This window comes from Anabas testudineus, chromosome 8, assembly GCF_900324465.2.
Source record: "Anabas testudineus chromosome 8, fAnaTes1.2, whole genome shotgun sequence".
In the NCBI taxonomy this organism is placed as follows: Eukaryota; Metazoa; Chordata; class Actinopteri; order Anabantiformes; family Anabantidae; genus Anabas; species Anabas testudineus.
This window is the reverse complement of record NC_046617.1, coordinates 9455573-9508482: the sequence shown is the minus strand read 5'-3', so window position 1 is coordinate 9508482 and position 52910 is coordinate 9455573. Positions and strand designations below refer to the sequence as shown.

General features: G+C 42.0%; 1 protein-coding gene across 1 annotated transcript; it reads left to right on the top strand.

Moving 5' to 3' along the window:
* The first annotated feature begins 25305 nt into the window (after window positions 1–25305).
* LOC113160640 (C1q-related factor) lies at window positions 25306–37642 on the top strand. The gene is made up of 2 exons (XM_026357996.1): window positions 25306–26432; window positions 37389–37642. Exons 1-2 carry the CDS (start codon window positions 25815–25817, stop codon window positions 37566–37568), a joined length of 798 nt encoding a protein of 265 aa, XP_026213781.1. The 5' UTR covers window positions 25306–25814; the 3' UTR covers window positions 37569–37642.
* Window positions 37643–52910: the final 15268 nt, after the last annotated feature.

The following is a 52910-nucleotide window of genomic DNA, read 5'->3' as shown; positions in this document are numbered from 1 at the left end:
GATGACAATGTCAATGTATCATTGACAGATACTTTTTATGGCGTGTAATAATATGTGCAGAAATATGAAACTGTCATAGGCTGTCTAATCAAGTTTATGATATTTGTGCTTGTCAGAAATTGCCATGACTGATTAACAACACAAAGAAAAAGCGTCAACAAAAACAGGAGCAGAACAAGCGCTTCTGATCATTTGCATCAGGAAAGTCAACAGTGAACTTAATATACCACTGAAAGAAAGTGCTAATTTACACCCGCGCTGATTAGTAGCAAGAGATTAACTCTTGGTTTTCACCACATTCTATTATCATCTTCATGATTTGTCAGATAGATTAGTTTTAAGACAAATCTACAGGAACACATTAATAATTAATAGCAGGAAGTTTAAATTTTGATATCTGATATCCCACAAGACAGCATGACATTATCCTAAAATTATCAAAAAATGCTATTGTAACATAAAGTATAAACTGAGGATTATTGATTTATATGTTCTTTTTTTAAATAAGAGACTATTAAGGATGCATCCCAGCTCTTATGTCCGTTATTAGACACACAGTGAAGCCTGGTTGGATAATGTTTGATGTCTGGTTTTATTCTGACCTTTTCCCAGAATCACTCTTTCACTTCCAAATGTGATATCGACATTACGGGGCTCTGGGATGTAGAATTGCCCACTTAGGACGTGTGAAAACAACCATGATCGTAAATTGCTCCTCCGGTGCAGATGTGGCAGAGCAATTTTAGATTGATTTAAAAAACACTGCAGCATACATTGGTATTTCCACTCCTGCTGCTCTGTGACTGTTTATATAGTTTGTACAGTGAGGATTTATTAACCCAAACATTTGAATGCCTTTAAAAGTAATATAGTAATTAAAAGGTTTCTTTTCAGTTAGAAAGTTGTGCCTTATGATTTATGGGCACATTCACACTCCTACTGCATATTAAGTCATTCACTTAGTGAATAGTGTGTAACATCAGTGACATTTCTGCTCTTAAGGCCACATTTTAATACTGTACTTGTCACTCTATAAAATATAAATATATCAGCTTTGTTGTTCTTTTAGTTGCTAAACCCATTGAAACAGTGGTTAATAATATAAATTTATAGCATTTTTTAATCTTAAAACAAGTATCACACAGTTCAAGTACCTGGTGGGACCAAATGGAAATCACATACCACTGCATTGTTTCAGGATTCCTGAATTATATTTAATTTTTGCTTCAAAAATGTTTGAGGGAGACAAAATACACTCAGTCATGATTAGAATTTGAATTATCGCTCGGCTTTTCTATTGATGATAATCGTAACCTTTTCAAGTTTATCCATCTGAAATTGCTAAATGGTTACACCACTGACTGTGTGACAAGAATGGGAGAAATGTTTTTCTGCACTGAAGGATTAGAGTCATTTGTTCCACATTAGTAGTAGAAATCATTCAGTTATTAGTCATTACTATAAACTACAGTATTTCCAAAAAACAATTTATTTGGGCAGGTTCTGAGTTTGCACAGATTAAATAAATTCATGGTTATCACAACTGGATTCTTTCATTCACTTACGTGCACAAATTGCTTGAGACAGTCTCATGAATTTCCGCATGTATGGCTCAAGGCGGCAGCGCTTGGGATGTGAGGGCGTATAGCCATGTACTGTACAATATCTGAAAAGTAAAAGTGTAAAATTCCAGACAATCAATTCAGCTTGCTATCCAATCACTGACTACAAATATCCTCCCCCTTTTTTTTTTTATCATATTACCACTGCATAAACTCTTACAATTTCATCAGCCATGAGAATGGGAATTTCTGATTAATCCCTTCAGTCATCAAAATGGTCTTCAAAAGGTAAAGGTTCCCAAACCCACAGTAATGGGTGGAGGGAAGTGGAGAGGGATTATGCAAACTTCACAGTGATTAATATTGGCCTGAAACGTATCTCCACTGATGGTAGCTGGGAGAGGAGCATATTGATTGATTGCTGCAGGGGGCGCGAGGTTCTGCACATTTACTTTTTGATGAATAGGCTGTCAGGGCCACGAACAACCAAATATGGCCCTGTAAATGAATGTTTAAGCGATTATGGTATAAGTGTAAATATTACACATCCATTAAGGAGGATTACATTTGGTGCCACTTTGAGGGGGGGGGTGGTGTAAAAGGGACAAGCCCACAGAATATCCCACAGCAGAGTAGGTGCACGGAGGAATGTGGTTTTAATCTGCATGTATAATGTTTGAGAATTCTAAATAGGAAAGTCCTTGACATTAATCTGTGTGCGTGTGTGTGAGAGAGACTCTCGGTGCTTGCATGTGCGAACGTGTGAGTGTTTATGTAATCCTGATGTGTGTTTTAGGAGGGCAAGGGCTGAAGATGGGGGCTTTAAGTTGACAGGACATGCCTGTGCATCCACCCGCTCAAATTATCCCACGATAAAACACGACCGGGGTGTTGCACCGGAGGTGAGAGTGGGTATAAACAGCTGCTTCAGAGATGATTTGTGCTCAGTGAGGATTAATTCCCCCCGCCGAAGAAAAATCAATAGCACCGTGTGCAATAGGAATACATTTGTGTCACCTTATGAGGACAAGGAACGGGGACCGCAACTTAGAAGTGGGCACACATCAAAATGAGTAAAATCCATCCAACAACTTAACTGGTTACAAGGCTCATTCTGGAGAGCTGCCAGTAATTAAGGCCTCTCCTTGTGTCTCGCTCTCTGTACAACATTTATCTCCATCTCACAGCTCCATGTGAATTAAATACAGTTTTCCAAAATAACACTTGTATAATCTTTAACTTTTGAAGCTTCATCATTTGATCACTCAAAATATGCAAATATATTCAGCATATTCATCACTCATTGTCCATGTAAGTGCTCACCGTCTCATTTTTGGCATGCTATCCCTACATTTGACCTTGGCACCAGCCAATTTATTTAAACGGGAGGTGGACTGTTTTGCCCAAGTTATAATTATTGGAGAGCATAGTTTCCGTATTCAGACTCACACACGGATGCATGAAAACACAAGCTGATGTTGGAGTGCAGCTCACATAAAAACGTAGAGGACATACACATCATGAGCGACACAAAGAGAGGATGATTTCAAACACAAATAGGAATTCCAATGGGAGAAACCCAGTGCGTGTGCGTATGTGTGTGTGTGTGAGTGTTTCTCAACAGCATGTCAAAAAACTGAAATGAAAACAAATCTGTTATCCACATTGTGCTCATGCTGCAACATTTCTGCTAATTAACAAATGAGAAAACGTAATGCTCTATGTTTTTAATGTTTGCTCTGTCTTCTGAAGAACATCTTGACTTTTGACCTCAGTGACTACGTCATCTTGGGGCGATACCTGCATTCAGAGAACATGTTGCATTGTAAAGTTTGCCGTACATTTCCATATCCCCAGACAGCGTGTCCTCATTGTTGCATTGACTACATAATAAACACCAGGGCCTCTGTTTGTCACTGATCGTCTGAGGAGAAGACGGACAGGAGATCAATAAGATCAATAAGCTCCCAACCCTCCATCCTACCTGTAGGCATTGACCCCCTCCCAACTCCAATTTTGCCTAAATCGTCCCTCTGTCATCACATCCTCCATCAGCTTTTGTGCCAAGCCTCAATCCTCTGCTATTTCACATACACCCACAACCCTCGCTGCCACCCCCACCTTCCCCTGCTCCGTCCTGCTTTATAAGAAATATAATCCCATTGATCCAAAACCCGATGGGTAGTGTTGATCTGTAAACAGACGAGTGTTCAATAAGAGCTGTCTAGTCCTCTAGAGAGGTGATGGACAGATGGTGGGTGTTGGAGGAGGGAGGTGGGGGAGTTCTAGGGGCAGCTATTGCTGAAGAGGAGTTCTTGTGAGAAGAGCTGCTGTGAGAGACGAGAAGGTGGTGGGGGTGTCTCAGTATCTGAGTGTCTTGGCATCATTTATCAGTTTTATTGCTTTCTTGTCTTGTTCCTGGCCGCCGTCGCCCCTCACCTGGCCCTCCTGCTCCGGGTAAACCTCGCTCCCATCCCTGCCTCAGCATCACTTCAATCAAACTGTGTTCTACCCAAGCAATTAAAAGTCTGCAGCTCGGGGTGAACAGATGAAAGGTGTGACATTTTGCTTTTGACTGACGATGTATTCAGAGTGACGGGATGGACAAATGCATCCAGGCACAGATATGGATTCTTTTTTATTCCTTTTATGTTCCTACAATCTACCTTCCCTGCTGTCTTATTTTGCCTCCTCCTGAGGTGATGGGGCCTAACTGTAAGGGAGTGTGCCCCACACCCTACCTCATCCTAAATCATTACTTGACAGTTTAAAAGGGCACAGAGCAATGGATGGCTTTTTTGCTCTGTGTTTCCATGGTTATTTTCTTTCTCTTAACCCTTTCTCTTTGGTGCTTTTGATCAAGTGAGTGGGTCTGTCTGTACTTACACCGCTTCTGTGTCAAGGTCATTTGTCACTGAGAGAGTGAAGCACAAGGCTCTCCAACCTGACGGGGGTGGGGGGGGGGTTCATGTGTGTGAGGTGTAACATAAGGATTGTTTCTGGCTGTTATGTATTTAGAGTCAGAGAGTCAGCTGTCCGTACTCCAATACAGCATTTACATCCATCTAAACTGAACTTTGTTTAACCTGAACCATCTCTAGTCACAGGTGGGGGGTGCCTACGCAGTAATGGCTTTTTGTGGTCAGGCTATTGATCTAGCTTTAGAGGATGCTTCTCAGTGTTGCATGCTAAGAACAATTGACAGTTTCACAGTTTTTTCCTCACTTATAAGTCACTCATAACATAAACAACACATATATTATCTATATGCAATACCCACACTTATTCTAATAGATACAGTAGTAGTAATGACACTGTATAAAAAATATTTTGATGATCAGTCTTGCAAATTTATTTTGATTAAAAGGTGCTGCAAATACTGCGGGTAAAAGGTGCTGACCAGGAACACTGATCAACACACACATTCATGGACACGTCCACTGTATTGATCGAAACGGTTCGGAGAACCAAAAGAGGCCTTAAGGTCAAAGGGACATTCTTGCTAAAGACCTGTAAAACAAACTGTTCAGTTAAAAGGCAGCATCAATGCTGACACCCTGACCTCTTCTAACTCAGGTCCCTAACAGAGTGTGAGCCCACATGAAAACTCTGGATTCTTTAAACCAAAACCAAACAGACTTCAAATGTAACTTGGAAACACGGTGTGAAACAGGTGTGCGCAGAATGTACACAGTCCTGTTTGAAAATGTCCTCATTACAATGAAACTCAGGCAGCCAGAAAAGATGCTCTGTCTCCAGGTTTTATCTGCACAACCCTCTACATCTGCTGGACTAGCCTATAATCAGCTACACCGACAGGATGAACAGTTCAGAGGGACAATAACAAGCGTATTCTTTCTGTAAGCATGAATATAACATGAATTAGCTATTCATACATTCAGCCTAACTCCTCCCCCTTTGGATCACTTGGAGACCAGCAGGTCTGTACTTTAAAATGGGCTTAACAACTATGCAAAGTTTACACACAATAAGGATATTGCTGTAAATTATTAGAATTTTTTTTTACAGAAGTAAAGGCTGTAATAGGGAGGCAGTAGAAGTGTTGGCAAAAAGCAAACCTGACTCATTGAACAAATACACAGTTGTACTGCTGCATGACAACACATGACCATTTATTGTTATTATTTGGTTTATCAAGCATATGTTTTTGTTTGTGTTGAAAACCAATTTTGCTAAACTTGCAAATTGTCCAAAAAAGATGATTGCATAAGAGTAGATGCCAAAAGAAAATAATAATGAACAGATTTTCCTCAAATCTGAGCTCAAATTGGATATTTTACTATTATGGGTTTTGTGGCAGCTGTAACCTGCCTTTATTGCTGTGTTATTGTGCTGTCTAAGAGGATACAGTTTTTGCATTCAGTTTCTTACAGGCTGTCTTGCATTGGAGGATGTGGAAATCAGTATTTTTATGTGTCTGTTATGTGAGCCAGTAGATACATAAACATTTTGCATTTGTTCATCACCCATACATTAACTCAAATTAGCGCAATAATTGGGGCAAGTACAATAAATATCTCTCTCTATATATAGCAGTACTCAGGCTAGCATTGGCCCAATGGTAGCTCAGGTCATCCAGTCTGCATCAAATTTTATTTCCCACTGTGATGTTGAATGGAATAAAATGAGAAATTTAAAAACACGTTTAGGCTTCAAATAGAAACTTAGTTCTTACTGTACATAAAACTATCAATACAAATTCCACGCATATTGTTTTGACTGTAAACAAGCTGAAAAAACTAAACAAAAAAACAGGATTTATTCCTGCATGCGCACTCTCCTTGATAGTTTAATCACCTCCTTAGTCATCAACAAATGACTGCAAGTGCCAGGCAGACCCCCGAGTCAACTTAGCAAGTAGACAGATGGCTGGAACAGAAAAATCACAGTCGTGGAATATTCATAAATATTAATTGGTGGGTATGTGGATTGAGCTGGATATGTGTTATTCTCATATTTTCAACCAGAGAGCCTGGTACAGTACAGTGATGGCTCTTGGCTGTTGCAGGCGTAGTGAAGGAAGTAAAATGTTGTCATGGCTGATTCCCGTGACAGAGACGTGAAGCAGGCTATGTGAGTCTGGACAAACCCAGCATCATGACCGAGGTCCCAGATGATAGAAGGAAACCATCAATAGCTCTTATTCTTCAAACATGTTTTAACAACCATGTTCCTATATTGCGTAGCTAGAAATGTTATCTAGGTGTTTCCAGAAGCACAGCAGGAACAGTACTAGGGAGACTAACAGACGGGAGCAGGCACGACAAAAAAACCCTCATATGACCACAATTTCCATAATGAAAAAAATCATAATTAGTTTGCAGCTCTTCAGCTTCTGCCCTTTAGTGATTCTTAATAATGATATAAAATAAATAATTTATTTCCTTTAATATATGATGTCATGTAGTCATTTTAATTAAATGTGACAAAACATAATGGCTGATGAATACATAACTATGAACTATGAGACAAAGAGGATTCATAAATTCTAGTGTTGCCTACAAAACCCTTGGCATGGGATGGATAAATTACATATCATCACCTACACCGATGATTGATAACGAACGGTTTCACTGGTCTTTAACCTCAGCAACCTTTGCTAGTGTTGGAGAACAAAGGTGTTCAAAGAACATGAGGATAACCTCTACACAAACGCCCGAGGCTGGAGAATGAATAGGCAGATCCTTTTTACTCACTTAGCTTTTGATTTCTTTGATTGTCTGCACAGTCTCCACAACAGCTCCCCACAGGCTTGTGAGCATTAACTGAAGGACTTTGATGCTGCAGGCTTTACTTAATTATTTTGTTCACTTCAGAAAAATCATTAAGTGTATGTGTGTCTTTGCTGATGTGCGCTGCATGCCATCTTTTCCGCCAAAGGAACCTGGGGAACAATCTAAGATTGATCTATAGACATCCAGTAGAACTCCCAGGCTGTTTTGGCACCTGTGCAGATGGCAGAACTTAAAATATCGGTTTCCTCTGAGAGGTGAGAGCTTGAGAAAGTGAAGCACCAGGCTCCATAATAAAACTCACACCAAGATGTTGTCAAAGAAAGAGCGAGAACAATATGCAATGTGGTGCCCAGGTTCTTTAGGCACGGCACTCTTTGATTGTGCAGTGACTGTGCATAAACAACAACAACAAAAAGTGGAATAGTTAATAGTATGTCCTAAATATTTTCTGGAAAAAGACAAAAAAAAAAAAAAAAAAGAGGCTTCTCATCAGATCATGATCAAAAGAAAACAAGACAATAAAGGCTGAGCAGTACTCATGTATGGCACTTAGCCCTGGTATTATAATAAAGAGTTATTTATAACAAATGTATGTGTATCATCAGCTGTTTAGTGTAATCCCTGGATCCTGGATTTCTTTCCATGTTCCAAGGCAAACTGCCAACCACTACATTACAAGCTATTACAAGAGGGAACATTCATTCTTTAAAAAGTTAATCAATGATTTAAGTGTTTTTTTACATCTACAAGGTTGTGCCTATATATAAAATATAAAACTCACCAACACGTTTCAGTAAGTGACTTTTAGCTGTGTAATGTTCCAGTTTTGTTAGTTTGTTAATTATTTGTAACCACAATCACTTTAAACAAGCACAAAGGTGCCAATTAAGCACTGTATTCACCAGAGTTAGATTATTATGTGCATGCACAGTAAACTATTCTTCTGAGCGGAGAAGACGACAGTGTCTTAGACTGTTTGACAGCAAAGATACATTGATGTGAATTGTCTTCTGCCTGCAGCCTCAGACACTTTACCTGGCTCCAAGTTTGTCTCTTGTATAAGTCTAATAGGCAATCAGTCTGTCCCGCCTGTCTTCACCCTGGTGATAGGCAGCTAATTAATCACAATTGTTCAGTGTTCCCACCTTTTGCTCCTTTGTTGATAAGTTGTTGTTTTTTTTTTCTCTACCCATCTAAGATAGTTGGGGATGGTAAGTCACTCAGCCATCCAACACTTACAAAAGGAAGTGAGATATTTCAATAACCATTTGATGGGCTGCTACAAAATGTGATGCAATCATTCAAGGTTCCTAGGAAGGAAGAATCCTATTAATTTTGCTGATCCTCTGACTTTTCCAGTAAAAAGTGAAATAAAATGGCATTTGTTAATTTTTGTTCTTTTCTTCTGTCCAATTCTGTTTTGTGTTTGTGCACAATAAAAATGTGTCTATGTATCCTTCAGTGCTACAACTGCACTGTAGTCATAAAGAAAAGAGGAGTTTGCTTTTCCAAAAAAAAAGATTCATATTTACTACCACTGATGTTTGCAGAAGCTTCATGTATGATTTAGTTACACTGAGATAATGAGGCTATTATCACTAAAGTCATTTCTATCTGATAGCATCTTCTTTAAAAGCCTGAACTGAGAATCAGCAGCATGACGTTTGTGATTTAAATGAAAGTGACACTGGACAGACAAGCAGACAACCTGTGTGCAAGAGATGGAGAGGTAGGGGATGCCAAGAACGGAAAGTGAGAGAAAAAGCAGGGGGCAGGTGGAGGCAGGAAAGAAAAAGATGGGCAGATGAAATTACACCTGCAGGTCTGTTAGCTTTAGCAGCCAGAGTCTAGCAGTGTGATGTCCCATAACATATCCCCTGGGTCTGTAAAGAATAAAGAGTAAGTAAACCTCACATATCAAAGTTTCTTTTCTCCCACACTCCTGTTATTGCTCCTGTGCCTCTCCTTGACAGCCCTGTGATTCATTTCCTCCTGCCTGAAAGACGGGAAATGAATAGAAAGCTTGGATATTGTCAGGCACTAAATGGGAAAGCAGTTGCTCTGGAGACACAATGCAGGTGCAGGTAAGAATGGCGAGTTCAGTTTAAAATGCCACTCAGTCCCAATACACGGCGCACAAGAGCACCTGTCTCACATGGCTGAAGAAAAAAGGAGGGGTTGATTGGGTGTATAACATTCACGCATCAGCATTGTTTAGGTTTGAGTAGGATATTCATCTCTCGGCTGTCAGACTGCAGGATCCTGACACTTTGTTATACACCTACACCCTGAAATGAGAGGGGCTTGTTTTGTTTTTTTTGTTTTTTTTATGTGTTTAACAAAAGAGAATACAACTGACCTTAAAGTTTAACCTCTCATGATAAAAAAAAACAAACAAACTGGCAACTGGTGAGGTCTGTGCCTGTGCATATGAAATCTGTAGAGATTTTCAAGAGTGCATGTGGGTTGAGGGTACCCACAACACCTCTGATGTTTCTTCAACACCTGCCTCGGTGTGGGGATCCAGAAACACACACATACACGTATGTATTTGCTCACATGTTGACACCATATTTTAGAGTAGGGGGAATAAATATCACATGAATGAGGTGCAAAACTGAAATGCATATGGTACAGTGTAATGTTTTTGTTTGGCCACAGAAGTTAGACATCAGGAAGAGCAACTGTCCATGTAAGGATGAGGACAGGCCAAGTGGATCGATCAACACAACATTCATTTATTCAACACCACAGTGGACAGAACGACAGTTTTTAATGCGGCTTTAAGCTGTAATGACTGAGTGTCAACAGCTCAAAGTTTATACACTTGAGGATACTGAACAATACTTGAGGTTTTTGAGCCGTGTGTCCGAGTAGTTTTGTAATTCAAGCTACTTTCCTGGAGTATGTCTGAGATGATCAAGATTCAGGAAAGAAAAACAGCTTGAAAGAGATTTGGATGTATGCTCGCAAGCCTTGTTAGAATAATGGATTTCATGTGACTTAAATGTCTCCATACATTTTCATTAGGGTGAGCATCAGGCCACACAGCGCTGGGATGATGATAACACACACTGACAGCCAGTGAGAGACCAGGGAACGTCCAGATCTGAACCAGGGGCAGCTCTACAAGATGTAGTTTCAGACAAGGTGGATGGTGCTGTTTGTGTTCGGCTGGTTCAGCGTGGTCCGTGACCTTCTCTCCACATGTGCCCCATGGGGCCTTACTCTCTGTTTGTGATGGTACTGGGATTGTTGGGGCATGCTGGTCAGCATGGCTGTGCCTGAGGTGGGTTCCTGCTGTGATGTGGAATTTTTCCAGTGGTGAAATGAATGTTTTCTAAGCTAAAAACAGCTTCTTCTCCAATAAGTGAAGAAAAACCTCATTTATTAGTTGAACACTAAAACATCTATCTCTATATCTACTGCGGGCCTTTGGTTCCTTCATCCATGTTCAAATGATCCTGCTGAATTTTACTTCTGACCTACTGTAGCTACAGTGGTGGATGAATGTTTGCAGAGAATGGTTATAAATAGGGTTAGAAAATCAGAGTTAATATGGTGGATTGGTATAAGATAACAGATAGAAGCTAGTGTATGTTATTCTATGCATCATCATTATGAAGCTGACGATATCATAACATGATATAATACAAAATACATGTAGGAAGCATGTTCCTGGCACTGTGGCTATTTACGTGAGCTTTCCAGCGCATCACATTTGTTGGCATCTCTCACCATGTTCAATAATCCTTAACTTTCCTCTCTGCGGTCCTTTATTGACCAAAGGTTTTTGTTTGTGTCCCTGTTACAATGCAACTGCATTAAAATGTAAATATGAAATAAAAGACAATAATGATTATTTAAGTATGAAATTATCTTTCAATTTACTATTTAAATGATTCACAATTCAAATTTCGAGCACAAAACAAAACAGCTAATTCCCTGGAACACTGGAAGGATTGTTAAATATCTCACGACTGCGATGAAGACAGAGCTATAGGGAAACGAGGAAATGACTTGACAGATTTATTGAAATGGGAGATTGCCGAGTTGAGAGAGAGCAGCGGTAGTAATTCAGTGGGAAATAAGGTCTCATGTCCCACCTCTGTGCAAGACAATAGACTGAGAGATGGAGACCAGAGAAAAGGCATGCAGGGAATTGATGCAGCAAGCATGACAAAAGGTTTGTGTAATGATGGCGTTCTCAATTACTAACCTCTGTCACCCTTGAGTGTCATGGAGGAGATTTCTCCCAGAACAAAAAGACTCATGTGGGCAAGATCAATCTGAGAGATTCATCACTGGAGTGGGCTGATTTCACTGCTAACTATGTAATCAACATTTGTTTGTAGTATTCACTGTTGTACATTGCTTTATGTGCAGCATGTGGGAGAGTGTGTGCATTATTGTCTGCGACACAGATAATTGCAAGTCTCGTTTTTGCCAGAGTCTGCTATTACAGAGTTGTGCTGACACTCGATTTAAAAGTCTTCATGCAGGGATGCTGAATTAAACATTGCATTCATGTCATTCTCAATCTGCGACCCTTCAAACAATCCAGGAGTGCGTAATTAGTCACACTGTGCTGTCTTCTTCGTCAGAGGAGTGACACACAGACACAAACAAGGCTAAAGTCGGGATTACCTCATATGGATAAACTGTCCTACAAATAGGAAGGACAATTATGACAGCTTAAATCCCACAGCATGTCCCTGTGGTCGCCATCACTTCTCAAAACATTTCTCACTGATTTTGCTGGTGCTGCTCTTTTTTAATAATCAAGGAAGGTGTCAATTACAGGAAAAAAAAAATCACTCTTGCAAAGAAGATGACACAGTTTGCAAGAGTTATTTCATTGCAACCAGAATGAATGGTGGTGTGCATTCATGTCAACCCTCTAAAGAACATCAAGATCTGTGTTTCTGGTGCCACGGAGTCAGAAGAATCAAGTAGCCCCCTGTAAACAAGCCATATGGCCTAGGAAGACCTTCATGGGTATATATGCGTGGCAGCAAGCACCATGCCAGTCCCTCTGCTGATTTCTCATTATCGAGGAATAAATAGAACAAGACAACAAAACAGTGGCCCTGTTGTGTCATAGCCATTCTGACTTCGGTGTGAGACAGATGGTACAAACTAAATGGCAAGATTTGAATAGTTGGGAAACTGGGCAGCAGCACTAAGCACAACAAACAAACGGCGGCGAAGACAGTATTCTATTCGGCCCCTTTTCTCCATGATTTGTGAATTACACCATAATTGTCTTTTTTTTTTTTTTCGGCACCTGTTTTGTGCCGCATAACCAAGTGTCACTTTTAACAGCAATCAGAGTGACTTATGTGCCGGCACTAGTTCTTGCTTCTGAGCAAGCAGTGTGTGTGCTTGTGGTAGTGGTGTGGGAGTCAGTGGGAACAGCAGATGCCAGGTCTCCTCCGAGGTGGCTGACGGGCGGGCAGACAAGAGCAGGATGCAAAAAGCTAAGGCAGAAAGGCTACCTGTAAATATAGCACATCAGCTCAGAAGCTTCGGTTTCCATTAAATAGCCATGTATTTCCCAGCTCCTGGCTTTATTGCACCGTTGCTTCGGGAGTGGGAGCCCAGGAGGCTCTTCAACATTATTAGCAGCTCACAGTACATAATCCCATAGCAGATTCTCGTCTATCTTCAGACCAGACTGAGATATACAGACAGAAATGAGGAGTGAGAACGGAGGTTTAGTTGAAGAGTGGGCAAAGGGTGGGTGGGGGTTTTTGGGTGACGGCTGCCAGTTTCTATGAACCCAACTGACAGAAGACAAAAAGAGAGAAAGGTATACTGTGCAATGTGCAATGTAAAGAATCTGTGATTCACGGTGTCAAGAGAGAATTTAATGACAGACCAGATGGTGACCTGTCTCCGGAGGTCTCGTGTGTTTCGCTAAGACACTGCGCCAGTGGCCTCCTCTGCCATTCCTTTAGAAGGAGATGAAGCCACCTCATTCAGCTCCCCGATGCCTCGGCCTGGTTCCACTTCTAAAGCCACCGGACACTCGCAGGTGCCGTTTGCCACCAGAGAAACACAGACGCGGTGAAAAGAAGCTAATTTCCAACTTTTAAAAATACATCAGAACTATTTTGGGCGGGAAAAGTAAGTTTAACATCCCCAATCTCAATGTTCACAATCAAATAATAGCTTAATTCATCATCATCATCATCATCATCATCATCATCATCATCATCATCATCATCAAGGCTTGCACAATGAATCTGGCCTAGCAGAGCAGACACGAACTCATCATCATTTATACAACACAAGAGAAACGGTGGAGATAACAAAGCAAGTTGCTCTCCAGATCCAAATGGTGCTTAACATCCAAAGAAGGGCCAGAGTAACTCATCCCCAACAGAGACCACAGAGATTTAATCAAAGGACATTTTTGTGATGTATGGTCTCTTATTCACTTGTAAGAAGTAAAACAAAAGCAACACCCTAAACAGTCTTCTCAACAAAAGTGAATATTGCCACATTTGTATTTTGTTCTGTATGAGACAGATGACAAATGAGTGTTCTGTGTGTACAGTGCTGGCAGACTACATAAGATTTGATGGTTTAATATTTTTAAAACAGAACACAGGCTTGGATATTTTTATCTGAATGTAAAGAAGGTAGACAAAAAAAAAAGAGTGTGTAAACAAGAGTTACAAGAGTGTGTGGTGTGTTCTTCAAATAGGTGAGCCATCAGCGGGTAATCATAGGTAGAAGCACTGAGGGACAGGACAAGGAGCAAGGAGCCTGGTATCACAACATCAAGCCCACTGTGTGTTATTTTACTTTGTCGTGTTCACCCTGTAATCTTGAACACATGGCTTTTTATTACGATCACAGCCAGACTTTTGTGGAAGTGTATGACTGTCTGAGGAGGAAGAGGAATAATTGTTGGACATGAACTATTTAGTCAGCAGATGGGTAGTGTTACCCTAAATGACAGTTCTTCATTTGTGATATCATGTGTGAGGAAGAATAAGAGATGGACAGAACTATGCAATCATATAGCTAATGTATAACCATTAATGAAAACAATTTAATGAGTATCAAAGATCATTATGGAAAATCAAATTGACAATTTGAAAATAGCAACTCTGAAGCATGAACTTGATTCACTTTTTATAAATAACACCAGTGTTTCTCCTCAGTGAAACCACATTAATCCTTCTGTGTGTGCATAGCTTGCTTCACATGTATTTCGCCTCCCACCTCCCCTGTGGCAAAACCCCAGTTGCCTTGGGCCGGATGCTTCGCTATTCTGTTTGGCGCGATCGCGATCACTATCACCACTCAACACTTAGCATCCTTCAAGTATCATCTTAGCAGCCTTTCACGTCTTCCCCGCTTACACATCTTCCCCACCACTCTCTGCCCTCTCCTTGCTCCCCCCCTACTCACTCTACCCACCCTTTGACTCACCCTTCCCTTGCACTCTTCAGCAGCCTCTCTGCAGGCTGGTGTGACATTTGCCATTTAGACAAGGGAAGAGGGACAAGCCCTTATCCAAACTCTGACCTTTCCCGCCCCCTCCCTCCCCCTCTCCCTCTTCGCCATCACTAACACGTCCACAGCCAATTTTACTGATGTGAATTTCAGAAACTAAAACGTCAAATTTGAGATGACATTTGATTGCATATTTTGAATGCAAATGACTTGTATTTTAGTTTGTTTGAGCTGGATTTCCCCTATCCAATTATCTTTACCTGATAACCCGTCTGAACACTGTACCTAACTGCCTTACTTAATGCAGATAATTGCTCCGGCGGCAGTAAAGGTTAATGAATGCTCATTGAATGCCACATGCCATGGGCTGCTTTGGGGTATTACGTGCTCAGCTTTGTCAGTGGCTGGCTTACTGATGATCTACTGTACATTTTCTGTCTACGGGGGAGCCACTAGAAATATCCTCTAGAGATGGTATAAATATCTCATTATGTCAAAACTGCATGTGAAGGACAAGTGCTTGAAGTTTACACCCACACAATTATTTCTCTGCTAGCTAAACAACATTAAAATCAAACTGATGGTTGTCAGCAGGTTACTACTAATTTAAGTGGTGGAAGGGCTCAAAAGTTTAGAAGTGTTTGCCACGTTATGGCTTACCTGACATGTCAAAGCAAGAGCCGTCCAACAATCACCTTGTCAAAGCTGTGATCTCCCTTTCCTTCCCTCCAGTAGCGGCAGCGGCAGCAGCAGCAGGGTGCTGGTGACACATATGGCCAATTATAGGTGGAAGTGGAGAAGATGATGTGAGTTGAAAGCTTGTTCACACGTGGCGGGTGTCCAGACGGCCAGAGACTGCATAGTGGAGGGCCGTGGGAGAGAAAACCTCATCAATAGCTCTCCTCTCCTCTCCTCTCCTCTCCTCTCCTCTCCTCTCCTCTCCTCTCCTCTCCTCTCCTCTCCTCACCTCTCCATTCATCTGCAGGTCTGTGGCAAATCAAAGACTACTTTTTAGCCGATCAATACTTCCCCTTAACTTCCCTTTATTACTCCGCAGCCAGAATAAGGGTTAGAGAGGGAGATGCAATATTCAGTTCATAAATCATGCAGTAAAAAAATGTCAGGGGGGTAATTGTGGTTTTCTAACACCCTTTAAAGGAAGACAGATTTTATTACTGGGTTAACGTCGGCGAGCGACCCTCATTCCTTCTCATTATAGGCTCATGGAGGCATCGTCAAACCTTAAACGTTACACTTCTCAGCGGACCCTGGCTTCATTCCTCAAGTGCATGCCTCAGCTGAACACACATATTACACAAACAGAATGAATGGCACTAAACATGATATGCTCACACAAGAAAGCCTTGTTTGTTTGTAATACATGGCAGGTCCGTCTTGGTCAAACTCATCTGGGCTTTTTTTATTCTTAATCATTGATTTTGTTTTGTGTATTACTTTCTTCACTGCTAGTTTGCTGAACAAATAAAAAGGATCCTTTCTACATAGCAAAAATAAGCAGAATAATTGCCTCATTAAGTTGTTACAGACTACTGTTTCTTAAAGTCTTACTACGCTCTCCCTCTGTTTTACGCTCCTCTCCAATGAATTTAAATCGGCCAATAATTTGCACCATATCTCCAAGTTACACCGTTTTTGTCACGTCTTTTACTGAATAAATGGATTGATTTCTGTTCTCTGTGGCTGATTAACCCTACAGGTTTAGAGAGATTACAGAGAGGGAGTCACAGAGAGCCTTTCGTACTGGATTCACACAGGGAGCCTTCCATTCATAGGGCTAATGAAATTGGATTACAGCAGCAGTGCTTCACAGCGAAGAAGCCAAATTGTCAAGAAGAAAGTCATGTCCAATGACATACAAGTAGAAAAAAGAGGGCTTTTTTTATGATGACAAAAATCTTGGTGCTAGGAGTCACATGCAAACAGAGACTTTGCCTGATGTGCTGTCTGACTGACCCCTCTTGCAGCTGTCTGACTGAAGAACTCAACACCTGCTTGGCTGGTGGGGGGTTCATACCTCAGAGTTTATCTCATGTGATATTCTTGCAGTGACGCCACACATATGATTGATCATAGTCATTATTAGTCAGTGGGATGGGTGCTGAGCAGTGCAAGGGATCATTGCAGCAAGCCACTGCAGCCGCTACAGTCATCTGGGGGTCTTCAGATAGTCCAGCTGCTTTAGGCTGGAGGGAGCTGGCGATGCTGGAGTGGTGAGGATGTTTGGAAGCTGGTGACAGAGCCAGAGGCTCATATCTCTCCTCCACAGCAGGATGTAGAAGCAAGAGAGAAAGCCTTGACTCTTGTGTTCCAAAGGACTGGATCTTTCCCTCAACATGGTCATCTTTGTCACTATGAGGCTTCAAACCTCCTCTAAAGCTCTATCAGGCTCCAGCAGGAAACAGCAACTATGCAATCTTCCATAAACTCTAGGAAGGAGGGTTAAAACAGAAGGCTGAAGGTGGCTGGAGTTTTAAACACATGTATGACCCGCAAGAGGGATCAGAGGCCCCAATCAGACCTGGAGGTCATCCACGTTACTGGGAGGGAATAGGAGGCGAGGCAGGCTGAAGCCAGTCACTCCAGGTCACTGCACAGGAGTTAGCCCATTTCATCTGGAGTGTATAGACTAAATGCCTGTAGAGTGTAACAGATTACAGAGCGGAAAGTCTTCCAGAGTCTCTCGATGTATCTGAAGAAATGACGTGCGTGCGCCTGCCAGTGGTATTTGCAGTGTGTTTGTAATGATTTTCTGTTTGATTTTGACATTTGTCTGAGAACATCAGCTGTTTGTTACAGCTGGAAAAGAACAACTCCACACTGAACAATAAAACGGATTCTAGCAAAAAGCCATAAATAAATCATATCCCATTGTTTGTTTCTTTGGTTAATTGTTAATATGGCTGGGAAAGTGAAACAAATCCAATCCACATTCAAGCACTGCATTTCCACAAGTCAGGGCGCTATTTACTGCACATGTGCACGTACATATCTAGATCATGTGACAAATGCATTTAGCATGACTTTGGAGTATGTTTCATATCACTGTATAATGAAATGAGCAGTGACAGGTTACGAGGGGCCAATGAAGAAGCAGACAGCACCCTGAGGTGCTGTGTCTCATCCCAGAGCAAAGGGCGCTGCTGACGGGAAACTGTGAACCAACTGTGAAAGCAAACATGCGACCCAGTGCCCTCAGCAAGGAGTCACATGCTGTCCCCAACCCACCCCCTCTGCTGCAGCAGGATACCCCCGTCACTACCGCCAACCATGCATACAGCAAGGCTTGATCTACTCTTAATAAAGAATTAATAAAGGAAGTAATTTAGAGGGAAATGTGTCTAGTTTAATTATGGTTAAACCTTTTCTGTAGTCAAAGTAATGGTTTCTGATAGAACACAAATAAATGATTAATGTAAATATTACTAATGGTTGCCATTTTGAATTAATGCTAGATAATTTTATATTCCTTAAAATTTGATTTGAATCTTAGTAGACACATATACTTCTTAAAATGATGTTTGCATCGTACAGCAAAGGCCTACACAGTAGACAAATATATTTCCTCTGAAACAACTTTGTAATATCCCCCGGGGAACCACAACTTAGAATATAAGGAAACTAATTTACAGAAGCGTTTATGACTCACAAACACAAATCTGGGTGAGCTGTGCTTGTGTGCTGACCCAAGGTGATTTTTTTGGGAATCCAGTCCAAGGTTAGCTGTGTGTCACACACTTCTGACGTCAGACATTGCAGTTATGGAGGCTAATTATGGACCGGCACAGGGGGATTTCTGCTTACAGTGAAATCTACTCACGTGGAGGAGTTAGCCGTGCTGCTGACTCTTTCAAAAAGTGTCTGTCTGCGTGAAAGCACTCATGTAAAAAAAAAAAATATATGTTTGTATTTACACAATCTGTGCACACAGACACACAAACCAAGTGTAACCTATATATTTTTTTTGCAGTGCAGAATGTCTCCAGGTAGAGAGGCGAGCGTTTTCCCTCAGTGCAGAAGCCATTAGTCAGAATGGAGGTGATTTATGGGTTGTCTCTTTGCAGAATTTAAATTAACTGCCATGCTGTATGGAGGGAGGAGGGAGGGTACCACTGCTTTTTAGGTTGCTCCCCTTTGCACTCCACCTCTCTCACTCTACCTCCCTTTCACTCTGACTTTCTCTCATACCTAGTCCACTATGCAGTAGCCTTCTATCTCTCTCTCCGTTTCTCTCTCTCTCTGAATCTCACATGAGAAATTTGGAACGTTTTTTGCTCCAGGTGTGTTGTCAGGTGGTCAGCTCACTCATAGATCTTGGCAGATTTTACTGGAAAATATGCTCAGCCAGATGAAAACAGTTTTGTTTTCTTGGAGGAGGAAGAAAAAAAAAAAACTAAGCAGAAATCTGAATCCTAAAAAGACATGTGCAAGGTCAAGTTCAGCATTTCATGAGCAGAATGTGCTGTGTGTTTTACAGACCAGCTGATACAACTGTAAATCTGCATTTTGTTATAAAATGTGCATGTGCAATATTTCCAACACTTATTTTCAAATGATCAATAATTAATGGGTGAACTAATATGGAGAAGCAGCCTTACTAATCAAGGGTTCCTCATTATTTCAGGATGTGCTCTCCCTGCTCCTAGATCCATATTAATGATTTTCATATTAATGATGTTTTGTACTGTACTCTCTTTTCCCCGATGGCTATACTGTATTATATATAACTGATCTAGGAGACAGGACTGAGGGGTGACATGAGACCTTAAGGGACATGAAGTTCATCAGAGATTCCCTCCACGTTGCAAGTGATTCATTGAGAAGACTTAATGCACATAAATACTTACTGCATAATATTTAGAGGTTGGAGGCAGTGGAAGTGCACTTTGGCTAATTTTGCACTCTTCTAACCACACTGTGTTGCACAGGAGCCATGAGATTATACACCTCACTCCAAACCGTCTTTATCTCCCTCCTTCATCTCATCGCTGAGGAAATTGTCTATTCTATTCCCTTCCTCCAAGGACAGAATATTCCTTGCTGGTTTCTCAGCTGCAGTTTTGCCGTGCTCGGAGCAAGACCAGGCCACAAAGAGGCTTCGCTGGATTCCCACTGAGGTTTTGACAGGCTCTTACTTTCATTGCCTGGATAAAGGAAATCACCCTGGGACTTCCCCCGGGTCATACAAGAGGGAGAACAAAGACACAAAAAAGAGAGTAACACAAAAATGCAGTTGTTTACACAAAATATTACTCAAAGGTACATTTATAGGATTAATATAGATACACATGAGTATGAACTTTTATGACTTTGTAGCATTAGAAAAGAGAAGAGAAGGGAAAGATCATAGTAGATTAGATAATTTAATATGTAGCTAAGGTATTGACACAGCTTTTCTCTCTTTTTACAAAGCAGAAAAATGTTTCCGTTTAAATTACAGAGAAAAAATCATTATGTTTATTTAAGCTCCATAGTTGCCTACAATTTACCAGTTAATGGGAGAAAAGAATCCTTAATGCGACTGACTAGACTAAACACATCTTATTTCAGGTGTTTGATTGCTGTTGTCAATGGTAATGTGAAGTAATTTAAGTGTAAAATGAATAAATTCTGACCTTTCTTGTAAGGAAGGATTGAAATTAAATGCAAGTGGAGGAAGAAGGCAGAGAGGAGAGCGATGTGAAGTGTTTAATAAGGAGAGTTTTCAGTTCATACTGTGAGTGAGGCTGCAGTCCTGGCCAAGGTGGAAAGGTTATCGCATCATTTGGGAGCCTGCAGGGAAAGAAGTCAAGACCGAGTGAAGCCACAAGCAGCTCACTGCAGGTATAGGCAGACCGAGAGAACACGCACGCACACACACACACACACACACACACACACACACACACACACTGGTCACTTTAATAGGTACACCTGTGCAATGTAATGCAATCCAAAGATTCCACGTTTACAAACCTACGACTTCTGAGTTTGTGTTGAAACTCTCTGTTAAAGCTGTAACTATAACTACTGTATATATTTATTTTTGAGGTGGTATATCTGTGTATATTACACAAGAACTCAACATTCATTGTAACACCTGAAAATAGCCCTGCAGCAGATCAGTCAAAGGTCAAGTCCATGAGCTCTCACCTCTTTTCATTCTGCACATAGAGTTAAACAACAATTTTACTGGAGCTCCACGTCTGTATCAGATCATGCAGATGTAATCAGACCACTGCACTAATTCGACTACACACGTGACATAAATGATTATGGTGCTTGTTGACACATGCACCAAACAGCAGTGGATAGGTTCTCACTTGGGTGAGGGGTGGTCGCTTTCCTGTACTTTCTGGTGTTGTGCTGAGAGGATCGACTGCGTGGAAACACCCACTTGCCAGCTGTCAATCCCACAGTGAAGTACCTGTATTTGCACACAGGCTCACATGGACATTACTCAGACTTTGTATTAGGGGGCTCGCAGGACAAAGCCTGGCTAATCTTTAAACTGACTGCCTTGGACATTTTGCGTTCTCACATGAAGCCCACCCGGGTACTGTCTAGAGAAGATCAGGGTTCCAGAGCTTGTGTGAAAGCAGCTTATGTCTCGTAAAAATGCAACGCTGTCACACGCTTTAGCAAACAGGGCAGATGTCAGCCTAGATAGAACCATAGTGGCTATAGTGAGTAGGAACACATGGCCTGAGGGTATTCTGTGTGTGTGTGTTTGTTTCCTCTGGAGTAATGTCCTTCACTGTTTCTGGATACTCTGTGCATTATAGTGCATGTCAGCAAGAACTTACTGAGGCAGGGAGGCCTTAAAGCAAATACATATTAATTTTCTCAGCATATATATATAAAATAACCCCTCCCAGGACTCAAAGATTGCTCTTTCTCCCTTATGTTTCCGTCATGAACACAAACAAATACACACACTTCTCCCACAGACACATTGCAGAAGCCACCGGCAATTCCCCCTCTGAACTCAGCCTTTTTCCTTTTCCCATTTTTCTTTTAAATGCACAAATGCACCATCTCCCCTTCACTCACCATTTTCAATTTTGACTTCCTCTGCTGCACCTTCTTTGTTTTGAAGCCCCCATTCCCCTCCCCATCTCCAAACCACCTCAGTGGGTGCCAAGCAGTCACAGCAGTGGCTTGATCCTGGCACTTATGAAAGGAGCTCTTTGATAAGCCTCGGCCAGGAGCAACACAAGGGAAGCAATCAGAGACAAAAACTCGACTAGAGATGAGGCATCTACTGTGTTTACTTGTGTGTTTGTGATGTTGTTTTGTTTCTTTGACCTGTTAAACTTTCCTGTAAAAAAAAAAAAAATCAAATCCTTGAAAGTCTTTCTTTTTACTCTTCGATATTTCACGGATTTCCCTTGTGCACTTCAGAAACTCTTAGAAACACAATTGTTCTGCCTCCCCATCTCTTTGTAACCAGGGAGAACAACAAAGTGATTAAAAGCTTTTGAGGTGTGTTTGGATGTGGCTGATACCTGGACGCAGCACTACTGAGGTTGCGGTTTCCTGTTCTTGCCTTGTTCTTACATCCGCGCACTTATTGTATTTCAAAAGCGCTTTCACTCGTCACAGGTTGGTCAGCTGCACTGTAGAATACCTTCCTGTAATCTTTTAATGACAATTAACATAATAACATGCAACAGAAACAAAAGGCCAGTTAATTTACTTATCCTGTTTCTGTGGAGGTCGTTCTGGTTTTGAGTGTTCCTGCACGGCCCCTCTGTTTTCAGTGTTGTCGTCTTCCTTGGCTCACCTGTTCTTTGTATGTGCTTAGTTCACCAGTGGTTTCTTTCTTCCTCTTTCTTTCCTGTTTCAAAAACAGCCATTTAGCCATTTAATGAACAAAATCACGTTGACATTTGCTTAAAATGTGGGTGATCTGATACTAAAGGTGTTAACTTCTGTGTTGTATCAAGGTGTAAATGCCATCAAATAAAAGCTGAAATGATGAACTTTAGACTCTTATTCATCTTTTGATCTTAAACCAAATATTCAGTGTACAACAAACACACATTATTGATCTAGTGTTTCATTACTTCTGGAGGGGACTGTATGTCTAAAGAGTCTATGAAGTAAAAAGTTTTAGCTGCCCCCAGGTGGCCAAACATCAGCTAATACAGGCACTGATCAGCATTTATTTAGGATCAATTACAAAATAACTATTACATTGGTGAATTAAAAACTAATTAGCCTGATGCCTGAGCTTTAACTCTGTGAGCTGGACATTGTGGTACACGACTATCTCTTTCTCCTGTTGTCACCAGCTGCACACAAGCATCCCACCATCACTGTCACTGGCACTCATGGATTCTCTCCCTATATGTTCCAACAAATCAAGCTAAACAAACCAGCTCCACTGATATAAAGCTCAGCTGTCACAGCACTTAACTCTCCCCTGCATGTTGTTTCTCTTGCTCCTGTTCTGCCTCTTTATTGCTTGTCTCCCAATCTTCCTCATCTCTCCTTCAACGCTATCGCTTTCTGTTTGTCCTCTCTGGTGTGCATTGATCTCGGTGGTTCAGAGATTTAGAGATTTGGGGCACAGTGCTCTGACTGGCAGTTACAGCCAGCAGGTGTGAAGAACAAACAACCGCCCCCTAAACAAACCCCAAAACCAATTTAGGGCTTGTGTGCTTCCTCATATAGGCAAACTCCATGTCTGTTATGAGGAATAAAACAAAATGGGCAAATATGCATCGCAGAAACACCTGGTGTGCCAGTTATTTTGGTATGTCTCACAGATTCAGCTCAGTGATAAATTAGACAACCAACTGGGGATGCCATAAGTTTTCAACTTAAGTTAAATAATGATGAAGAGGGAGAAATCCAGCAAAATAACTGGTGATTTGTCAAGTGTAGTTGTGACAAATAGTCAGGCATCCTGCTCATTGATCCATCTCAATCCGTCACAAGAGCTCGGTCCAGCTCAGGCACAAACTGTCCTATCTAAGGCGGAAACAGGCAACCACGAACTGTGGAAAGCCAAGAGTCGGCAGAGTTTTGTTCCAACCAGTCACTACACAAGCTGATTTCACAGAGAACCACAACTTTAAAAAGAGAGGTGGAATTAATCAGCGAAAAACGCCTCACGGACTAAAAACTTTGGTCCTTAAAGGCACATTTATCCAAAGCCGTGTTCCTGTTATAACAGGAAAATAATTCTAAAAAAATGTAATATCTGCCATTAAAAATCACCACACGTTGTTGAGTTTTCTGACATGACGGCATCATCTTGAGCTGAGCGAATGCAGCTGATAATTTAGATTTCTGTGACCTTGAACTGCTCATCCATGGATTGTGTGTGGTGGTGAGCCAGCAGCTGTACTGGCTTCAGTTTTGTGATTCAAAGCCAGAAAATGCCCGCCTCTGCTGTTTTTACTATTGCCTCTGTGAGGCTGACATGAACACTTTTTCCCCAGCTGGCTCTTCACATTGACATGGAAATGCCATATTCTCTCCATCTATCTCAAAGTCCATACATGTGAACTACGTTAGACCAAAAGCACAGAACGCCGGCCACTTAGCAAACACACATTTCATGTAACGACTATGTTTGTTTGCCATTTACAGACTTTGTCATTTGCTTTATTTTCCATTCATCACTCTTGCTACGGGATGAAAATGTCAAACAAATGATATCACAGCTGCATATAGATTTTGTTCCACCCAACCAGGACCCATAATTTGATAAAACCCATGAAATCAATACTTAAAAAAAGGCACCAATAAGAATTGGTGTCAGCGCATTGAGGTGAAGAAACAAGGTTATTGACACTGGGAAAGGCAAAGAGGGGAATAAAATGACAACAACAGAAGTGACAATCTTGGAGGCCCCTAAAGGAAGCATAGATTAGCTGACTTTACCCTTCAAAAGTGTGTGTGTGTGTGTGCTTGCCTTTTCATTTGAATTTTACAGTTGAGTTTGGCTTATGAGTTCATGCTTGGCATAAACTTTTGTAATTAGCACCTTTTTTTTTTTGAGAAGCTGCTAGCATTTCCTGGCATTGCACATTTAAATGTTGTCTTGTGTCTTTGTACACATATACATGAATCTTCAGAACCCACCTCCAGGAAAAGAAAAAAAAAAAAGATTGTCTTTCCACAGCTCCGTCTTTATTTTTAGAGGCTGGATGCTGATGAGAGAGAGGAGAAAGCAAGGGAGTGAGAAATGGCAGTAAAAGTGGGGGAAAAGGGGGGAAAGCAAGGAGGAAAAGAGACGGCTGGTGGAGGGGGATCGAGATGGTCACGGGGGTTGTTTTGGTTCCTGTGTGGCTCAGGAGAGAGGCAGAAAAAAACTGAAATGTGATGAGAGTCCTTCCTCTGAGTGAGCTGGAGAGAGAGAAGGGGACGTAACCACACCAACCTCTCACTCGATGAGGGAGCAGGGAGGAGGGGGTCGGGTGGGGAGGGGGGGGGGCTCCGCCGCTATCGCCGTATAAAAAGCCAAGCCTGAGAATCCGGCACCACAAACTCACCACACATACACACACACGCACACATGCACACACAGGACCAGTGGCTGCAGTGTATCTCTCACATTCACCCACTCTCATCATTCCCTCTCTCTCTCTCTCTCTCTCTCTCTCTCTCTGTCTGTCTCACTCTGTGTCTCTCACTTCATTCCTCTGGGCTCTGCATCCTTCTTGCTTCTTCTCACAAGTCAGACTGTGCTTGTAAGTATGCGCTGAATGTCTCCCTGTGTGTGCCTGGGCTTCCTTAAGTCTTTCTGTATGTGTGAGTGGCTGATTGCCTACTTTAGTGTGACTGAGTAGAGCAGTGAGGTGTATCAAGTGTATGTGGGTCTCTGTCTCACCCTCACACACTCGCCGCTCCTCTTGCAACTCTTCTTGGGATCTCAGGGTCCCTTTCCACGGTGACAGGCTCCCCACACCAAGCAGTCACCATTTCCGCCCCCGGGAGACCCACGCTGGCAGCGCAGCCCCTTCCCCGACTCAGCATCGGGAGGAAGACCCTGGTGGCGGCTGCCGTAGGGGTTATGCTGGTCCTGGTGCTGGTGGTCCTCATCCCTGTGCTCGTCAGCTCTGTGGGTACAGACGCCAACCACTATGAGATGCTCGGCACCTGTCGTATGGTGTGTGACCCCTACCTGAACAAGGGCACTCCGGCCAGCAGCACGAGCTCCACCGGTCTCCAGGCGGAGGCAGAGGCGCTGAGTGACCACAGCAATGTGCTTCCACCGTCCACCTTACTGCAAGGACCACAGGGGAAGCCTGGCAGGCCAGGCAAGCCTGGACCTCCCGGACCACCTGGGCCACCTGGAGAACCGGGGCCACCTGGACCAGCTGGGCCTCCTGGCGACAGAGGGGATCAAGGAAGGACTGGGATTTTGGGTCTAGGGGGGACCGGAGCTATCAGCACAGCTACATATAGCACGGTGCCTCGGGTGGCCTTTTACGCAGGGCTTAAAAACCCTCACGAAGGCTACGAGATCCTCAAGTTTGACGATGTGGTCACTAATCTGGGCAACAACTATGATGGCATTTCAGGCAAGTTCATCTGCAGCATACCAGGCACATACTTCTTCATCTACCATGTGCTGATGAGAGGAGGGGACGGCACCAGCATGTGGGCAGACCTCTGCAAGAATGGCCAGGTTAGTGCTGTAAAACTTTTTTTTTTTTTTTTTTAAGTTTCATCCCCACGGTGTGAGCATACCTGCCTCCTCCTCCGATGCCCACTCTCCCACTCTCTCTCCCTTAAAAATCAGCACCTCCAAAAGCAGCTCAAAAAAGCCAGTGAATTAAAAAGTGAAACGGTGAAGAAAGCGTGCGCATCTGTGTGTGTGTGTGTGTGTTCCTCCAAAGCGCACAGCTGTGGCACACGGCACGCCCGGAGATAAAGATGTGTTGACTGGTCGCAGACAGCGTCCCCACTTCGCATGATGCGTCCTGACATTGCCGCGTCTCGGGAGCCAAAAGGACGGTCGCAGTTTGCGCTGAGCAGGGAGCGTGAGACGGTCTCTTTGCCTTTTACGCAGTAAAGTTAGGACCCGTTTCTTTTTGGACTGGGATTCATGTCTGGAGGAAATCAGTGCAAGTTTGTGTCGGATTATTATCGTGTAGAGGAGTGGAGTGATGGTGAAATGCAAACCGCGAGATAATATGTTTTATAGCTTTGTTGTGCGTAAAGTTTGTAATAGCCTAAAACAAATTGAGCAGACTTTATTATTATTATAAGTAGTAGTTTCATTTTATAAAACCTTTACACTATGTGGGATTTCTCTGACTACGCGTAAAGAGGGGAGAGGGAAATATTAAAAAATTTGACTCGGGCTAGAATATTTAGACCACACCTGTCCGCGCAAATCCTCCGGATAAAGTCCTGTTAGAGCCATTAGGACGTCAACAAGATCTGGTCTCGCTTTCTTTTATGCATAATTTTAATGGAACATTAATTGTATTTTGCGCCCATGAGGGTCTTCTCAGGTTTGTAATATGTGTCGTTGTAGTTTGCAGCCGACTGATCTTTTTTTTTTTTTCCTCTAAACTGCTTCCGAAACAGTTTTTGCCTCTATAAATATAAATGTGGAATTACAGTTTAAATAGTGACAGTGCAGGCATCATTGCCGGGGAATGCTGAGTCTCTATTATATGTGTTTCTGTCCAGCGTCATGACAAACACTAAAAACAATAAGATAACAACACAACAAAGAAGCTGCTCAGGTTAAGGGGTTGTCACTGTTACAGTGTGTGGTCCCTTTCATGAACATTTCTAATTCCCCGTTATGAGCTGTGCTCTGCTGTGCAGAACAGAAAGCTTGCAGCAGCATGAGATAAATCATAAACATCTCTACAATCCACAAGATCTCATCCTCCAGCTGTCATTTAAGCTCACAGCCAAGATGATTCTCTGACCTGTTTCCATGGTGGCTGGAAGAAAAATATAAATCTTAAGTTTTCAATGTTTCTGTCAAGTGGAATATTTACACATTCAATGCAGCGATAGGTGTTTAGCTGGACTCGAGATAAAATAACACTTGGCACTGGCTCTGTGGCGTGAACCTGCAGCTTTGTCGAGGCAACTAGAGGTTAATTCCTTTAACCTCCCCAAGTTCATCCCCAGCAAGGAAAAGAGAGTTACAGCAAGCGCTCTGTGTATATAATGTCTCACTCAACAGTAATGTTTATGGGTGGGCGTAAAAGCATTGATATATAATAGGGGAAGAAGAACATATGTTCCTATAAAACGCCTTCTGTTTCCGCTTCATTGTGCTCCCAAGAGGAGGGTGTGGAGGTACTTAAGTTAGACGCACACAGTGTGCATCTCCAGAGATACATGTAATGTTTATAAAGTGGTAACTGCTTTTCTTACTCCGTCTTCCTCTGTCCTATACGCAGCTTATGCATAACGCGTGCCGCCCTCTTGCTGTGCTGTCTGTTAGTTTGTGTGCTCGGCTGATGAAACAGGCCCCTGAGCCTCGGTCTGTGTAAATGACTGTGAATGGTTATAAATGTTGGGCCAACTTATGCTACATCATTGATGAAGTGCGCCGAGTCACACTGAAGCCCCTACAGTAACACTGGTGCTCTCCTCAGCTCATTAAGGCGGCAAAAAGCTTTACTGTGAGCTGGGACAGGGGAGGCCAGGGAATTGGAGACAATACCAGTATTTTATCATCTTTTGGCTTTAGTGAAGCAGCAGGTTTCCAGGTCCTGCAGTGCAGTTTCACTCCAGCTCGTCCCTCTCCACGGGTCCCCACTAGCTGTGTGGAACATCAACATCCATTGGGTTACTTTACCTCTTCCCCCACCTCCCTCTTTTCACTTGGCAGAGAGAGAGAGAACACAAAAAAAAATCCAGTATTGTCCCCAGAACTTTGACATTTTTTAAAGTAGACCAAAAAAACTAGCTTCCTGGTAAACAAACAAATAAGGAATCTATTTTCAGCACAGCGCACTTTATCCGCTTTCCAAGTTCCTCTCCACACACTCTTTTGGCTTCTTCATTGTCTGTTCTTCTGCTCGCCAGCCAAACTATTCCAACCAATCCTAAATGCTTTCCAATAAATCAATGTTTTCCTCTAACCTGTTTTTGGACGCATCCTGAGAGACACAGCAGTGACAATGAAGACAAATTTATTGGACACCTTAGAAAGGGGTGAGAGAAGAGAGGATGGGAACGACATAGTTATTGTGCTATTGTGCTATCAAGTCCATTTAATTGTAATTAAAAAGCTTGAATCAGATCCAAGATGTGTTTGCGCTTCTCCTCACCGTTCCCTTCTTAATATTGTTATTAATCCGCCAAACCGTTTCAGAGTTAATTAAAAGCAATGACTTCAGCGTCAGTCTCTCAAGAGGACCATAGTGAATAATCACTCTGTCTCCTCCTTTAATAAGCTTCAATGTCCTTCGTGCACATGGCTCCTTCCTAGCAATTACTGCTGCAGTCTCCTGCACACATACACACACATTCACACATGCGCACACATACACAGCCCCCTCCCTCCCCCCAACACACACACACACACACACACCCCAAACTGTGCACTGCCCTCCATCTCTCCTCTACGTCAGGTCTAGAGGAGCTCACTTTTGTAAAGGAGCAGAAAGTTTACATCCTAAAGGGAAAAGTTAATTTCAAAAAGCAACAAAAATTCGGATTGTGGCATCATGGGATCGATTTGGTAACACACAACGCCATCAGTATTCTTTATTGCTCTCAAGTGATGCATTTCACTACAACTGAATAAATTAAACTGCATCTTATCCTTTTCTTAGACTTTATTTTGGAGTTTGCCCCGCTTCAAAAATAAATAATTCTTTTTACCCTAAAGTGTTGCTCATCTTAGATCAGTCGCGTGCCATTTCCCTGTCACACCTTTCCAGTCCATCTCCGCCCATGAGGATGCCTCCAGGGGGTCCTTCAGCTCCGGTGCACATGAACACGCAATTGTTTATGTTTATCCTGCGGCTGTGTTTCCAGAGGAAACCCACACATTGTGTTTAGCATGTGGTGTCAATCCCAAGATTAAACAGGGGAGCTGAGCCATCTGGATGAAGGTCTGCTCTGTTTGATTATTGACGTATGTTCTAATGAAAGGTGCGAATAACAAAAAGAGCATCCGTTCAGCAGCTTTTCACTTTATTGATTTTTTTACATCATAAGATTATATATATATATATATATATATATATATATATATATAATATATATTCACAATTAATACGAAAATGTGAACGGTAACAGGAGCATATATAGCAATACTTCGACTTGATTGATTTTAACATTCCACTAATGCTCTGACCTGCTATTCTTCATCGTGGTCAGACTTCAGCACTGAGAGGCCTCTGTGTGTCTGCCTGGTGCAACAGAGAGACTCTGTGTGAAATAGACAGGCGGGGTTTGAGAGAGCCACCCTCAGTCCCTCAACCTCTTCGCCTGTGGTATTGATCCCCTTATGTGTATGTGTACATGTGTGCGCGTGCACGTCTGCGTGTCGCTTTCCTTCTTCTGACAGGACCCGTTTCTTTCTGTGTGATGTATATCATGGCACTTCTTCTGTAATCAGCCTGAGAGGTAGTGGAGGTGGGCCTTTGGCCTTGATCTGCTGTGTAATTGGACATTGCATTTGACACTCTGCCGAGTGGAACATTAGAGCTGCCCTAATTAGGTGCAAGGGCTATTAAATGAAGATTGGCCCATGTTGTTAGGAAATACCACACAGATTGGAAATGTCAAGATGACATCGGGCTGTCATCTGCAAGCACAGGGAAGAAAATCTATCATTTATTGGTGAAGTTTCAAAACTTCCCAGAGAACTGCCCACTACTTGTCTGTAGTAAATCAATTACTTTAAAACATTTTACACTGACCTCCTTAAGTAGAGAGCTATTGGAGCCCAGCAGTGCACACACTCACTGTGCTAGCGACTCGTATTAATTAGCTCATGAAATACAGCTATAATGTTTTATGTACTGAAGCACCAAAAACATTCGATCTAAAATAGGCTATGGACTGTCTCCTGTGGCTGGCTGACTCAAGGATGCTATGGTGTTGACTCACAAGGCTCCTTCATTATAATGAGGGCCATATGGGAGATAGACAAGTGCCCCTGGCCCTCTTATGCAAACATCCCTCTCTCCATCTCTCCCCACGCCCCTGACATTTAGCTGTCCCCTGAATTCAGTCTTCAGTGATACCCACAATTATCCTCTCCCTCTTCACAGGAAAGCAGCAAGTCAATGGCTTGAAATGACTCACAGTCTGCTACATAACTCAATGTGTTAACACCTCCTGCCCCCGTGAAAATGCATATGGGTAAGACAATCAACTATTGTCCCACTATGAAAAATGGATGTCATAGCAAAGCTGTCTCTCTTTTGATGCTTTAACACTCACTTTGCCTCATTTTAGAGGAGTCTTTTTTAGTTAAGAAAAAAAAAGGAAAGTCTGCCTCAGGGTTACTAGGAAGCACACTGGGAAAAAAAAAGGATTAGTGTGAACGGAGGTTGAACATTTTTGCAGTAAAACTGTCTTTGCAGACAATACTGCGAGCCATGGTTGTGGTTTGGGTGTTGGTGCTAGAGGCACACAGCACTGTGTATCTCAGTAATTAACTGAGCGTGATGAGTCAGACACAAGAAAGAAAAGATTGGCTGGATTGCAGGTCAAAGTTGATTCCTCTTTTTTTCCACTGCAGTTCCCTCTGACAAGCCTCTTTCAATGGCTCTTGGCAGAAGTTGTCTTGATTTCATCCCTTTTTTTTATGCCATGGCAGAGCTGCAATGCTCTGGCTCCTTGACATTTTTTTTTGCAAATTTAGATCAAGTGTGAGTCGTGCAGGTGATATAACGAACTGATATAAGACTCACCCGGAGCGTTACTGTAAGCAGTTTCATAGGTTTGTGCAGGAAATCGTGCTCTTTCAAAGGAGGTTGAGCAGGTCCAAAGAGAACAGCTGGTGAAATTAATTCAGGAGGCCTTTTTGTACTCTTGTCAGACAGATGGCAAATCTTCTGTTACCATTTCATTCGTCTTATCATGTTTTCACTTAGGTTCTTCCGACAAATAAAACTGTAACACACGAATGACCCGAAGCTTTCTGACTTTCCCCCAACACTGCATCTCATGTTATCTGCATGTGCGTGCACAAGTGTATGTCTTTCCATCACTATGATGTGTGTGTGTGTGTGTGTGGCGCAGTGAAAAGTTGGACCAGGCTCAGTGGCGGTGGCAAGCCATCTAAGCTGCCATTAAGCATGCCGTTCACGGCTGGAATGTTCAAACACAATTAGACTGCAGTACACTTTGATTTAAAGAGGACCAATAGACTCGTTGATCCAAAATGGAGGCTCAACAGCAAGTCAACAAATCCCTGTCAGATCAGCCACGACACATGTCCTTGTCACAGTGACAAAGCCTTTTATAAGATCAATGTCCCAGTGAGACTTTACAGGATCCTACTGCTCCATACACAACAGACAAAACTTCAAATTGTGATGATTTTCATAAACAGTATCTTAATGGCTTATAATAAAAGCAATCCAGCCAACCGTACACTGCAGCTGCTGAAGGAAAACAGTGTAAAAATGATTTCAAATAAAAGCTGCAGAAGACGTCCCGCATCACTGAGTCAGTATGTTGAAACTTTATTCTCTTTATTTTATAAACACCAAAATTACTGTGACAGTAATACATTGTTCAGCATAACTTAAGAGAAGCCGCGCTTTATTTCCAGGCACACATTCTATTAAGCCCGAACGCAGCCGTGAATTTTCTGTGACTCCACAATATTATTCAATCAAAACCATCATGTTGACGATATGACGGATGCAAACACGCACGAGCAGCCACAAGGAAGACAACGTTGCCTGACACCTCATTTACCATCGCTGGAGCAGGCGCTTACAGCCTCATGCTTTGTTTGTCTTGTCAAAGTTCCTCTACATATTCTGTGTCAAGGTCACGCACTGCCAGTTGGCTGTTTGTCCTGCTCATCTCTCGCTATACATTGGCTGTATCCTGCTTTCAAACCTCTGGCTCATATGCCTAACTAGTTCTTTGTGTGCAGAGGAGATTAAAAAAAAAGAAAAAGAAAGGAAAAATAGCTCCAATAGGAGCTCCCTGATCATTATTTCAAAAATAGTGAGAGTTTTTATTCATGCGTGCTTATCATTGAAAGCAAACGAAGGAGGCCTAGACTGCAGCAGTTAGTCTCAGAAGGGGATAAAAACCATTAGAGCAAAGAAACAAAAACAAAACAAAAATATCACTGTGGAAGAACTAGAAGGATTTCTGGGAAGTTTACTCTCACCAGGGCTTTTCTCAATCTGTCTCTGCTAAAGGAATATTTTATATTTATATCTTCCCCTCCCCCCAAAAAATGTTCTTGAAGAATTCGTAAATTTAGCTCCTTCAAGAGCGAGTGAAGGGAATAATTTAAGCTATATTACACATGGGTGACATTGCCAGAGGTGCCCTGGCTCTGTGTGAACACCTTGAGAGCAAATATTTTGATAAAGTTTCATTAAAATCTCTACTGACAAATCCTCCTGAGCCGTCATCACCCACTCCCCCTTCACAACCCAGAGCAGTAACCCTCTAATAAGATGGTGTTGACTTTGCACGCTCAGGGCACATCATATCATATTAATATGCACTGGACGCCAGCAACTCAGAATCAGAACAGGAGGTGTTGTTTGCACATCGATATGAGCTGTGCTAGATTTAATCAGGAAGATAAACAATAATAATAAAAAAAAAAAGTACAATATTCCATATATTATTCCTGCAACTTAAAACCTCTCCTCTGTTTCATTATCCAGATTAGCCTTTACAGCACCTGCACATTTCAAAGCAACGTGACTGCCGCTCTTTGGAGCTATAAGTTGTTAAAACATTTTAGACAGCTTTCAGTCTTCTTATCGTCACTCTATGGGTCTCACCGGTTAATTACTTACTGAATGCCACGCCTATGTATGGATAGTACAGATTTTTTTGCTCACTATGCAGTCAAATCTTCCAGTAAATCCACCATTCTCTGAACAAACATACCTAAAAGTGTTGTGCCACTGCTTGATCTTTTCATTTAATGTACCTCCTTCACTAGAAAAGCTCTTATTCTCTTATTTATTTCATCTCCCATTACAAAATAGTGCTTTTTAATCATTGAGAATAATATTGTTAAGAAGGCTGAACAAGTGTCAACCTTGTCTCTCTCATTCTCTCTCTCTCAATGCCGTGAGCTGAAGGATGCAAAGAAAAGCTCTTTTCTCTTTGTAAATAATTCAGAGCATAATTGAGCATCTGATGGATTGCAAGAGGACTTTAGGTGAAATCCAGAATAGAATAATATTGCTTTATTCCTTGCATTGAATCGTATAATAATAACCATATAATAATGATTTGGAGATGAGAGTTAGCTACAAGTAATTGAAATGTCACATTTTTCTTATGATAAAACTATAGAAAAATATGAAGCTGCCTGTTGTTCTCTGTATTTATTGTGGAATCATGGTCATAAAGGGAACTGAACAGATACCACTACCAAGAATAGAGACGAAGAGAAACATTGTGTCAGCACTTAATAGTGTTGATTTCTGGTGAAATGCTGCAGAAATGCTGTCCCAACCGCTGCGGTTATGATGAAGTGTTGTGAAGAGACGTGTAATGCAGCGTTAACAGTCTGGTTTGGTCAGGTTCAAAATAAGGTGTCACAGATGTGGCACCTTACCACTTAAATGCTTTTTACAGTGGTGATGCTGGAGCGTGCGTGTGTGTTTTATTTCATGACCCCTTCTAGCCTCAGGTGTGCGTCTGTGTGTTTGTCATTGTGTTGCTCAGGAGAAAAGCACTTAAGACATTCAAATGCTCCTCTTAAGGAGTTTGCTGGTTTCTATCAGATGCTTTTAACGCCTGTATCAATTACAGTTGGAAAATATACACGTTTAAACCAATAATTTTCTAAATGCAAAGTACTGTATATGTGAGGCTCTTCCATGCTTTACACTTGGTATGTTAATAAGATTTTGCACGCCCCTGCACATCCTCTGCAAGCTTTTATGTTTCCAAGTGCAGGATGTTAAAAATCAACAATAGATGAGCTGAGGATTTAGTATCAACAGTGAATGCTATTATGTTCGAGAAGATAATAGGAAGAACATACCTAATGAAACTTTGCTCCATTAACAAAATCCATAGAAAAAGACGTCGAGCTAAACAGTGTCTGACTGAGGAGTTATAGTGAATCTATCCGTCTACAATAACAAAAAACACTTTAGTCTGTAAAGAAATATTTAAATCACTGATTTAAATTTCACAAAAACAATATCAATATATTTTAATATATTTAAATGTCAAGAGAACTCATCCGGGCTCCATGAGATATGAGAGGTTTGGCAACAGTGATGCTTTCTATGCAGGAGATCTCTGTCAGTAGCTGGCCTCTCGTCACAATTGTCAATATGCCTGTTGTGTGTGCTCTTAAATATGCCAGCTAATTATTGGGCATCCTCTATGCTGCCTGTTGGGCCAACTTGTCAACACCCGTTAGAAAGGGCCTGATTTAAAGCTGTGTGGACAAACACGGAGCCAGGAAAGGGCCAGAATAGACTTTGGAGACCCGATAATGAGCCACGGGAAAACACTTGAAGTGAACGTAAATTATTGATTTTGATTCAACCTTTCTGACCACACTAAGTGACTAATTGGCTTAGTGGCTACTTAAAATGATGTACAGTGCTTTCCTTTTTCATCTGCAGGAGTAAACGATTTATTCAAGTTACTTTCTTCTTGTTAGTGACTGTTTAGTAACAGTAAGATACTGTACAGTGGAGTCTCTGGGTAGTAGTTCAGTTCTGTACACCAGGACACGGTTATTTAGTTAAAGTACCAGTTTTCACTTTTAATTTAAGGATTTAGGAATTAAAACATTCTTTAAAATATAATTTAGGTGAGTGAAGCACATAAGTGGAAATAAAATGAAAGTTTACTACTAAATTCTTTACAGTCAATTGCTGTCTGGTCATTACCAAGTGTTAGACCTGAACCTCTCATTATTCTGCCATAAAATCTTCTCGGTTATTTGCATGTTCGGTTCATGGTGCTGTGACACTGTCCACTACACTGAGCATACACCCAGTCTACATAGGCTACATGATCTCTCTCTTTTTTTTTTTTAATAACAGTCCATCCTGCAGATCCAATTCTCAATTGCTGCAGTAGTCTTAATTTCAAATCCCCCTGTGCTGGAATCACAGTCAAAATACTTAAAGACAGAGCTGTGCAGAAAAGTTCTTAAGTATAGTGAAGGATCATATTTAATTAGTCCTGGTGACTCAGCAGATACAGGCACGCGCTGCATAAGTTGGAAACAGTGTGACCTTCACAGTTTGTCTCCTAAGTTTCCACTCACTCCCTTTCGTTTTGAATTTGGCAAAGATGAGGCCACAAACCGTCCTCTTTGTCTTTAAAAAAACGCAACTCCAGATATAACATTGTGTTGTACCCATTTCAACTGTTAATCTAAACAGCGGCTGCATTTTCCTCCCCAGAAAGAGAGACCATGGGTTTGTGGTGCAGGTCTTAATTAGCCAGGACAGGTTATTTAGAAACTGCTCCAAATGTGCTACAGCCAGACATGCACGTACAAACAAATACACACAGCCAGACATCGGCAAACATAAAGACTAAATCAACCTTTTTCTCATTTCAATTATGCTAACTCACTCCACAAATATAGCTCATAGCTATGTGTTGTCAAATATTTCTGCTTATACTCCGTGGGTGTCCTTGATTTTTATTTTTAATTATATTTCTCATTCATTTCTTCCACAATGAGAAGCCCCCACACAGAGCCCTGTTGTTCAGTTTCAGAGACTTTCTCTTTCTGTGGACCAAGGTTAGATCTTCTGTGAAAGACCACTGGCTTGATCGAACCCATAAATCAGCCCGACAGAGCAGCCCGAGGTTTGATTGACCCTCTGGTTCATCCTGTAGATCTAATATCAATATGAAGGACTTTTTGGGCCATTGTTGTGTTCAGTGACTCTTCAACATAAAAACCTTTATGTAAGATTTAATATTTCAAAACACATTATGGGAAATAGTTTTTATTTTGCAATTCCCAAAAAGATTCACTCTTCTTCTTTCTTGTGGTGCAGCAGCAGCACATTGTTTTCAGTTTTTAGTTAAATAGCAGAGTAGATCAAAACTAAATCTGTAAATCTACATCCAGACATTTAGTCACTTGTTTACTATTTCCTTATGGACACTGAAAAATCTGTAAATACAAACTCTGACACTTACACGTCATGGCTTCCTTTTCTTTTTACAGTTAGGCATCTTAAACAAATCTGAGCATTTCTACTTTTACGGAGATCTGAATGCTTTCAAGCTCTAAATACCTCCAGTGCATTATAGTAATGGATACTGGCATTAGGGAGCTCTGTACACTGCAGTGTATCTATCTAGAATCTGTGTAAGTACCGTGAGAGAATGACTACCTATTTAGGGCATTTCCTAAATGAATTAAGCTAATGTTCTGACATGTACTTCTGCTAACAAGTCTTCCACTCTCCTACATGTTTCTCTGTCTTTCTTCTGCCAGGTTCGTGCCAGCGCCATTGCCCAAGACGCTGACCAGAACTATGACTACGCCTCCAACAGCGTCATCCTCCATCTGGACGCCGGTGACGAGGTTTACATCAAGCTGGACGGAGGCAAAGCCCATGGAGGCAACAACAACAAGTACAGCACCTTCTCTGGTTTCATCCTCTACGCAGACTGAGAACAGACAGACACAGAAACAGTCAGACAGGAAGAGGTCGAACGAAAGGAGTTGGACGACAGGGGAGGGGGGGGAGAGGGTGTGTGTTAAAAGCCGGAATGCTTCATAGTTTTCCTAATTCCCTCCATCATCACGGACACCTCTGCTTTGTATCCATCAGCCAAGACACCCAGGCTCTGTAGCCGAAACCTGGATGCAAAGCTCCTGAGGACACACTGAGAGGGGCCGGCTGGGCGGGCGGCGTGGGAGGAAGTGGGCTGTTTTTTTTTTTTTTTCAGCACTCCTCGCCACAATGCAGACGTGTCAGAAGCTCCTCGCTTTCAGTGTCTCTCCTCTTCAGCCCTGCTCCATTGCACAGAAATATCAACAACAAAAATGAAAACCCTGCAAAAGTGGATGATCTCACCTCTCCTCTCCACAGTGGCAAACAGTGAGCTGTGCTGTCAGCGGACTCAACTGACTGAAACTTGTAGTGTTGTTCCGTGCAATTTTCCTTAGATTGTGTTTTTTTTTTTTTTTGGTTTTGTAGACATGCATAATATCCTACACAAATGAGATTTTAAAAAAGAATATATTTGTCCCTTGTGAAGATATAATGTTTGACCGAGAGAGCGGATTTGTGAGATGTTTATTTGTGAAGCAGATCAGCGATCGAACGACTGGAAAAGAAATCTTTAATTCAAGACTGTCAATATTCTAAGGCATTACGGCGTTTTTCCCTATCGCCGGGTACAGCAAGTTAATCTATATATTGTTCATGTGGGGAGTAACAATACATTCTGCACTGTACCTTCCACTGTATCTGAAAAAAGAAACATCTCATATAGACGATTCCCTTCTCACAAACCACCTCACACTTCTCAGAAACACACAGTGTCCCGCTGCTGTTTGGATTAAAAGTTCAAATCGTCTCTAAGATGTTCTAGTTTTATGTAGATGCTCTACTTGGCACAACCAGCTGTGTGATTAAGCGAAATCTTACGATTCGGAGGAAACTAGAGGACTGCTTGTTCTTTCTTCCTCTGTGCTGTGCCGACCTCCAAGCATTTTTGCGCAGTGGAAAATCTTAGCTTCTGAAGTAAAGGGCGAGGGAGAGAAAGTCACAAAGACCGAGAGACAAGAATCAGAAGTGTTGGGGAAGGTGAGGGGGCGTTCAGGCGCAGTAACAGTACATGGACAGCTTTTCAGTTTCAGTGTCTCTGAGCTTCACTGGATGTCATCCATTCATTAGCTGCATATTCACTGACACACAGGCATTATGGTAATATTTACTCAACATGGCGGCCTGACAGCTTGCTTGAGAACAAAACTGATTGGGTGAGTGACATGGCCTACTACGACTGCACGTTTGTGCGTGCTGTATGTGTGTGCGTGCGTGCTTGCTTGCGCGCGCGCGCGCGTGTGGTTGCACGCGTGAGTGTGTATTTTAGCATGTGCTGTGCCATAGCGACATCGTTCTTTTTCAGAGTTATTCTGTGCTACAGCCAATGACAGATATTTTACTCAGCAGCCAATGAGATTGTGCTCTTTAGGGTGGAGAGCCTCTATAGATATGATGAGAAGAACAAACAGCCTGTAAATGAAATCTATGACATGTTTGTCTATCTTATCTTTTGAAATTGTTGAATACATTTAAATAATAAATGGGATTTTTTTTTGAGCGACTCGTCTCGTGAGAATTCTTGTTTCCCAAATACGCTAATTAGGGAAAGGACCTAAATTGTTCTGTAAGGCGAAGTGACTACAGTGCAAACTGTAGAAATACACATTTCCAGTGACAGGAAACGTGCATTTCTGGCTCTGTTTTTTTAAATAAGAATTTTAACAATAGCCTCTCAGTAAAAATATTAAAAAAGGATCATATCTACAAGTCCCTCGTCTCTGTTTTCACTCTAAAAATCGAACTATATTTAGGGTGATGAGTGTGAAGGGAAAGATGTCTGTGTTTATGCTCCCCCTGAACTTTCCTAAAGTGATCCTCTGAAGCTGTAAAGGTGCACTCAAAGATAAAGAGCATACACCAGTGAAGTAAAATGCATTTTTGAATACCAATAAGTCCTTAAGGACATGCTAGCTATTCCTCAATGGGCAATCACAGCATCCTTTTGCAGATTTTCATCAACAGAGGCATGATATACCACAAAAGGATGTGAGGACGAAGCAGGAAAAAAAAAAAAAAACAGGGGGAGGAAAGATTGAGTGAGACAGAAGAGGAGCAGAATATGGTTTGACAAAGACAGATGGAGACAAAGAGTAGGCCACAGAGACACGTAGCGGAGAAGGGATAGATAGGGAAAGAGAGGGTAAAGAGAAATATAAGGAAGACAGACAGAAGAAGAGGGCGGCTGGTACCGATTTGGGGTGGAGAGGGAGGAGGGCTGGATTGTTTTCAGGGTAGAGTGATTCCCTGTCGGGGCAGTGTGAGGTGTCAGGAGAGATTAGCTGGCGTGAAGCTGGAGGAGAGAGCTTGAGATAACTTGGATTGGACAAGTGTCAAGGACTGGACATTCCTCAGTCCTGGCAGGAATGGGATGTGACACTAGCTGCTATGTTGGTCCACACTACTTTGCTCTTAAGGGAGGCAGTCACCCCTCTCTGTATCATTGGATTCATTTCCCCCTGGCGAATATCAAGCTAATCATATGCACACAGGTCTTTAAACTGTTTACAGTGCAATTCAAAAAGACATTTTCACAAGAAATAAATAAATAAGTAAAAAACAGCATCACTCATAAGAAGCATCTACCAGCTGCGTGTTAGTTTTGACACCAGGTGAGGTTTTGTTTGCTGTATTTAAAAGTGGCTGCATATGGACTTAAAGCTGTCAAGAGATTCTTGTAGAGGCATGAAAGATGGTGAAAGAAGTGTAGGGTCAAAGGGAAAATTGATTCCATCTTTAACTTCATCATTTGAGAAAAAAAAAAAACATCCACTTTGCCAAAGAAGACAACACATTATGTTTGGAAAAAGTGGTTCTCACATCACCACAGACTGTTTCCTAGAATATATCGTATAAGTATAATAACTTTTACAAAAAAAAATAGGTGCATCTAACTTGGGTGAGAACATATGTGACCAAAACAAACAGGAATCATAACTGTGGCGTACGCGTAAAGGGACGACGTCTGTTGGACTGCTTGCTCTCCTCGCGTTGTTAAATACACATGGGTTGTCATCACTTTTTCATGAAGTACATTAAAACCCCCAGTGTGGCAAAATAAACTCGTTATGAATGCAATGAACATGGAGAGCTGTAATGCCCGGAGGACTACAAAACAAATCCTCATAAAACTGAAGGCAATGAGGATAGAATATGATCCTTTTTATGTACCACACTGTTATGTGGTCTCTCGCCATGTAACAATTTTCCTGACGAAAGATGTTTAACTAAAACAGCTGCATTTAACACGTATTCCAGAGTAGTTCAACAGAAATTGGGGTTTGACTTAACACTTACATACGTTTTGTCAATTTGAACTTCCAGTGTGAATTGTTAACTATGTGCCTTCACGTAGTATCCAGAGCATTCACACTACTTTTTGCTAACAAGCACAGCTCTGAAATGCTAAATCACATTTTTTAGATTTCAACAGCTGTCTGTCATGATGCTAAATAATATTTTGAGGATACTGAGAGGCTTTTGCACCATTGCCGTGAGACTAACAGCTATGTGTTAATTAACGTTTTCAAATGGTTATATTTAATTTTACTTATCGTATTTAACGTCTTTCACAGAAGCACCTCTGGAGTGCAGGAAGTACTCAGGCAGCCAGATTTACATCTAGGGCAGGAACTCTTTCAAGTCTCACTTGCATGCACTCTAGCACCATCATTTTCAATCTATTTTCAAATCTGACCTTTTTCTCCTATTTTCTTTTTTCTTTTCACCTATTTTCATTTCTCTTTACCATGCCCTACCTTTAACCCGGCATGACAAACACAAAGGTTGGAAAAGCAGACAGCTGTTAGTAGACTGGCTTCCTCTTGCCACCCCAGAGCCTCTCCTATATGCACACACATGAATAAACACACACATACACATCGTAACCGCGCCATGATAGCACAGTCACACATTAAGGCTGTCAACCTTGCTGTGTGGGCTTCTACCACCGCACATGATTCCCTTTGTCAGCTTGGGTTGCAGCCGAGGAAGAAGCCCTTCGCAGTTGTCCCTGGATGGTCTGAAGCTGCCAGGCCAGGTGTACTCTGCAGTCACTCCCTGTGCCGGGGGAGTTGGCCGAGCTGAGCCGCCCAGGCTCTTATCTACAGGCCCACCCTCAGACCGTGTGACACCGTGACCCCACCTTGCCGCTCCACTGCCTTGTATACACTTGTTCAGCACTGCAGTTGCATATTCCTGGCTGCAGCAGAAAGAAAGTTGACTCGCAGAACTTCAGACACCTCTGACCCTCATTCTTTTCTCTGCTTTAACTTGCCACAGCTGCTGTCTCATGCTCTCATCTCCTTGTATTTTTGTTCTTCATAAATGTCTGACCACGGCTGGCGTTGGCCTTTACATGCTTCAGGCAGAAACAGACAGAATGCAGCACTGTAAATGTTTCTCACATTCTCCACCCCCTCCTCTCTCACAGTGAAAACACCATGGTATCCTCACATGTTGTTGCACTGCTTCTCCAGAGAACTCACTGTAAAGAGACATAAAAAAGCACAAACATCCAACATGCCTTTCTCCCCTTTAGCAGGCTGAGTGCATTAGTGACCTTTTAAAGTGCTTTCTCCCTAGTGCTTTGCACACACCCCAAAGAAGAACAAACTACTAATAGGGCTAAAAAGCTGACACACTTTAAACAAAGATCAAACAATTTTTAGCTATGAGGCAGTAGTTGCTATATTAATGGCATTCAATTATGTGGCTAAGAAAAACAAACATCTCTGTGGGCAAACTGCAATCAAATGTGTGGAAGTCTGTGCAGATTGAGGACAGTGGATATGTTAAAACAGTACCTACTTTCTTTCAGACACTCATTGTTCTATAACTTTGCTAACAATGTGAATGTTTCCCACCATTTAAAACAATATATATGACTTTGAATTTACCTGCCACATTTATTTTTGCATACATGATGTTGTGGCTAATACATATTAAAGACATGTCTGCTTTGCAGGTGGAAAGTGATGAAGACACTGTGAATACAACAGTATAAAACAGATTAAATGTGCTGCTTGGCTCAGGGAAAAGACAGGGTTGTGGAGTACATTTACTTGCAGAAATGGAAGTATTTGTTTTCTTCATCTACAAAATGACCTTATTGGTTAGAATCGTGGGAGGCAGTAAGCTTGCACCATATGACTTTAATTGCAGCGAATCTCCAAGTGTGTGTGTGTGTCTGCGAAAGTGCACGCTCGTGTACGCGGAGTGCAGTGGTGTTTGCGTGAGCGGACATCAGACAGAGCTACACGGCCTACGGCAGGGAACTGCGGCGAGGTGGAGAAGCTCAGAATTGCAGAGGGCAGATGTCAAAGAGGAGATATTACCCTCCACGTTACTCCCACTAAGACAGGATAGGCCAAGCAGATAAAATAGATTGATAAGTAAGAGAAGTACTGTAGATACCTTAGCTGGCAAATTAAGATATTGTGAATAACACACAAAACCTCCTCAAGATGTCTGAGGGAAATGGTGCAATCAGGGAATAAGTAATCCTGCCAAATTTCTAATGAAATATAAAGGCCACCAGATTCTTGCGTAACTTGAGCAGTCTGCTTGTTCTGAGTAATAACTCCCCAAATTTAGCTCATTTTGCTCTCTCCTGCTGCTTCTTGCAGTCTGATGGATGTGTGGCATACTAGTCACGCCGCCTTGTGTCACCTGTGCTGCACTTGCTCTGGGCAGGGAAACAGGGAGAGAGCCATGGGAGGTCTGGAGGAGGCCAGAGAAATAGACATCTGTGATTAACACATACAGACACGTGTCAGAATGGAGCATTCGCTGGGAGGCGCACTGGGAGACGTTCACACACAACCTGCTCTTGACAGCAGAAGTTTGCCTAAATAAAGACACAGATACAAGGATGAAAAAAAAAAAAAAGGACTAGGGGGGCCACAGTGAGCCCTCCAACACATTCACACAGGAACAGGAGCATTTACAAAATTAATTAACTGACTAAATGAAACATATATTTCATGCTGAAGTGAAAGGCATGCAGCTGTCTGCACAGGTGCATGTACACAAACAATCACATACACACACACACACGCACACACATGCAGCCACATGCATACATGCATCTCACACCTCCCTTCGGCTTGCGCTACAACAATGACTTGTTTGTAGTGTTATTTGGAAACATGAAAGGACCTCTGGAGATGTGCCAATTTAATGAGGTTTGGAACGACAATTCCATTATTCTTTTCTAATGCCATATGTTCAGATTACACAGCACTCTCTGTCTGCCTCTTTCTTACACTCACACACACATTTGTCCTCAGTCCTCACAGCAGTCAATGTCACACTGATTCCCTAGCTCACTGGTGCACCTAATCGTTACCATAGCCAAACATGCCCCAGTCTCAACCATCACCTTGATGTTTAAGGGGTTAAGTTATTTCTCAGTTATGGTTTCCATCCATTCTAGTGGAACTTCACTAATAAAACTACACTCATCAAGTTAATTTACAGTAGGATATCTGAAGGTCTTACAGAGAAAGTGGTTAGATCGTAGAGAATTTAAAGAAACTGTCAGGTGAGTCTTATTTCCAAGTGGAAACTGAGCTGAATGTTGCAATCTGTTCCCAAAGTGTTGTAATCATCCATCATGGTTTACTCCCTCTGGTTCATCTAATGTACTTGCTGTAGTAAACACACACACACACAGTGTTTTCCTAGGGCGAAGTGCTGACTGCCTTAGAACCTGTATCATCATGATGGTTTATGTTTCTTTCCCTCAGGAACTATGTTGTCCTGATGTTCCAGGTCTTGAAATTGTATGATAACCAAAATAAATAATGGCTTTGTAATAACACAAATTTATGAAACAAGTTGTACCCATCAAAACTGCCTACCTAATTCTGACCAGACAACAACGTCCACAAAGACTACATGTTCGGGATGATGTCTCCTAAACGGAATACATTAACTTCGCTGGAAATAAGACGAGGTTTCAAATAAACAGAGGAGGTAATGAGCCCCTGCAAGGTGAATGGGACCATGGAGGAGAACAGAGGAGCAAAAGAGGCCTTAGAGAGAAAAAACTAAACCAACACCAATACCCCGAACTACTATCTGGCTTCTAACTTCCATTGCTGATCCTGATGTAAACTTGAATCGTTAAGAGGGCGCTTTGAGGAGTCTTTGTCTCTGAGGAGTTACACAAACAGAAATACACATATATACACACACGCGCACGCTCACACACTTGAGGGAATGGTTCCACGGAGAGATTCAGTGAGCCATCTGCCAAATTAGGCCATGAGCCATGAGCCCACAACTTCACTGTTCTATTCAATTTTCAATTACTGGGCTAGAGGCTTAAGCACAAGGTCTGTACACACGCACTTGAACACATACACGCATTAATAGAATAGATATTTTTTCACGCAGGCATCCAATATGAGATCAGATGAATCATGCAAAATAAGTCTGAGCTATTCATAATGTTTCCATAATGGATAACTTACATGTTGCCACTGCTTGTTTGTTTTTTTGGGTTTTTTGAACACTTGAAGATGCACGGCGATGAGATGCAACAGCTTAAGTGAGAAACCGCCTCCTGAGGGGAACAAACACATGTCAACATTGATCTACATACATGCATACACATGAGCATAAAGGAATACGGTAAACCCTGTTCATTAACGCACACATAACGACACCAGAGGCTCATGTGCCCACAGCAGAGTTGCTTTGGTACACGGTGCCAGCTCCGCCCATTTCAAAATGTCAAAGGCGTACATAGCAGGGAGGGTGTGAGGTGATAAACGCACCCAGCTGAAAATGTCACAGTGTCACCTGTTGCCATGACAACCGGCAAAGTTTGGCAAGGACTAGAGTGCTTCAGCCAAAGGCCAGATTATTTCCTACAGCTAATTGAGCCTGTGTTTTCTAGTATGACTGCGTACAGCCGGCCGCTGCTGGCAATCTGCATTTCTCTGTATTAACAAACAAAACAACACTCCTACATATCTTAATTAGTCTGCCAGTGACAGTAATCATTCACAAAAAACTAGTTAGAGACAACAAAACAAGTTGTTACAGAAACATATTTCAGAAGTAGGGCGCTGGAAATAAGACGAGTTATATACACACACATATATATATATATATATATATATATACACGTATATATATATATATATGTATTGGTTTGACACTGCTGAAGTTTCCAGAGCCACCACCAAGCCATGTCATTACATCGTTATATATTGTACATCTTCATACTTCTCTGCCTTCCGTTAGCAACACTAACATAAAGCACAGCAAGCAGCACAATGTCTCTGTACAAGCATTGCTCCTGACTTTGCGAATCTACCCCGGTGCCACTCTGGAACCAGATTTCCTGGCCCAGAGCCAGTTCTTAGGATGTCAAAACGCGAAGAAGTGGTTTGAAATTAAGCACTGGCTCTGAAACTGGCTTGGGGGTAAAGGGGCATGAGTGACTTTGACAAATGGTGATGGTTAGAGAACTGGGGCTGGACAGAGAGTCAGAGGAGTTTTGGCGGCAGAGGGGCCATCTACACAGTATCAGGCAGACATTTGTAATTTTGTGGCTGGTGGCAGCGATCAGATGAAAATACACACATTAATTTTTTTTGACAGAAAGCAACAGCAGGATACGCGAGTGCGTGATTCATACTGAAATAGCTGTCGCACTTCTTTCCCCTTTCTTCATTCAAATATTTAAAGCAGATCAAACAACTTACGGTTATTCTCCAGTGGAAAGCATTTACTGTGAAGCAGCCTCAGGTGGAGATGAGTTTGCACAGATTGCTTTTTTACAGCTCTACAGTGTAGCAGTGAAGAGCAGATGAGAGCACAGTGACTCGTCTTTGCTATAAGGACATGAACATAGCAAATAAACAAAATCAAACATGGTTGCCACATGTTGCATGGAAACTATAAATTGGCGAACTGATCTAATGAGTTTTTCTATTAAATAGCATGTTTTCAATTGCACAAACAGGGTGGGTGGGCTATATATTTAGACCTGTTCCCTAAGGAGGAAGGTCTGTTTGAATATTTGACAGCATGAGGGAGGATATTTGTTGTACATTTATTTTTATATTTTCACCTATAATTTGGAAAGTCCACCTTTTGTATGGTACTAGCTAGTCAGCCACTACTCCGGATATCTATCTAAACAAAATACATTCTTTGCTTGATTTGAGGCATATGCCTTTTTTTTTTACCCTTATCACAGAGACCGAAAGTCATTTTCACAAGATGTACCAAAATCTCATCTTTCATCCCTGTTATCCCTCTAGATGTTTACTCATTATTTGATATGAGTTGACTCAGCCTAAATAGAATCAATTATGAGGATTTGATGCTCGCTTTGTTTAGTTTGTTCCCGGAGAATAGATAAATGCTCAAAGCTCCACCATTCCCCCGGCTAATGTGGGTCAGTGTTAGTTTAAGGACGGAGCTTGTATAAATCCAGAGGTTGTGAAAATCCTCACACACTGAAACAAGCAAACAGATGACTGATATTCTGACGTCTTGCAGCGACTCTGGCACAGCATGTGTCTTACACACTGTGACTATACACCAGCTCGTGCAACACCGTCTACACAATCAGCACCTGATCCACAAAAGGGCAAGTGTTGACTCAGTCAAAGGTCAAATCTCTTTTCACTCTCTTCCAATCTTCTAATTTTCCTCTTTCCTTTCTTCCACTTTCTTTTGACGGTATCTTTTCTATTTGTATGCCACATACGTGCAAATATACAAATTTCTAATGGTTTATTAAGAACAACAACTACTGGTTAAGTGCAAGTTCACATCCAAAATGTGTATTTTCTGACCATCTAGACAAAACTAATACTCAGATTTAAATATAATCAAAATAGCAAGGTGAGTTGTCATATTTAAAAAAAACTTTTCTGTTTTACTTTCTGTCTTACTTAGCAGTGAGTCAATTAAGAGAATAATTGCTGATTTGTTTTTCTCTTTGTCAAGAAATCAGTTGATTTGTGCAGTTTTAGTTTATCACCCGTGTATCAGATTAAGATACAGAAAATCCTCGTGAGGCATCTCTCCATTACAAAATGTAATTTTTTACACTTTATTGTGTTAAATGCACAGCACTGTGTTTGAGTTTTTCCTGCATCAGGAATCTGGTAGCAAGACAACCTGAAAACATGCTGGCATCAAAGTCTCCGGGGGATAAGTGTCCAGTGCACCTGAAGCTCTCATTCTGCCCGGCTTTTACTAGCCTGTGTTTCTGTCCAGGCCAGTGGATTCTTCCAGGATAAAATCTTTTCTCTCAGTCTGTTTCTCCTGGGCTGTTTCTCTGTGGCGCCACAGGGGAACAGTGAGACCAAGAGTGAGCCTTCGAGAGCAAATTATGTACATTTAAATGAACCGTTTCCTTGAGTCTGCTCAGCTCAGCGCTGAGAAAGAGCTCAGACGGAACGGAGCTGGAACAGGAGGTTGAGAGGCTGTGTGTGTGTGTGTGTGTGTGTGTGTGTGTGTGTGTGTGTGTGTGTGTGTGTGTGAGAGTGTATCAGGGATACACATAGTGCAGCCCTGAGTAGGAGTGTAAAACTTGAGTGGACCCCAGGCCCTCGCTTAGCCTTAATAGCGTTCCTGTCCACCTCCTCCTGCTGCATTAGAGATACATTTCCACTCTGGGGGGACGTTCCCTCTTTTATATATTTATTTAATCTATTTTTTATCCTTGCCCAAATGCACCGACTTCATCCATGCAGTCACTTCACTGAGGTGATACCACAAGTCTCACTTCAAAAGCCTCCTAAACGCTCCTGCAGGGGAGCAGAAAGATTCAGCAACCATCAGCGCTGTTCACTCACATCCGCACATACACACACACACACACACACACACACACACACACACACACACACACACACACACACACACACACACACACACATATACAGACACACATACAGACACATACAGGCACACACCTGTGGCTTTGTTTCACATTCAGACAATGCATCATGGAGCCTCCATTGTTTGTCAGGCTGTTCCATTATTTACCTCCTCCCCTTCCCCATATTCCTGGTCCTTCAGTTGCCATTTATCATCCCTGAGAAACCTTGCATCCACTAGAACCTGAAAACCTGATGAATAAGTAAACTAGTTCCTCCACGCTGCCACATACTTCCTGTCCTTTTCACAGGAACAAAGACAAAAAGCAGGGATGCAGTGCTGCAGTCACAGCCCTGAGTGGACACCACAAAAAATAGACTCTACAAGCTTTTGCTTCTCTACCAAAGAAGAAAAACTATTCCCTGACCTCGAAAAGCCTTCTTTGATTCTCAAAGCCTTTTAACTGCATTATATTATAAGTCATTAAAGTAATTAAACTACATGATAAGAAACACTCAGTAATGGTGCTAAATCGGTCCCTTGAGCTTACGCTGCCTCTTGCTTTATCCTCTGCTCCTATATGATCTGTACTGTAGCTAAGGCTACAAGTACAGCCCACCGTCATCCACAGTCTTCAGCTCCAACTTTCTCCACTGAGCTTCCATAAAGTCTGCTGTTTACCATCCTGCCAGCCAGTGCTGTCTAAGCATTCATGTCTATCCAATGGGCTGGAGTCAGCCAAATAGTGATCTGCTGTTAGTTATTCAATTACTTCACCCTGCTGGCCTCCACTCCCTGGGGGTAGAGCTAGGGGGTACCAGGGAAGATGGGTGTGCTGTGCTGTGTGAAGCTGCCTGCTCCCTTGTAGGAGAAGGGAGAGGCCTCCCTGTAGCATCACGCTCATTTCCCACCATAATAAAACTGAATTAGTACAGATTTAGCCAATTAGAAAAACAAGAGTCAGTTGCCATGTCATTTCCCTTACTACCACCCACCTGTTTTCTGCTTTGTCGCTTGCAGCAAATGTGTTTAAATCCCTGCGAGTGTCTCTGTGTGTTTGAAGTAATTGATATCGTGAAAGTATTCCCATGTGGACTGTAAGCTCCCAACAACTTTTAGGCACACTAATACCAACAAGGCTCTAAGCCGCAGGCATACCCTGGATGAAATATTTGCTGTGTCTGCCAGGAGACAAATCTATTCTCTGCTTTCAGTAAAATACTGTCTATGCGGCAATATCTTATTTGGAGGCTGAGACCAGAGTCTCACAGGGACCAATTGAAGCTAGCTCTTTCCATCTCTGTGCTTTGTGTGCTAATTACAAGGGTCAGAAAGACTGATGGCTTAACAGAGAAGGTTATAAGATGAAGTTATCAGTGTCCAAAGCGCTCTCTTCCTTCTTTATTCCACGTCTTCTTTCCTTTTTGTCTCTATTTCAAGCTTTTCTGCACCTCCACAGGGTTCTTATGAATGAGCCAACTGGAAATATCAAATCCACAAGCTGCCATAAATGATAATGGTATTCAGTGGAGAATTTCAATATCATCTTGATGCGATGTCAGTATTTCATATACTTCAGGTAGCATCAGTGAATGAACCTGGAGGTCATGTGAAGGACCAGCCTTCTCACCGTTCTTCCCCTTCAGGGGTTTTCTCTCTCTTTCCTCTTGCTCTCACATCTGTTTCATACCATCTCACCCTTTTTCTATATGTTGACACGAGTCAGGCCCCCTCTCGTGCTGCTCCTCCACAGATGAGAGTCAGTGGCAAAGGGGCAAGCTATGCGAGGATAACATGTATGACATGAAGTGTCATCTCCCATCATGTGGCTTGCTCAATTAACGCCCCACACATTAAGTGGGAAAAACTTCACCCAGCATGTCATAAATTCAAATCAGCCATCACGTTAAAGCCTCCTAAAATTTATAACCTTTACTTAACCTTGTCATGTCTGTAGGAGAGCAGGCTAGGAAGGAGCGTTGGGAAGACCAAAAGACAGACAGAATGTTTTTTTTCTTCATCTTCACACTCCTGACTTAACAGATGTTTCTGTCTCTGCTGTCTAAAGGCATTTAACAGCTATATTTCCATCTCTGAGAAATCAGCTGTGCCTCAGCAAACATGCTGTTTACTTTTATATACAATACAATATACCCCACCAATTACTGTATATTGTGAGAATTTTCAAGCTGAGATATGCAGATTGCTTCTACCTGGAACATTTACGCGACACACATACAGTAACAGTATGTGTTATTATTTACACATGCAGTGTAAGTGTGACACAGCATTCATCATCTCAAAGAGCACATATTAAACCTTTAAAGCAACTCCATGCCCTTGTCAGCCATCAAAACAACCTAATTAATCTTCAAATGAGATGTCGCTGGTCTCTCATATTGTCTCATTTCACAGAAATGAGGGTGGAATCCACTGAGACAGGAGAGATAGTGCAGCTGTCTAAAGAAGCGAAGAAGAAGACCTCAGTACCACCATGATCTGTAAGGAAATTATGCAGAATGGTATTTTACACAAACAATATACAATGATAAACATGCATCTTTGCCAACAAATGAATGTAAACAAAGACGTGCGGCCAGCGTGAAAGTGAAGTAAATGCTTCAGGTGTTAAGTGCACGGGCTGAGTGGTGGGTAGGAGGGGGGCGGGGGGGTCCTGATCCCTTGGAAAGAGTGAGCACCCTCAGGTGATAATTAGTGCTGCAGTTCAATGACCTTACTGAGACTGAGTCCAGGAGAAGAAAGGGCCTTGAAAGTTTTGAGTTTCACACATTGTTTCCTAAATACAATCCGAAGAAAGAAAGTTACAGAACATAGAAGACAGTTTATGGCTTTGTTGTTCATTATAGCTGACAACTGAGAAATAAAGCAATTAGGGAGTGAAATAGCATTTCATACTAATGGAAAGTAAAGCCTTACAAGAGCCTGTACTATATGAGAAGAAGTACCACCTATTTCAAGTGCAAAGGGGCCAGCCGTTCACCTGGGTCCCCAACTGTGAACTATTTATAAAAGGAAGAAGTAGAGAGAAGGGCGCTTAGCTCTTACACAAGAACCATACTTAGTTGCTGGTTTACGATGACACCTAAGTCTAAATTAAAACACAGGCAGTGGAAACCTTCACCAGACACATCGATGCTGTGCAGTGAAATCAAGATTACACTGTAGGATGTCAGAGAAATGTATCTGGCCTTCTTGGATAGCGCTGTACACATCGAACAACACTGAAGCCTCAATATTGAAGTATACAGGAAAACCCCCCCCCTACACAGATCAATACATGCTATTCGACTCTCACCACCCTCTATAGTGCAAACTGGATGTAGTTAGAATCCTACATCAGCGGGCTGCTGCCTATGAGGGCAGAGAGGAGGGGAAACAATGAGAACACATCAAAGAAGCGCCCAAAACCAGTGGCTACCCAGACTGGATTTTTGTCAAATCCCCAAAAAGATCCTACAAGAACACTTCCACAACAGACAGAGATGAAAAGAACAACAAACAAAACAACATCATCATTCTATATGTTTTATGAGTACCTGAAAAACTTAGGAAGATCCCTCTACATTTCACACCTATCAGAAGTTTGTCGATCTCAATGACAAAACAGATCATCATAGTATGTGCAGTTCAATGCATCACGGACAGCACAGACCTGCAGAAACAAAACATCCACTTTACTCATCAGTCCACCTGCACCTGAAAGACAAGGGTTAGTCCTTTGAAGACAGCAATGTCCATGTTCTGGCCACAGAAGACTGATAGTTTGAAAGGGATGTAAAGGACTGGAATGAACGTCTCTCTACAGTGGAGGAGGTCTATGACACCACCAATCAAACATCAAGATGGTCCCCAACTTCCCTCCCAAGATGGCTTCACAGCCATTCACAGTTTGATTCACGAACCAGTCAGTTAGAATGGACGAAGCCTTTCGAATAAAAACTAAACGTATCCAAAAACTTCAAGTCCAGACTGAACATCACCTCTGGGACAATCGTGATCTGACCCAGATGTCAGATGTTATATTTGAAGTTAGAGTGCATACTGTACACATTTGTAATGAAGTACAATGAAAACATGATTCTTAAGATTTTCCACAGCCCAAATAACAACGTAATCCTAATATACACCACACAGGGATGTGGTCTACACTCAATATCCTCAGAAATCAGAGGCTTTGTGAACCTGCAGACTCCATGTCCACAGAGCTTCTGGGTGATCAAGGATAAAGAAACCATCACCATCACTTCCAGTCATTGGTTTGCATGCTGCCAGTGGTGTGTGAATGTGCAACTGTCTGTATGAGCATA

Coding starts and splice junctions, on each gene's coding strand:
- LOC113160640 (XM_026357996.1), top strand. CDS start 25,815: ATGCTGGTCCTGGTGCTGGTGGTCCTCATCCCTGTGCTCGTCAGCTCT. Junction 26,433..37,388: donor ACCTCTGCAAGAATGGCCAG/GTTAGTGCTGTA, acceptor TTCTTCTGCCAG/GTTCGTGCCAGCGCCATTGC.